The following is a 72089-nucleotide window of genomic DNA, read 5'->3' on the forward strand; positions in this document are numbered from 1 at the left end:
CTTTCTTTTTTTCTTTCATTTTTTTTTTTCTGAGACAATTGGGGTTAAGTGACTTGCCTAGGGTCACATAGCTTGGAAATGTTAAGTGTCTGAGACCAGATTTGAACTCAGGTCCTCCTGACTTCAGGGCTGGTGCTCTATCCATTGCACCACCTAGCTGCCTGATACAGTCTTTTTAATAAGATAGCTAATAGTTCCAACAAGATTATGCTAAATGCCTGGTGAGAAGAGCAGAAAATCAAGTCATTGGATTAATATGCCTTTTTAAAGTACCTACTAAGTGCACTTAATCTTAGAAGTTCAAAGAAGGGAGAAAATGGAAATGTGTGATTTTAGAAGGCCAATAGTATCATGTAGACAGTGATGGATTTGGAGTCAGAGGTTTTAAATCCTTGCTCTACCACTACCATCTCCACCTGTAATCTTGGGCTTTAGCCATTTTGAGTTACAGTTTCCTCATTTGTAAGATTAGAACACGTAATTTCTAAAGTCCTTTCTAGGTCTAAATTTAGGTCCATGTTTTGTCTTCTTCTCAGGAAACTGTCTCTGATTTAAGCAAATCAGTTTTCTTCTGTACATCTTAGTTTCCTCCTTTGATAAAGTGATAAAGTGAGTCCTTGGATCAATTACATTAGAGGGCCCTCTTAATTCTTCAAGCTCCCAATTTTGTGTTTCTCTCAATATAATGAAATGTAACCACTTGGCCTTTTATGAATTTTCAGGTCAGAGGTGGAAGAGGAGATGAGGTTAATTAGAAATTAATGTGATCAATAGGAATGCTGCCAAACTGATGAGACATGTTGCTAATCTGACTGTAAAACTTGTATAAGGAGATAAGTGAAAAAAAAATCTAAAATGATTCCTAATTATAGTTTTTTCATGGAAGGAGTCTCCTCTTTCCCTATTAGCATGTGCCAGGATGGAACACTTTGTCACATCGGTTAGGAATGAGGCAGCTTTGATTTCACATGTTTGTTTTTTTTGGGCTGCAAATTCTCTCTGTTGTTCAGAAGGACTCTTTCCTGTTCACTGACTGCTGAGAGTAACTTCAGCAGTGCAGATCAATGAATGGCTATCTCTGTTGGATACTTTGGGACTATTCCAGATGTGTCAACTTGTAAATAGATGAGTTTTTCAAATTTTTGCCAGAGGGTCTATTGGCAGCTGGGAGGTCTATTTTTCTCAGCTATAGGAGGGAAAATATATGTGACTATGCATATCCTTGCTAATAGGAGCTGTCATCACAAAACATCAATTGGAACTGTCAGAGAACTTTTAAAAAAGAGTTTATAGTGTCAACAAAATTCAATAAAGAAATGCTATTTAATTATCAATAAATAATAAAGATCTATGTTCTAGGCATTGTACTAGGCACAAGGAATGTACATTTCTTTTAAGATTGTAGGTTTAAAAATAGAAAAATAATCAACTCAATTTCTAATTCTTTTCTACCATGAAAAGAGCTGCTATAACTAGTTTTTGTACATATAAGTCCTTATCTTTTTACTTTGATGCTTTATAGACCTAGTAGTGGTATTGCTGATACAAAGGGTATGCCCAATTGGGTATAGTTCCAAATTGCTCTCCAGAACCATTTACCAGATGTATACCTAGTCTTCTCTTCTTTAGTTTGATAGACATGTCCAATTCTTTCAATTGATCCTTACGTGACATGGACTCAAGGGCCTATACTACCTTGATTGCCCTCCTTTAGATAGTCTCTAAGCTATTAATGTTATCATAGTATTCATTACTCAACATAATACTATAAAAACTTACTGGGAACAGAATACAGTGGAACTATTACCTTCCTATTTCTGGAAGCTATTCTCCTTTTTTAATGTAACTCAAGGCCACATTACATTTTTGGGTTGTTATATCATATTATGTTTATTTCTAGTGAACTGGAAGTCCACTGAAATTGTCATCTCCTCCCCCTGAAAAACTATCATATAACTATCTGCCCTTTTTACATTATAATTGTGAAATTGATTTTTGTACCCAAATACAAAATTTTACATTTATACCTATTGGATTTCATCTTAGATTCATGATCTCAAGGACCTTTTGCCTCCCAACGCTGTCATTCAATGTGTGAGGTATTCCCATCTCTGTGTAATCTGTGAATCTGATGACCTCTGCCTTTAGTCAATAATAATTGAACAATGCAGAGTCACGCCTGAATCCCAGGGGCCTTCCATTGGAGATTTTCTGCTATTTTGACATTGGATCACAAACAAATCACTCTTAGATTCTAGTATTGCAATCAAGTCAGTATCAATAAGATTTTGTTATCATCTATTTCTCATGTCTCTCTCATCTTCTCCTTTTTTTTTTGGATTTTTTAGATTAGAGCCTCTAATATGAGATCCTCTGTCAAAAGTTTCACTAAAATTTATGTAAATTATAACCACAGCATTCTACTAGTTTGATAATCCTTTCATTAACAGAAGCGAAGTTAGTCTGACATAACCTGTTCTTGATGAAGACACTGTGATTATTGTTTCCCTTTCTGCATGTCCACCAATCACCTATTTAATGAATGATTCCAGAATTGCCCTAGCAATAGACGTTGAAATCACTGATCTAAGGTTTATAAATTGTTCTCTTACTTTTTAAGCTGGATATTTGCCCTTTTCCAATATTGCAGTACCTCTCCCATTTTCCATGAGCTTTCAAATATACTGGGTTTTTTTCAAGTCCCTGGTGGTACAGTTCATCTGTGTCTCAATACACTTATTTATCAAGGAGAACTAAGGGTCACTTAGTGACCCTTATCTCCTGAAATTATTTGGGGTATGAACTGTCATTTTTATTTTGTTATTTCCAGTATAAAGGCTGTTTTTTCTTTCAGAAATAATGAAAAACTGAGCAGCTCTGCCTTCCTCTTGTTATAGGTTATCATTATTTCAAACACTTCAACCAAAGGAATGTCCCTTTTAGGATCCTCTTTCCTTCCAATATAACTTTTAAAAACCACTTTTCTATTCTTAGCTTGGCTCACCAGCCTCAGTTCAATTCTGATCATCCCTTCTATTATTTTCACAGAACTTTGCCTTGCTCTTATGTTCAGATTATCTGACTCCAATCCTAGCATTCTTTCGATATTAAGTTTCCTCCCTGAACTCCATCTGATAGATGTTAGCTTGTCTGTGTCTTGTAACCTTTGTTAATTTAATCATTTTTTTGCCAACCATAAACATGAGTTAATCCAAGACACCATGCCAGTCACAGTGGGAGAGACAATGTACCATATTGCTCTGCCCTAAGGAAAAAGTGTGATCGGATATGCATATATATCTATATTAACAATATAGATATATATGCATATATAATATATAAATATACACAAATATATATTTTACACATATGTATTCATACACATGAAAAGGAAAGCTTTTGATTTCTACTATTCTTCCTCATAGACTAATTTATGGAGTCATAGAATGCAATTACCCATAATGAACTTTTCATGTATTAAGGAGAGGTTTGAATCAGGAGAACCTTTTGTGAGGTATGCCTTAATCAAATCCATATTCATTAAGTGCCTACTAGATACAGGGCTGTGCTAACTTCTGGAGATACAAATGCAAGCAAGAAAAAAAGACCATCCCTGTCCTCAATGAGCTTACATTTTAATGGAGGAAGATAACAGATAAAAGAATAATGACAAGGGATGGAAGGAAAATGAGGATGGACAAGATGCATATGTAGAAAAATCTAGAGTATCAGGAGAAAAAGCCAAAGAAAAATAAAGATATTGATAACTGGGACACTTTCCTTATATAATTAGCATTCTGGGCTGAACCAGTTAATTGGGGGAAGAGATCTGAGAGGAAGAGAAGCTTTCAGGATGAGAAAATCATGACTGGAATCATCTTCTATTGTGAGCAAGCCTTAGTGCCTTGAGTAAATCAAAAAAGGGGGATAATAAGATTAAATGAAGAATGGTAGGGTGAACTTTAGAAATCAGTTTTCTGATTCTAGAAGATCCCAGCTCCAGGTAGGATGTGGAAAAACGGAAGTCTCTAAGCTTTATGGAGTTGAAAAGTGGAAGATCAAAGAGAGACCTCCACCACTTCTAACAAGAAATTATTCTCTAGGTGAGACTGTTTGGATCAATCTAACTCAGATTTGTCAGTCGTTAACTTTGTTAATGTTGATGTCTCTCCTTTCTTCCCAACTACAGATCTCAATAGAGGTCCCTTGCCTCTCATAAAGTGGTCACCTTGATATAGTTGTATATCTAAAGGCTTCGATAAATCACTCCTCATCTCTAAACATCAGTCTTTTCATCTGTAACAAATGGGAGCAGACTAAATGATTGATATAGTCCCTTCTAAATCTAAATCCTATGACATATTATTTTTTGCTTAACATTCTGGCCTACGCAGGAACAAATAAATTCATTAACATTTTTATTTCTTCAGTCAAATAATTTAAAAATTGGATTTAAAACACACATACACACAGACACACACACACACACACACACACACACACAGAAACTAAGAGGTACCTGCCAATTGAGGAATGACTGAATAAGTTATAGTATATGAATATAATGGAAAAAAATGATGAAAAGGATAGATTCAGAGAAATATGGAAAGACTTGCATGAATTGACACAGAGTACCAAGAGAAGAACAAGAATAACAATTTACACAACAACATCATAGACAAACAGCTTTGAAACTAATCACTACAGTGACTGACCATGATTCTGAAGGATTCATAAGGAAACCAGAAGGGAAATAGATTCACGGTAAAAAATGAGATATATATATATATATATATATATATATATATATATTTGTATGTGGCCCACATGGAAATTTGTTTTTCCTGGTTGTGTATATTTATTATAAGAATTGCTTGTTTCTTTTTTCTTTTCTATACAAGACTGGGAGAGAAAAATTATTTCATTTTTAAAAATATAATATAATTTTAAAAATCTAGCTCAAAGTCCAAACCACAGTCCACTTGCTTTCTTCCAGTTATTGGTGATTGTCACAATGAGACCCATTGTTAGTCTTACCCCGCCCTGTCAGGTTTCAGAGGGTTCATCCAAATACAGCACTTCAAACAAATGAGGAAAAAAAAAAAAAAAAAAAAACATGTACTCATGCTTTGAGATAAGCCGACTTTATCAGCATCTTTTCTCTTGGCTGGCACTAACTGTTCAAATCATCCTTTTTTTACATGCTGTATATAAACATCACCTGTTTGTGCAGAATGACACAGGCTACCCCCTGCTACTGGTGTTATCACTGAGGAAGCACTGAGTGGGTGTGGATTTCAAAATGGCCTGCAACAATAGAATAACAAATACATTTGATTTGTCACAGAGCTAACTAAATAGCCAGCCAGGTTCGAACAACTTGTTTGATGTGGCCCTGCCTGGACTAATAGGTTTTTTATGCAAAGAGTTTTTCTTTCATCTCTGCTTCCCTGTCTATCTCACCGGCAATGATGTTAAAGAGGATTCAGGTTCATTTATGTTTGTTTTTTACTTCCAAAGTTATATTGCTGATATAGGATATTTCATGGAACTGAAGAATGATGAGAAACAATATGGTACCGACGGGAGCCAGAAAGATCTAGAGTCAGGTCTAACAGATAGGACAAAATCACTTCACTTCTTAGGAAACCATTTAGTGTCACTCAACTTAGTGTAATTTCATGTCACTTAACCTAGAATTTGAACTCATCTTTTTGACACGTAGTCTTAGCATCCTTACCTTAGCACTAGACACTTAGATCTAGTCTTGGGATCTTCAACCTGGAGTATATAGATTTTCAATGAATCCATGAACTTGTATGGAAAAAAAAAACGTACTTCTTTATTTTCACTTACACTTAACTGAAATCAAGCATGTTCTTCAATTATTTAAATACAGTATCCTCAAGAAGCAATAGGTTTAGGCCAAGAGATCATTATATACTTCAATAACAATACTATATGATGACCAATTCTGATGGACTTGACCATCCTCAGCAATGTGATCAACCAAATCATTTCCAATGGAGCAGTAATGAACTGAACCAGCTACACCCAGGGAAAGAACTCTGGGAGATGACTAAGGACCATTACATTGAATTCCCAATCCCCATATTTTTGCCCACCTGCATTTTGGATCTCCTTCACAGGCTAATTGTACAATATTTCAGAGTCTGAATCTTTTTTATACAGCAAAATAATGGTTTGGTCATGTATACTTAATGTGTATCTAATTTATATTTTAATATATTTAACATCTACTGGTCATCTTGCCATCTGGGGGAGGGGGTGGGGGAAAGAGGGGAAAAATTGGAACACGAGGTTTGGCAATTGTCAATGCTGTAAAGTTACCCATACATATAACCTGTAAATAAAAGGCCATTAAATTAAAAAAAAAAAGATTTCAGCAAAAAGGAAAAAAAAAGAAGCAATAGGGACTTCTATTTAGACTACACAAAAGAGACATAATATGAAAAGGTTAAGACCCTTATTCTAAGATCCTAAACTACAGAGAAGGTGTTCACTTGCATTGGTTGAGAGATTTGCCTGTGAGAATGTGCCCTCTATCAATGAAACCACAGGTCCAGTCTCATTATCTAATACTTCAACTCCTTCATTTTATAGGGAAGGAACCCAAGGCTCAGAGAGGTGAGATAGTTGGAAGCTGAGCATACCTTAGTCCAGATCTTCTGTCTCCATCCCACTCCATCCCATCTTACTTGGAGACATTAATGCCTTTTTGTCTTAATGAGATCTACAGTTAGTTTGGTGCTAATCCCACCTCCAATCTATTTAATAGCCAGATTTCAGGGAGTTCATGAAAATACATCCAAATGTTCTATTTGAAAACAAATATGAGTTTTTTGAAAATTAGGGACCAACAGTAGGAGAGCAAAAGATCCATTACAATATGGAAGCTCCCAAAGAGCACAGTTATGACAGTAAGCTAAATAGTAGATAAATTCTAAAAAGTTGTTTAAAGTACCTAAAAGCAAAGTGACTTTTTCAAAGTCACACAGCTTGCAAGTGTAGACCAGTGTTGTCAAGATTTCAGCCTAGTGACAAGCAGCTAACTGCCAATAAAACTCCCAAAATATAGCCAGTAACAGATTAAAATGTTATTGGTAAATGTTAGAAAAATGAATAACAATACAATATAGATAATGTTAATTTGTGCTTTCCTAAGTCAATATGCTGGAATTCATTTCTAGTTGAGTTTGATAGTACAGAGCACCTTTTCAACTCAAACCCAATACTCCATTTACTACAGCAGATTTCCTCAGGGTAGAAGAACCATTTATACCCTTGCAATAATACTTTTAAAATCTACCATTACTTTATAGATCCAATACTTACCATAGAACTTTGCAAGTAATGTTGTTTATCCTTCATTCTCAAAGAGGATCATGAAATCAGGTAGGTGAAGTCAGGAGATGCAAGTGAATTGGATTTGAGTGGGGGGGGGTTGGCTTTGCAAGGTCATCTGCCTCACTTTCCCCTCCAGAACCAACTGGGTCCAGGGGCAAGTTATAGATCAGGATGACTGAAGATTTGCCATGACTTGTAAGTGAACTGGATTTGAATCAGGGAAGGCTGTGCATAGTCACCTACCTCACTTTCCCTTCCAGAGCCATCTAGGTCCAGTGGCCAGACATAGATCCAGTCATCTTAATCCAGATGTCTTGACCGATCTTGAAAGTAATTGATGGTTAATAAATACCCAATGACTTGTTGACTTAATTGGGACGTTTTTGCTATCTGCCAACAGGGGAAGAAGAGCCCCTGGTCTTTCTACTATAATCACAATAGGTGGTTTTCTCATTAGATATGGCTAACTGAATCACAGAAATGAAGGTATTTCTTCATTTGATTATTTTTTTATATTTTAGAATAAATACTTTATATTATAATTTCATGAGAGACACAGTGTGAGACGAGAGGGCTGATCTCCAAGTGGATTCAAGTCCTACTTTTGACATATTGGTTGGGTGATCCTAGACATGTCACTTAACTTCTCCATTTTCTTGGAAGCTCCCAAAAGCTACAAATTACAGAGAAAATCTTGCTCTACAATGACAAAGGACATTTCTAATCAGGAAATTACACTGAAATGATCACCATAGTTAAAATAAACCATGAAACAAAGATAGGTATAGAATAAAGTATTTTAGAGTAGGAAGGATAATCAATTTGCAGCTGGAAGGAACTTTAATGGTCATTTTATCCAATTTCATTTGTTGTTCAGTTCATGTCTGACTGACTCTTTGTGACCCCACAGACAATACAACTCCAATACTGCATCTTGACAAATATATTAGGTGGTCTGCCATTTCCTTCTCCAGTGGATTAAGGCAAATAGAGGTCAGTGTTTTGCACAGAGTAGCATCACTAGTGAGTATCCACTGGATTTGAACGCACATCTTTCTTGACTTCAAACTCATTACTCTGTTTTCTCCTTTAGAGAAGAGGAAACAAGTCAAGAAGATAATTGACTTACCTATAGTTAACAGCAAGTAAGTATCAAGATATAAATCACCTCTACTTCTCAACTTATAATATGCTATCCTTTGAGATAATCCAACTGTGTGACCCTTGGTAAGTCATTTAACTAGTTTCCTTAGTTTCCTTATCTATAAACAGGGGATAATAGTAGTATCTACCTCCCTAGTGTTTTTGCAATGCTCAAATGAAATAATATTCTTAGCTCTTATTGTCAATCTAATCCAAGGCTCCTTCCTTTGACAGAGGAAGAAACTGAGACCCCCAAAAGGGAAACTTATTCCACTATCCCACAGCTGTATTCCCTGAAACATATGCCTACAGGTCTGTAGATGCTTTTATGCATGAGAGAAGGGGATTTAGAAAACATTAGTGAACTGGTTTGAATCTCAGTTCTGCCCCTAACTTGGGTGCAGATAATCTTAAAGATCTCTTCCAGGTCTAATACTCTGTGAAGCCGTGGTCACATAGGCCATTTGCAAGTCGATATTCTCTCCTGTTTTTTCTTCCATGATTTCAGAGAAGTTCACTCAAGCTGCCACTAATAAGACAGGCTAATATCATCGGCACTTCAAAGAACAATAAACTGAAAGCTGGAGAGCCTAGTTGACCCGACCTCCTCAGGAATCCTGATTTTAACACCTTCCAGAACAAAGCCTAATCCCCAGTCAAGCCAAAGGTACCCAGCTTACTTGGATCTGTGGAACTCTGCCAGGATTTGGGGAGATGAATTTTGGAATCAACGTATATTGAAAGCCAACAGCAAGGTACCTGGAGATATGACCCCATCTCCAATGCCAGATGACTAAATGTTTACCACAAGTATTGCCTTGTGGCTGGAAGCTTAAACTTTTGCCAAGAAAATATCATACCCTAATTTGGTTTTTAATTTGCATTTTAATATTTAGAGCTTGCTTGGGATGAAGTATACTTGAATGAGAAATACACTTATGGATTACAACTACTACCATACTTTTCCACCCCTTATTTATCAGTTGGTGAAACTGAGTCCAGAAAGAATTTATTCAGAATATTAATAATAGCTTATAGTTGTATAGGGGCATTAAGATTTACAGAACTCTGTGCATATATTATCTGATTAAATCCTTGCAAGAGTCCTGAGGTATTTATGTATTTCAGGATTATCATCATTCCAATCATAATTATTTTGCTATTACTTATATATTATTATTATTTTATTTGTTTTTTGGGGAAACTTAGTTTTGTTGTACAGCTTACATAGCTGTACAGCTCAAATCTAAAAGAGTTCAAGTCTCCATTGTCAAACAGCTAGTAAAAGTCAGATTCAAAGTCTGAGCATAGAGATATCCTGACAAAAAGTGAAGAACTCTTTCTTTTTCATTTTATCTTATAATTTTTTTAACTGGAAAACAACTTAGAAGAGACTTGGGGTGAATCACCACAAGCCAGTTTTTTTTTTTTAAGTAATTAAACAAAGCTGAAAATGTCAAGTAACAATAAAAGAAAGTATCATCTGGTACAGGACCCACCTTTTAAAAACAGCCTGTATTTCTTGCAACTTGTAAATACATATTATGTATATGGCTCATGAAAGGGTATAATTTTATACTTCAATCAATCAATTGATCAATATCAATATGCGTTTATTAAGTGCTTACAATATTGCAAGAACTGTTTTGAGGGCTAGACCTATAACAAAAGGCAAAAAATGCCCCTACTCTCAAGGAGCTTTTGTTCCAAAGTAGGAGATAACATAAATAAATAGATTTACATAAGGTATATAGAGAATATATTGATTATTTTTCAATTTAATTTAAATTCTAATGGGTCATTTCTCAAGGGAATTGGAAATAGCTGCAAATACTGATAAAAGCCCCTGTAGAAGGCCATATATAAGCTTGGTTTTGAAGGAGTTGAGGGGTTCCAAAAGGTGGAGATGAGGGAGAAAAACAAGGACAGTCAAGGCAAAAACTGCTGAAAGGACAGTATTAAGGGGGAGGAGGCCAATTGACAGTTCCTGAAGAAAACTACTTCTTAAAAAAAGATGTAATCCAGATGGTTCTTTATTTGACCAGCTGACATATCTGAGATGCCAAAGTTTTTCTAAAAGAACACCAGCCTAAGTAGGCTGAATTGAATTTATCTGATAAGAACTTGGACACTCAGAGATTTCAGAAAGGTCATAATGGAGAGCAGACAGGAGACCGATTCAATCTTTACAGATGTAAGCCCCATATAACATGTCACTTGATCAATTTCCCAAAATTTCAGGACAATGGCAGTAGGATAAGGGGAAGGAAGATACAGAAGGATGAAGTCCTAATTACTGCATTTGCAAGACCATTGGACACCAAAGGAGGAAAATCATTTATAGATTGTTTCGAAGAAAAGGCAAATTAACCATTTTATCCAATAAATTTACATTTTCCACAACAGCTTGACTTTGTTGTCACCACTTGTACAAACTCTCAGTATTTTATTTGACTATTGTCATCAACACATACTTCCTTGATCATTTCATCAATCAACAAACATTTATTAAATGCCTTTTATTAGCCAAGCACTGTGGATAAAAAAAAATCTCAAGGAGTTTATAGCAAGCCTTTCATTTGTTAGCTTCTCTACAAGACTGTTCCACAACACTACTATCTCCTTTGCTAATCTTTTTGAATTCATTTTTGCTTTTTAAATTTTGCTATTTTGCTATCATTTTCAAAAATTTTGGAAAGTATATTGTGTAATTATATATTGCATAATTGCCATCAGCATCTACCTCATTAATCCTATCCATATTAATTATATACTAATATGTTGTTAATTATTACTGTATTAGTCATATTCAATTTCTTTGGAGTTCTGTCCAATTGACCTCTCATTGCCATCCCCACTTCCCTCATTCATATAGTAACAGTCACCTCCTTGCCCAATAATCAAAAGGCTTCTTGGAATTCTACTCTTCTCTTCATTACTCAGCCCTCTGAAATCTCTGAATGTCCAAGTTTCTATCAGATAAATTCGATGCTTAGTGCCTATTTAGACTGTTGTTCTTTTAGAAAAAGAGATTTAGAAAATCTCAGATATGCAGCAGCCTTGAACTGAGCCCACCCCCTCCCTATCCCCTACTTTGGGACCGACTTCCTAAATCTTTGAGACACTACATGGATGTTTTTTCCTAGATCTATAAGTTATGATTTACCAAGGAAATATGACTCTCAGTGGTTGTTACTAAGTGTAAGAATCTGTGATTCTGTGACTATAGTGAAGATTCATTAAGTACCTTACTAGTTCTAAATCTCATAACAATAAAAGCCCAAATCATTTCATCATGTAGTTATTCTACATTAATTATAGGCTTTGGTGGAAAGAGATGAATAGACGTAAATGACCAATTAAATCAAAGGTTTGCTATCAGTGAAAATACAACCAATGATTCTTGATCCCATGACATGAAAGCAAGTGAAGGGTAAAGTATTCACATTTCTCAAAGCTCTAATGTGTGTTGTCAAGGAATTTCCAAGAAGCAGAGGACACTTTCCCTATAAAAGAACCAGAATGGAATTATGAAGTTCCAACTATTTCTTTCCAAGTATTTCAGGAACTGAAAACAGAAGCTGATGCTCTCTAATTTGTGAGTTGAGCTTGAAGCTTGTGATAGAACCAGACCCTTCTTTTCTCCTTGTGGTTTTTTGACCCATATTTTTCTTGACCCCAGTGGAAAAGAATAAATGAGGTGAGATGGAACTTAAGGGAGTGTAAGGGAGTGGTGAGGGAAAATCTTAACCTATAGCTGAAAGGAAGTTATGTATCATCTGTAAATTTGACAAACCCTTAGAATCATCCACTTTCAGAGGTAAAAGTACTCTGAGATTTCTAACCCTTCCCCACACCATAAATCCTCCAGATGGTATACCAGACAAATGATTGTTCAGCCTGTGCTTAAACATCTCCCAGAATGGGGTAGCTGAGCCAACACCTGCTTCCCACTCACTAGGAGCTTTCAGGAGGCTGGGTGACCACTTGTCAAGGGATTTGTGTTTAGATACTGGGTTAAACAAAATAGACTTAGAGTTTCCTAATCTCAAAAGTTAATTCACCTCTGAGTCTGTTTTCCCCATCTGTACAATGGGAATAATAAAACTTTTACTTCTTATACCTTTGGCTTCTTTGGAGGAAAGTGTTTCATAAACCTTAAGCATTATAGAAGTGTTGACTTGGACTTATCAGACCTGTTACCAGTCTCCTTCTGAGATTTTTCAGATGTATAAAGTTATTTATATATTGTCTCCTTCATTAGAATGTGAGTTTCTTGAGGACATGAACCCTGTTTTTGCCTTGCTTTCTATCCCTAGTGCTTAACATTGTACTCAACACAGAGAAAGCACTTAATAAATATTTGTTGACTGACTGGCTGCAGTATAGTGATGGGCAAAGAGTGATGGATGTTGAATTTAGGAAATCTATGTTCAAACCCTGGTTCTGCTATTTACTATGTGTGTGAACCTACATATGTCACAACAGAGACTGTTCCCTTGTTTATGAAAAGTTTGGAATAGATAACCATACAGAATAAAATCCAGAATCCTAGGACTCTATTGACCATCTGTGTGATCTTATATAATCTATTTAATCTCTCTAAAGTTCAGTAGTTAGAGCCACAGACCTGGAGTCAGGAATACTTCTCTGCCTGACTTCAAATCTCAGACATTTACTAGCTGTATGACCCTGGCCAAGTCACTTCATCCTGTTTGGCTTAGTTTCCTCATCAAATGAGCTAGAAAAGGAAATGGCAAACCACTACAGTTTTTTTTTTTTCTGAGAAAACCCCAAATGGGGTCAGAAAGAATCGGACATGACTAAACAACAACAATAGGTAGCCTCTCAAAGCTTCATTTTTACTACCTTTAAATTAGACTAGATCAGAGGTACCCAACTTTTTTCATGACATGGACCTCTTTGATGACAGTTTGGTCTAAGCTTATAGGTCCCTTCTCTGGAATTTTGTCAATGTATAAAATAAAATGCATAGAATATGAAGGAAGCAAATTATATTGAATTCATTATCAAAATATATAAGTAAAAAACAATATGATGACAAACCCTAGGTTAAGAACCCTTGGACTGGATGTTGTATAAAATCAATTTATTAAGTGCCTGCTATGTCAGATACTGTGCTATAAACACTGAGAATGCAAAGAAAGGAAAAAGACAGCTTAACATCTATAAAGTCCCTCTCAGCTCCACTATGTGCCTCTGTTCCTAAATGACACAAAATTGTAACTCTGATCGTCTGTGATCCCTTTCAACTTTCCCTTATCAAGAGGCTCCTAATCCCATAGTACTGAGCAGAATGGAGAGATGGTGATACAGACATTTGCCAATTAGAGGCCCCTTTCCCATTGTCTCACTCTGAATGGAAATTGTTACTACAAGCTTTTGATTTCCTGTGATTTCCGTTCTATTTTTCTAGCTGAGTATTGCTATGGGGACAAGGCTTTTTGAGATGTGTGTGTGTGCACCGCTTAGCAAATAGACATGACAAAATCATATAGCTATCACCCAAGCAGCCTGGAATTTCTGACTGACTTTTATTTTTCTTCCTTTTCTTTCTTTCTTTCTTTCTTTTTTTTTTTTTTTTTTAACAGCTGGCCCTTAACAAGCCGACGAGTGCTTAGTATGTCTGATATGATGTGGGAAAGAAAAATAATCACCTGCCAGAGATTCCATCTTCATAAAAGGCAAGGTGTAAGATCAAGTTTCAAAATGTGTAGGGGGCCTGAGCTGGCTCTGACATTAACTTGAACCCAGGAGAGCCAGTATTTTAAACAGAACATTCATCTTTCTCCTTTGACTGACTGGGATGGTCTGGCTCCAGCAGCAGTACATATTTCCTAGAGTTTGTACTTGAAAGATAATTCAGAGAGAACTTCTCCAGTATTTCAGGGAGAACAATAATATAAAGGGGTGGAGGGGAGAGTGGGGGGAAACCAGGGCTGAGTGTCAGAGGTAAAGGATGAGAGAGAAGGGTATTGGCAACTATTTAGAATCCTCAGTCTGCCCTAGAAGGCTGGGGGGAAAGAGTTTGTTCTCCTGGGCTGTGGCAAGGTATCATATTTCCCCTGAGGAGTCATCTTTAGTTTGTGACTTCATCCTTGACATGGTCTTCACACATGGCTGCCCCCAAAGAATTTCAGTGAGTGTCTCTCCCTGGACGGCACCATTTGGATTAAAAAAAAAAAAAAGAATTCTCAGAAACCAGAGTCACTGGGTTTTCGAGGAAGGAAAGATTTCCCAATAGCTCTGGGATCAGTATCAGATGAGTTTTTCTCTGGAGTTCTCAGCTCCCCCCTTTTTTTCTGTGTAACAGTAGCCCAGATCTCTGAAATGATGGGTTCATACAGAATTATTACAGTCTTGGGAAGGGGGGGGGGGTCCAAAAAAGGTCTCATTTTTATTTTATATCAGAATATACTCAGAGAAATTTCTAAATATAACTTCCGCATATAAAACTCATGTCTAAGTTTTTGTAAATATGAATAGCAATAGGTCTCATTTTTATTTTATATCAGAATTTATTCAGAGAAATCTCTAAATATAACTTCTGCATATAAAACTCATGTCTAAGTTTTTGTAAATATGAATAGCAATATCACTAGTTTCCATAAAAGTAATAAAGGTAGTAAACACATATCAAGTACAGGGGCACTTTATTTTACCTGATAGAAAGTTAAGTAGGGCTTAACAGAGCCCTAAACTCACAGAGAAGACCCATAAAGGATTCACAATAGCCCATAAGCAAATAACACAGTTCTCCTCCCTCTCTGGTCAGCTTAACTTTTTCCATCAAGAACTTCATGTACTTCCAACTCGGCACAATCTCATGGCTCAAATTTTCCTTGGAAGTGAACTAAACTTGAGTACCCAGTGGGGCATGTTCTGAATAAGTCCCTGTCTTCCAAAGTGACTTATAAAGGCTTTCCTTCCCCTAAAAGAACAAGAGTAACAGTACCATTCAATGCTTTGGAATTCTCCTTGGAAAGGAAACAGTTTCCAAAGATGGCCCTCAATTCCTTCTATAAAGCAATTATCAGTAGTGGAGGAGGAAACAAAGCACAGATTTTCTATTTTCCAGTGGTATGGCTTTAGTCTCTTATTGATCCTCCAATTACAGAGGGCAGGGTTGTTTGAAAATTCATACCTTCAGGTTCTTAAACTTGAAATTTTATGTAAAGTAGCCCATAGCATTGGTGCTGCCCAATAAATCTCCCATTTCTGTTGAGAAAGGTTAAATTTTGAGATCAATTAACAAGGAATTCAAGATCCTTGCCTCTCTACATGGGAAACTGGGTTTAAGAAATATGGACTTCTACTCTTTCAAAATGTGGACAAGCATTCCACTTCCATGTGCTTCTGCCCCAGAGGTACCATTAAGAGCCTTTTGGTGGATTATGCATATATATAGGCTCCCCAAACTCATGTCTTCTTTAACTCTACTTAAGTCTTTTAAGAACTAGATAAAAAAAGAAATTCCCCAAAGGATAAGAATATCTGTACTTTTGGGAGCAGAGGGAGAGGGGGAAGATGTGCTTCCTTTTATGAACTCAGTCAATAAAAGTTTATTAAAAACCTACTATATGTCTAAAGGTCCCAATCACTCATTTCCTTTTGGATACAGCCCTACTCACTAAAATACATCCCTTTAGGATGCACTACAAATAGCTCCAAATCAAGCATTTCATCTTGGGACAATCCTAGTCACTGAGACTATCAGGGATTGTCTTAATCTCTTGACAAGATGCTGATGGACATGTCCATACCCCCCAGGGAAAGGCATGTATAATCTAAATTTCCAAACAGATGTTCACTTCCTTATTAGTTCATCCAAACTGAGAAATTTCCCTAATCTACTCCTTGTTATTGTTGTTCAGTCATTTCCAACTCTTTATAACCCTATTTTCTTGGCAAAGATATTGGAATGGTTTGCCTTTTACTTCTTCAGCTCATTTTTCTCTTAGGAAACTAAGGTAAACAGGGTTGAGTTACTTGTCCAGGTAGTACTAGCTCACACAGCTAGTAAGTTTCTGAAATCAGATTTGAAATCAAGTCTTCCTGATTGTAGATTGGGTGTTCTACCTCACCATCTAGCTGTCCCAATTAACCCCTTACATCTTTTATAACTCCTATTTCAATGACCCAATTCTCTTTTGCACCAAAATATATTATGATAACCTGCTGTTTGAAAAAACCCAGCCATTTTAAATCATTATAAATTTAATTCTGTTTAGAAGAATAGCACATGTTTAACCTATATTGAATTACATGCTATTTAGGGAAGGGGATAGTATTCCTTATATTTGACAGAAGCCAGGGGCAGATAGATGGTGCCATGGATAGAGCACTGGTCCTGGAGTTAGGAGAACCTGAGTTCAAATCCATCCTTGGATACTTACTAGCTATGTGACTCTGGATAAGTCAGCTAGGCAAATTGCCCAGCCCCCCCCCCAAAAAAAAAAGGGGGGGGGAAATTCAGAAAGAAGCCAGGAACTCCAATAGGTAAAGGGAGGAAGGGAAAATGTTCTAGGCAGGAATGTGTGAACCAGCAGGAAGGTGTTTGGACAATAAAGTTCTTTTGCAAATTATGGCAAATATTTAGGCTTGACTAAGTTAACATTATGCCTTACCCTTCTTGGAACCTTCATAAATCTTCTCTTGAATAGATGCATTTGCCCATTGGCACTGAGATGCTTGGTTAATGATCATCAGCTTCATTCCTTCAGGGAAACATACACAGACACATACACACATATATGTGGGTGTACATGCATGAGAAAAGACATGTGTATATGTCTATGTGCATATAGATACATGTAGTACATATACCATATCCATGCTGGTGTGTACACATATTTTTATATGTATATGTATTACATATATATTTATATATACATAAGCACATGCATATATACACATTAACAAATGGCCCAAGGAGCAGAGGAAAAATCATTCAATTTTTTGCCAAAATGCTAAATTAGTAATTGAGCAATTCAGTCCAAGACTTTTCCCTCCTGACTTCATAAATGGTGCAGGTGTTGCCAGCTTTAAATATCCCCAGAGGAGAGCAGCAGTGTGTGGCCTTGGGCAGGGAGGGCTGCTTTTAAGCCCCCCCCCCCTTCTTATCTTAGCAGAGTCGGGCTTGTTCTGATTTAAGACAATCTCTTTGCCAAATAATAAAACACACACACACACACACACACACACACACACACACACACACAAACACTCCCCTTTTCTGTTTAAGTCTGGAAGCTTTCTCAGATTCTGCATGTAGGAGTACATATATGTAACTGTGAGCATGTATGAGCTGACTTGAATTCTCATACTATTTCAAAATTGGCGCGACTTTGATGGCCATCTCTCCCATCTTCACTCCCCCTTTTCCATGCACACAATCTGGCCTCGACAAAAACAGTGAATAAAAGCAAAAAGAAGGTATGGTAGTGCTAGGGTTTCAGTCTTTTCCATTGTTAGACCAAAGTATCCATCTCTTCCCAGTCTTAGAAACAATGGCATGATTTCTGAGATCCCACATTTCTCCGTTTTTTTCAGAGTGAACTAATGGCAATCCCGATTTCCCAGACAGAGGGAAAATCCTGTCAAAAAACCAGGACCCAACCCAACTGATGTCAGTCTTATGACAGGAACATCCTGCCCCATGGCTGGTTTCTCAACTCCCTTCATTTCAACTGAGGAAATGTGACTTTTTTTCTGCCCAAAACCTCTATATACTTCTGCCTGACTCTTTCATCAGAGTCCTTTCTATTTTAGACTGTACAGATTCAAACCAAAGCAACAAACAGGATAAAAGTGCCTACTATGTGTAACAGCACTTACTATGTGTAATGCTTTATGTAAGCATTGTGTATGCAAAGACAAAAATAAAATGGTGCTTGCTTTTAAAGAGTTTTATTCAGCTGGGGTTAGGTGATGTGTATAGAAATAAATAAGTAAAAAGTAATTTCCAGATAAAAAGAAAATATGAATACTTCAGGAAGAGTGAGGAGCAAAGAATCAGAAAAAGTCCTGAGCAGGAGGTGGCCCCTAGGGTGCTTTGAAAGAAGCTGGAACTCAACTTGATAGATCTGCTCAACCTTTGTGCAGATGTGAGTGCCTGAGACAGCCAGTCCTCCTGAGATGAGAATGTCTCACTAGATGGAGAGAAGATCCTTATGGAAAGATATGGATGGAATTGGGTTCAACAAAAGGTTTTTATTTTTTTTAAGGGATGGAAGAGATCCCTCTACATTTACAGGCTCTCTATTCTGTTAACAATTGAGTAAGACTGACTGAATTTGGAACCAAGGCTCTGAAACCCATTGTGTGACCTTGATCAAAATCATTTCCCTTTTCAGACTAATTTCTTCATCTGAAGAGACTGAACTAAAGAGTATGTTGTGATATACAAAACACTGGATTTCTCACCAAAAGATTTGATTCTTCTGCTTTCTTGGTCGAGTGACTTCATTTCCCCAAATAATGGTTTCTTCATCTGCTGGTTTTAAAGCTCCTTCCAGCAGTAAACCCTATGATCCTCTGGTTAGATGATCTCTAAAATACTTTCCAATTCTCAGTGCTCTACAAGTAAAGATGACTTGGCAAAAAATAAAATAAAACAAATAAAAAACTCGTCTTTTCTAACCAAAACATGGATTAAACTTGATTGACAGAACCCAAATTAAGTTTAACTCATAATTTAGCAGCCTTAGATATTTCAGGTCACAACATAATTCAGCCTTAGAAATTATGCTAATAACAGCCCTATGCACTAGAAACATACACCAGTCCCCCCATCACTTACCCCAGCATCCCCCTCTGTCATAGAGACAAACCATTTTCCTGGCTCATAGTGGGTGCGGCAGTAGCCAGGTCTGTGGTGTTGAAAAGAAATTAGAACCCAGCAGTGGCTCAATGAGATTCCTCTAAGAAAACAAAAGTGGCAGCAGGAGGTCTTTAGATTACAGTCTCACTGTGTGCTTCCTTCTGTGACACAGCCATTTGTGGCACTGATTGGTGCCAGATGATTCCAAGACAAATCCCAGTTATCTTCTTTGATGGAGTGGTTGAGCTGCTGGGGATGGATCTGTGTGAGCAAACCTCACTCTGCATCAACTGGCAATGGTGTTGAAATACAGTGCCCAGATACTCGTAATTCTTTACCTGTTTGAACCTTTTGGGAAGAGATGATCTGAATTTGCTATTCACAGCAACGCAATGATCCTATTATTTAGAACTTATGATGAAAAATGCTATCCAAATTTATTGTCAAGAGAACCCTATATTGCTATTAGGATGAATACCCATTAGATCCATTTACACAATGCACCAACAACCCATTGATGTAAACAATTCAGTGTTAACATCGCAGCAATAATAGCTTGTTATGAACCAGCTCCTTAAGTGGATTGATTAAAGAAACAATGAGAGTGCAACAAAAATAAATTATTCATTTGGGGAAGTGGGAAAATGTTAGAATGAAAGAGAGATATAGCAGAGACAAAAAGACACATTATCATGAAGACTTAAGGCTCAATTGATTTGAGGAACATAGAAAATTAAAGTGCTCAACATGTTTCCCCATACAAACTTTACTTTATATCTTTAGGGAGAAAACAATTGTATTACTGACTTGTTTATTAAAAAATTATCTCAAATAGGTACATGATATTAGACACAATAGAGGAGCAAAGAAGAAATTGTCTTTAAAAATCTGTGGATAGAGAAATAATTCAAAACCAAACAAGAGATAGAGAAGATTATAGAAAAGAAAATAGACAATTTTGGTTGTATAATTTTTTTGAAACTGAACAAATACTGATGTAAACACCTTCTCTGCAATTGTAGATTTACCTAGAGTACTGAGACATTACGTGATTTATCCAGCATTGCACATACAATAGCTATCAATGATAGACTCCCTTGTTTCCAGGTTTGGTCTCCATCTATCACATCATGGATTGTATTATGCATAGAGTGTTAACTATGTTGTCAATTTTCCTCTCAAATTTATTGTCAAAAGTTATCAGATAATCAGCTGTGTATGACTTCTATTCTTAGCAACAAAATATCCAAGACTACTATGAAGGATTTATGATGAAAAATGCTATCTAAATTTATTGTCAAGAGAACTCTATATTGTCTTGAGGACCAATACCCAGTAGATCCATCTACACAATACTCCAACAACCATTGATGTGAACAATTCAATGATAACATCACAGCAATAGCAGCTGAACTCAACTAATTATTGTATTTTTTAAACTAATTCCCATGTGAATAATAAATTACTATCTATAGTACAAATACCAGTTTATCTAATAATATTACCTAATTTTAAATTGCATTTTTCAATTGTCACATAAAATAATTGATCTTATTGCTTTTGGCATTTTAAAACCACTTGAAAATGATCAAATATGGAACAATTACGTTAAATTAGAGAAATATAATAATGTAGTGCTTAGCATATTCCAATCTCCGAGTTAAGCACTTTACAGTCATTATTAGATAATCATTGGTATTTGGTATTATGTAAACAAAAGAGCAATCAGGCATCATGGAATATTAGAATTTAGAACTAAGAGAAAAGTTTGAATAGAAACTGTTAGAGCTAAAAAGAACTTTCGATGATAACATGTCAGAAATATAATGAACCTTTGAACATAGAATGCTACATTTAATTGGAAATGTTAAATCTTAGACTTCACTTGTTTGGGATTTGACTATCCAACTTCTTTGGCCTCCTGGAACACAATTGGGAAGTTCTAAAAAGGCTCAAGCAAAACAATAACTGCTACCTCCAAACAAAACAAAATTATGAGAAACCAAAATGTGTGTCATATCTCATATGTTTTAATCATGGGTTACTTCATTGGGTTTGTACTAAGCAATAATTTCTGTACGCTTAATTTACAGTATTGGGATTTGTGATCTAATTTTGCAGGTCAAACAGATAATATAGAGAAACAATAAAGAGTAGAATGGGGAGAATGGGACCTAGAGACAATTTTGATGAAGTGTGAGTTCCAGGACTGAGGGGATCATCCGGAATGAAGAAATTCTTGGAGCATGATAAGAGAAATCCGGTGGAAGGTAGTGTAATGGTTAGAAAGGTAGTAAAATGGTTAGAAAGGTAGTAAGTAGCTATGCTAGCATCTGAATCCACAAATCCAGTGGTGTCTCCATTCAGCCAGGCTGCTAAAGCTATCAGATAAATGTATTTATTGAGAAGAGCTCTTTCAAAGGTGAAGCCAGTTAAATGAAGGGCTACTGCATTTGTCTGTGGCTCTCAAGATTAAAGGGACTTTTTACAAGGGAAATTTTATTAAAACTGGAAGGACCCATTTGCAATTTGAGATTGATAGGGTAGTTAAAATGAAAACAGGGAGAAAAGGCTGATTTTAGAAGTAGAGCAAAACATCATATTGATTCAACACAAGCTTGGGACTTCAGTAAGTAGTTGGCGTGAGGGATATTTTGGAAACTTGGAGTAGGCATTGAATGGACTCCACTATCTACCAGAGTTGCCAATGAAATGAAAAGTTTTCAAGTAGATTGGGATTTTCCATGTGGAATAATTTAAATACAATAGGAATGGGGATAGTTTATATTATGGAAGATTACCCATGTTTAATTTTGTTTCTATGTAGGGAAAAAGAAGTCTTGCCTGATTCCCCTTACTACTAATTGTTATCAGTTGTTTTCATCTCTTTGTGACATTTGGAGTTTTCTCGGCAAAGATATTGGAGTGATTTTTGCCATTTCCATCTCCAGTTCATTTTATAGATGAGGAAAGTGAAGAGAACAAGGTGAAGTGAGTTACCCAGAGTCAAATCCACAATTGGAATTGAATTCAGATATTTCTAACTCTAGGGTTGGTGCTCTGTCCACTATAGTACCTGATGCCTTCCCTCTTTTGATTATCTCCTATTTGTTATATTCTTATTTGTATATAGTAATTTGCATGTTGTGTTCCATTAGACCACGAGCTCCTTGAGATCAGGAATGTTTTTGCTAGTTCTTTATCTCCACAGCTCATAGCACAGTGCCTTACATTCAGTAGGTGGTTACTAAATGCTTATTGATTTGATTTGATTTGAAAATGACTTCTGTAGGCTTTAAAGCAAAATACACCAACATTTGTTTTGAAAGCGTGTGGGTCAAAAGCTCAAGAGCTTAGGGAATATTTAAATTCTCTTGCCAAAGAATCTAGTCCACTTCTCTGTCAATTTAGTGCAGGAAACACATACTGAACTCCCCTATATTAAAGACACTGCTAAACTCTGATGATAAAAATACAAAAAAACAAAATAGTCCCTGATCTCAAGTTCACAACCTACTAGAGTGAAGTAACTCGTGTTCTAGGGTTGGTTGGACACAGGAATCAGTTGTGGTATCTGAGGAGGCTGAACAACTTGTGATAGCAGGATTGAGGAATGCTAGAAAGAAAATTTAATAAAAAAATGCATTTTTCTGGACGCCAAGGAAACAGTCATCTATCATAGAATTGATTCTCCTTTTATCCAATTTTTGGATCAGCAAAAGATTCTGAATCACATTTTTTAATGTAAATACTGATTTTGTAATTTGTCAGTTATATAAAGTTCAGAGAGAAGACATAACATTAGATTCAAAGAGTTCTTAAAAATCTTCTAAATTTCCAGATGATAATTAGGGAAGGAATGGATATTACAGGTCATTTAACTGACTTGCTCATTTTACAAAGGAGGGAACTGAGCCCAGAGAAGGGAAGGAATTTGCTCACATACTACTTGTTACAATTAAGAGGAAGGAGAGAAATTGTTTTAGGTAAATTTCTACAACTTTATTTAATTTCAAGAAAAGTGGATTTTACTTTTCTAAACAATAATATTCTGCAATAGCTTAACCCCCCCCCACCTCAAATCAACAACCAAATCCCAAAATACCAACTCCCTTTTAACTGTTAAATGAAGTACGGCACCTCAAAGTTCCAAATCTAGGATTCAACTCAATTCTGGATCTTTGAAGGTCAACAGGGAGAAGCCTAGAGCTTTACCAAGTCATAATCCGTTTGATTGAGGCTTTTTTCCACTAATTAAATTCAAACTATTTATCAGATCAGAGAATGTTTTCTTTTGGCCTGAAACATGGAATCACTTTGTTCTCTACAGTATTCACATCTGTCACCCTGAACATTTTTTTTAACTCTGGAGAGGAGCCTGGCTGGGGGTGTTTGAAGTTAACAAAATAAAGATAAAGCCTCATTTTCCCCCATTTAAACAATATACACTTTATAGAAAAAGTCTAGGAGGTACTTCTTCACATTGGTAGCCTACAGGGTAGCCAGTCTTAGATAGGTGCTTTTCTTTCTGACCAGAGTTTGGATGAGCACATTTCATTTCTGTATTTTTTTTCCATTGGCACAATTTTTTTTTATGTGTGTGTGTGTATATGTATATATATATATATATATATATACATACATACATACATATATGTATTTATGTATAGTTGGAAGCAAAAGATAAAAATGCAATCTATCTTTTAAAAGTCCATTATGCCATAGTGGCCAAAGATTACAAGCAGGTGGAATTCATTTATTCATTCATCCATTCATTCACAGGTAGTTATCAGGCATTATCAGGCATTATTTTAGGCACTAAAGATATAGACACAGTAACAAACAACTTCTACCTTTAAAGAGCTTACAATTAAGATGATCAACATGAATGCATATAAATAAATATCAAATATATAAAAATCAAGTAGGTACAAAATAATTTGGGTGGGGAAGGAAGACAGTAGCAACTAAAGGGATCAGGGCAGTCTTCCTGTAGAAGGCAGCCCTTGAGTTGAGCTTTAAAGGAAGCTAGGGATTTTTCAGGGGCAAACGTGACAAGCAAGTGCATTCCAGGTTTGAGGGACAATCAGTACAAAGGCATGAAAGGCTGAAATGGAATGTTGCATAGAGACAATAGAAAGTAGACCAGTGTGGTTGGATTGGTCCAAACTTAAAAAGAATAATAAAATGTCAAATGGTTGGGTATAGTTTATCTTACATGCAAAAGGGAGTCAATTGAGCTTCATGAGCCTTTGCCTTGAGTGAGACTTGTACCTTATGAACCAGATGGGTTGATGAAAAAGTTGGAGAAGAAGGCAGAAATACTGGAAAGAGAGCCAAATTTGGATTCTAGTCTTGGGTCATTGAGATCTTTACAGTTAATCCAGTGCAACCTCCTCATTCTACAAATGAGAAAACTGAGACCTTCCGAGGCTCTTCAAACTAAGTCCTCTGATTTCAAATCCATTACTCTTTGCCTTTTCCCAAATCCTTAGCTCCTGCCAATTATATGATCCAAGGTAGTTCATGTCTATAAATGCGAGAGTTGACTTAAATGACTTCTACTAGTCATTTCTACCATTCTACCAGCTTTAACTGTATTTAGAGGGCTACCTAACTTTCTTGCCCTGATTAGTTTATGGACACTGGATGACTGACCCCTTCCACTTCTGTTCCCTCCCCCAAAAGTGCTTAGCAGATTTCAGAAGCTACTTATTTCCATCTTAAGGGTCAAGTTCTTCAAGGAAAACTGAAAATGGCATTTGAAAAACAAACATGATCACCTTCTGTCTCAATGAAATACAACTCTGGGAGTTGAGGGGGTGAAGGGGTTAAATAGTGCTTCAGACACCTCAAAAAGATATGTCACCAAAGTCAGGCTTGGGGGATCTGAGCAGTTTAGACCCGCTAGACTGCCTTGTGTTGCTGTCCAACAATCTCGGGTGTCTGGTTTCCCAAACGTCATGGTTATCAGCCACTTAGGCTTATAGGGATTAACAATGAAAGACGGAACCTCAGTTCTGTTCCTCGGGTGAGCCATGTTTACTCATGTGAATTATATCATGTGAGTTTACACATAAAGAAGTTATTAAAGACTTACAAGGCGTTAAATGATTCAATCTCAGCAGAGATTGGTTGGATGATCTCCTTTTATTCTGGGGGAACATGACCTTTAGAGTAATTCTAGCACATTTATATTAGCCAGAGTCTCAAGTTGCATTCATTCCTTCTGTCCATTGACCTAGCTCAATAGATAAGGGGTTCTGGTAGTTTGGGGAGGACAACAATATTTCCCAGGCTGTATCCAATGGAGCCTCCAAAGTCTGTGCCATGTGTACAAGGATTCTAGAGGAAACGGGGTTATTTTGAGATTTTTACCCATTTAAAATATTAAATTATGAATCACTAAAAAGTTCTTCTCATTGGTAACTTCCAAGGAAATGGGTTAAAGTGTTTTTTATATTATTCCAAAATTCCTCTGCCCTTTATTTTTCCTACAATGGGATTCCATACTCACCAACTTCCCAAACTAGCTTTTATCAGTCTTCTTCATATATTTCAAAGGGGCTGGAATCATATAGTTGGGCTAGTACTTTAGCAAAATCAACCCAGTTCCATTAAGTTTATTTTACAAAAGAGGAAACTGAGGTCATATATGGAAAAAGAAAAAAATAAGCATCTATTACATGCCTACCATTTTGGAATTAGAACTTTACAAATTTGTCTCATTTGATTTTCACAACAACACTACAAAACAGGGAAGAAACTGAACCAAAAAGAGGTTATGTAATTTGACTAGTCATACAGCTATAAGTGTCTAGGTTAGATTTGAACCATGTCTTTTTTATTCCAGGACCAGCACTCTATCCACTCTATCCACCAGCTAGAGAAGGATCTTGCTCAAGATCACACAGATAGTTAGCAACAGGAAGAATTTATATTTGTCTCCAAGCTCCAAGCTTCTTTCTACTTTATCACAAGTCTCTAGATTTTTGTGTGGTATCTATGGTAAGGGTGCTGGACTTGCAGTTATGAAAACCTCAGTCAAAATGCTCTCCTGACAGTTATTAACTGGGTAATTATGGGCAAAAAATCAATTAAATTCTCTGAGCCTCAGTTTTCCCATGTGTAAAATGGGAATAATAATACCCTATTTTACTCTGCCTCATGGAATTGTAAGAAGACTCAAATGAGATGGTATTTAAAAAGTTATTGGAAGAATAATAATGCTATATATAGGGTACCCCCCCAAAAAAAATCTTAGTGCAGTTTTAGGTTATTAAGGCTGAAAACTGCAGTAAGATTTTTGGGACATAATCATCACTGTTTATTGTTGCTGTTGTAGGTTATTTGTTTGATCAGTTCTACACATCCCATCCTTAAAAAAAAGCATTCATATGATATTGACATGTTTACTAGCTAGCTTTTTAGAAAAAAAATTCTTCTCTTCTCTTTCTTGCAAAATCTGAGTTCTTAAGAACTCAATGCCTCTGTGTTCACTCTCTTACAAACCTCCTGCGATCTGACTTCCAATCTCATTTCCCAAGTGAAATTGCTTTTCCCAAAATTGCTGATGATCTCTTCACTATCAAATCAGGTGATCTTTGCTCAGTCTTCATTCTTCCTTCTTAGTTTCTCTTCTCTTTGTTTCTGTGACACTATTTTCTCTTGCATCTCCTTCTAATTATCTGATTGTTGCTTCTCATTCAATTTTGCTGAATCTTTATCCATTCTGTGTTCTAATTGTGAACATCCCCCAAACCTCTGTCTTGGTCCCTCTTCTCTCCCCATGCTTTCTTTCTGGGTTACCTCATCAGTTCCCATAGTTCAATCATCAATCAATAAATATTTATTATGTACTTAGTATGTACAAGTTGCAATGATAACCCCTGGGAATACAAAGAAAAACAAAAATAGTCCCTGCTATCAAGAAACTTCTAATGGAGAAGACTTTATACAAATGATTCCCAAATGGGTAGATGGAGCCTAAATCTATCTCCTGAACTTAATTCTTTCATAACCAATTATTGATAGAACATTTTGAACTAGGGATTCCATAAACATTTGAAATTCAAGATGTCTAAAATACATCTCATCATTTTCCCTAAAATGTTCGTATTTCTATCTAAGGTACTGCCTCTATTTCAGTTATCAATGTTACCACTTCAGAATCATCCTTCACTCTTCCTTTCCTCACTTGTCCAGTAAGTTTCACGTTTGGTGGATTCTATCTCCGCAGGATCTATTTGTATCCATCCCTATTTTCTCCTTTCACTTGGTCACCTATTTCAGACCCTCATCATGTCTTGCCTGGAATATGGCAGAGGCTTACTGATTGGTTTCTTTTTGAAGTCACTCCTCCTTCTAATCCATCCTCCACAGTTAAAGCAATTTTCTTTTTCTTTTCTTTTCTTTTTTTTTAAAGCAGGATTTGAATTTATTTATTTATTTATTTTTTAATTTAATAGCCTTTTATTTACAGGTTATATGCATGGGTAACTTTACAGCATTAACAATTGCCAAACCTCTTGTTCCAATTTTTCACCTCTTACCCCCACTCCCTCCCCTAGATGGCAGGATGACCAATAGATGTTAAAAACATTAAAATATAAATTAGATATACAATAAGTATACATGACCAAAACGTTATTTTGCTGTACAAAAGAATCAGACTTTGAAATATTGTACATTTAGCTTGTGAAGGAAATAAAAAATGCAGGTGGGCATAGATATAGGGATTGGGAATTCAATGTAATGGTTTTTAGTCATCTCCCAGAGTTCTTTCTCTGGGCGTAGCTGGTTCAGTTCATTACTGCTCCATTGGAAATGATTTGTTTGATCTCGTTGCTGAGGATGGCCAGGTCCATCAGAACTGGTCATCATATAATATTGTTGTTGAAGTATATAATGATCTCCTGGTTCTGCTCATTTCACTCAGCATCAGTTCGTGTAAGTCTCTCCAGGTCTTTCTGAAATCATCCTGTTGGTCATTTCTTACAGAACAGTAATATTCCATAGTATTCATATACCACAATTTATTCAGCCGTTCTCCAACTGATGGACATCCATTCAGTTTCCAGTTTCTAGCCACTACAAAAAGGGCTGCCACAAACATTCGTGCACATACAGGTCCCTTTAAAGCAATTTTCTTAAAGCACAATTCTCATCTCTGACTGTGTCAGTCCTCTGTCCAATAAAGTCCTATGGCTCTCTATTATCCCTTGGATCATGTGCAAACACCTTTGTTTGGCATTTAAATACCTACCTTCTCACTGACCCAAGTCACCATGAACAGTAGTTCAATACAGTAGCCAATGAGAGGGAAAAAAATTCTGACACAGATCCTTGAGCCATCTACTTATGGTTCATTGTCTCATAGCAGTAAGAGAGAAACACCCCCAAATCTCGAAGGCCATTAGGGATCTAGGTAATGCAACCAGCTCCTCCCCATGCTCTAAAAGTTTATCTGAATGTTCCCTATTATCTATAAATGTTTTTCACAATCTTGGTCATTTGAATAATGACACCCCTATTCCTCATCTTTAAATATCATTGAGAGATATCTTGCCTCCAGGTCCATGATTCAATACATCACAAGCCCATTCTGTGCTTTCCTTGGCCATGTTGCTAACTAACTTGGTCAAAGTTTTGATAATGCTGATGACACATTTGGGCGGTTCATCTCCCTTAGGTTTCTTCACTTCTTAGAATCTCTAGTGTCATGTCCCCTACAGATTAGATAGGGGAAATGGTCAGATGTGATTATTTGACAAATTAAACTTATAAGATCTTAAGATGTTGTGATTTTATTATTAGACATACACAATAAGAAGAAATGTCACACTCCCAAATTTTATAAGAGCAAAGAAGTTGAAACCAGCCAACAAAAGCAAAAACAACAACAACAATATTTAGCATTAATAGTGTTTTAAGGTTTGCAAAACATTTAAGAATTTCTTGCTCCATTTTTATAATAATCCTGTGAGGAATGTGCTACTATAATCCCTAGTTCATGAATGGGGAAACTGAGACTAGGACTTTAAGTGAATTGCCCCTGTCAATAAATAAGATTGGATTTGCATTAAGGTCTTCCTTGCCTCCAAGTCCCTTATTCTATGTGCTGAACTACCTAGCTACCTCCACACATATTTATTAGGTGACTACTTTGAACCAGACACTATGCAAGGTGCTGGGAATACAAGTATAAAAAAGAAAACAATCCTTTTTTCACAATTAGTTTGCGTTCTAATGGAAGGAAAAACAAGTACATAAAACATATACAGCATAACTATACATATATTTACATATATATGTAATAAATAGTGTATATGCTTATGTTTGGGTGGTAGTTTGGGAGAGAGAACACTACCATTTGAGGGGGGTGAGGAAAAACTACATAAAGATGATAATACTTGACTTGAATCTTAATGGAAGGAATAGATTATTAGGAATAAGGAAGGAGTATAATACCACATGGGAAACAGACATTACAAAAGCACAGAAATGAGAGATGGAGAAACAGAAAGAAGGTTTTTTTGGTTGAATAATATAGTTTTTTAAAGAATAATGGAATAGAAAGACATATTGGGACAAGATGGCACAGGACTTTAAAATCTAAATTTATATTTGGACCATAAGCAAAAGATTATGGGAAGTCACTAGAGTTGGTTGAGTAGGGGAATTACATGGTCAGAACTGCATTTAAAGAAGTAAGTTGAAATGGGTAGATAGTGAAATCAGGAAAACCAACAAGGAAGAAATAATTTAGGTGAGATGTGATTAGGACCCGAACTTGGACAATAAGTGTGTGAATGAAGAGAAGAGGTCTGTTGTGGAAGATAACATGTAGGTGAAATGGCAAGATTTGTCAATTGCTTGGATATTTGAAGTGAGGGAAATTGAGGAATCTAGTATAATGTTGAGATTATGAACCTGTTGAGATTGAAAATTGATGACACAAGGCCAGAAACAAGAACAGATAATTATGGTGGACAAAATGTTGGTGAAGATCAATGGAGACAGAAACATAAGGGATATTGTTATTGAAGGTACATAAAGAACCAACTGGATAGTGAGAAGACAGTTACAAAGAATTAGGAAAAGGTATTACAAGCTTGGCATGGAGATAGGATACAAAATTGATGGGTTACCTTGATCATCAAAATACCTATGCCATTTTTGACAAAAGCAGATTGGCTGATGATATATTGGCTGATATTAATGATAATATTGTCCTTCATAAGTTGGTTGAAGCAACAAAAGGGGAACTTTCATTTCGAAATTGTCATCAAAAATAAGAAAGTAGAAATGAAATAAAATAAAGTAGAAAATAAAATTTAAAAACAAGAATATATGTAAACGTATACAGAATAAATACAAAACATACAATTTAGTTTAATGGGAGTTAGTGTTGGGATGGGTAGGTGGGTAAGGGATCAGGAAATGCTTCATGTAGACATTAGCATTTGCAGGCAGTCTTGAAAGAAGTAATGTATTTTCTACAAGGAAAAGGAGATTTCCAAATCCAAAGTTCTTTTAAGAATATATATTTTCAATGAAATGTTAGCTTCCCTCACTCTTCTATTTTCTGTCACACTGTGCTAATAACCTATGAATGATGAAGCTACAAAATAAATTTAGTAGCCTACTATAGGTCAACAAGGCCTTTACTGTGCTAGGAATAAAAAAATATACAACAGTAGGTATCTGAACTTTCTCTAACCTATCGGATCTATCTCTAATTGTTACCAATTGGTTTTCCTTTACACCCAGTGCTTTCTTTGTAATATAGCCTCTGTTCTCTTTCTCTTGTGTAGCGTGACCCCATTGCAGACATCCATCCCCACCCTCCTTTTATTTTTAGTGACAGCATTTTTCTTTTACCGTTTAAACTATGCTGGTTCCTTTCTTCAGCAGAACAGGTCTGTATATTTAAATTTCCCAGGCTCATTAAAACATCTGCAAGATACCATTACTATATCAATATCACTCAATGAGAAACAACTGAGGAAGTTTCTAACAAATTCCAAGCATCTTTACAAAAGTAGCAAGACTTAATTATTATTATTATTTTTTAAGGAATGACACATTAATAGAAAAAAGTTGTTATGCTTAGAATCCTGTTCCCACTGGCCTTTTAACTGTGATCATAGATAATTCTCGGTAGAACTGTGAGATGGTGATTGGCTTAAATCCCACGTCATGCCCTCTGACCTCTGACATGGTGAACATATAATAACAAGCGTGAGTTTGGTCCCTGTGGGACAATGCTAAGGTCTGAACTGGATTAAGCAGTCTGAAGCATGATTCTTCCAAAGGACAGAATTAGAGTCTCTAGTCAGGAGTGTACTCTGATGATTAAGGTTTTTAAAGATTTCAATATCCCATCTTGTAAAGCAACTTATTGTCTAACCACTACAAATCTGTTTAGACAGAAAATCAGGTTTGGTAATTTAAATACTAATAATGTTGAAAAATGCCTAATCAGGCAGAAGGATTTGCATTTTTAAAAAGGTCTTTCCCCCAACAGGAAAGGCGTGAGTTTGTATCTACCAAAATTACAGAAAGAAAAAATAGTCATTCTGGAGGGCTTTGGGGGAAGCCTTATACCCACAAGACATATTTATCTGTAAGACTGGTCATGAAAAGAACTATAAACTTGAATAGCTCTGAGCAAGTGACTTTATCTCTGAATCTCAGTTTGCAAAATGTTTCTCATCTATAAAATGAGGATAGTAAGAAATATGTTGTCTCTCAGGAGTATCATGAGGAAAGTTCTTTATGAACCTGAAAGCTCTATGGAAACATGAGTTATCATGATGTCAATATTAATCATAATAAAAGAAGATAGTGACACTAGTAAAGCAAAGGTAAGCAGACACAATAAGGCTATGAGAGTAAAAACAAATGGCTCTATTTTTTAAAAAAAGTCCCTAGGATGAAAAAAAATCAGTCAGAAAAATTTGTGCTTAGTATATGTCAGACACTAGAGAAAAAGCAAAAATGCTTCTTTTCTCAAGATGTTTATATTCTAATATAAAAGAGAACAATGTATAAAATTCCTTGTGTGGATACTCCCCTAATTTGCCCTCAAACTCTTGGTTTGAAAACTCCAGTGGGTGGCTATTAGTCTTTTGAGATTATAGAGATAATCCTAAAGGCTTAGGTTTCTAGTGTAATTATAAGTCCCTACTACTAAATTTCCCATTAACAATCATACAGTCAAAGTTAGCTTTTTAGCAAAGGCATATACAAAGAGGGTTTAATAAGAATAGTAGGTACTGAAACATTCTCTTCAAAAGTCTGGGACACATTCTCTTACAAATATACATAGGGTCCGTGTGGACAGTGGACTTTAAAGTATGTAGGTAATGAGAAACATAAAATAAGAACATATGTTTACACATAACTCCTGTTATTAGAAATACTTTTCTTTCCTTATAAAGTTTTTATAAATTTCCCCATGCATTTCTCTCTGTCTCTTTGTCTTTCTCTCTACCTGTCTTTATCTCTGTCTCTGTTTCTGTCTCTGTCCCTCTCTGTCTCTTTTTCTCTTTATCTTTGTCTGTCTCTGTATATATATATATATATATATATATATATATATATATATATATGTCTCTTTCTCTGTCTTTCTCTCTCTGTCTGTGTCTATATCTTTCTCTATCTCTCTCTTTGTCTCTGTCTCTGACTGTTTGTCCCTTTCTACCACTGTCTCTATTTCTTGTTCCTCTCTTTTCATTCTCTGTTGGTTTCTAAAAGATGGTATCCTTTGCAGAAAAAAATAGACAACATTTTTATACACTATGAGAAGTCACTCTCACTGATTCTGCCCTACCTCAGTTGACTATCACTTATGGCTGATGTATTGTGTTCTTCTGGTCAAATTTCTTTAATTACAGTTGGAGTCTCAAAGTGCTAAAAAAAAAAAAAAAAACTTTCAAGTTATTCACACCTAGATTACATTGTTGACTGATTGATTTAATTGAAATGCTTAAGATATAATTATATTAATTTGGGTGGGGTGGAACTCCATCATTATATATATATATATATATATATATATATATATATATATGTTAGTAATTAATTCAAGAAATGGTTAGAATACATGAAAGGTAGTGAGAACCAGACCAAGCTGGCCTCTCACCTGTTGGGAAGCTGGAACTGAAAAGAGAGCAAGCTAGAGGCAGTAGAGCCAGCAATGGAAAGAAGTGTAATTTCAAAGTGAGGGAAAAATCCTATAAGCAGAACCTTAATTTATACACTTGTGGCTAGGCAGAGTCAAACAGTGTAGTATAGTCATAGTAAAGCACAATAGTAATGAGAGGCAAGTTTGTCTGGCGACAAAAATGTTTCTTCATAGCAGGGCTTCCTGTGTGTGGGCCTGTTGGCGCTTGCCTGAACTCGGGGACCATAAGTTCCAGGTTAACACAAAGATTTGTTGTTAAACTAAGCTGAGGGCACAGTTTTTGCTTCCTGGGCTTTGGTTCTGGAAAACTAGGTATTTCCTAATTTTATCTTGATATTTTGGGTAAAGGAAGGGGGTCTGAAAGACCCCCTACTCTTTCAACCAATAAAGTAGAGGCAGGTATAAGACAAGAAGTTACAAGAAGCCTGTTGGGCCAGGATGAAATGTTGCCCAAAGGTCTTAGTCCCTTTAAGGACCTATCTGGGAAGTGTGTTCCAGGTATCATTGCTAACCATAGTCCACTTACAAGCAGAAAACAAAGTGGTCCCAAGAAATTAAAGGGATAAATGCCAACAACTATCCCTGTAGTCAAAGCTCAAAATAATAGTAAATTACAGTTCCAGGGATTTTTACCTTAAGTAGCAAAATTTCACTAACCACAACTTAGAACTTGAATATCTTTCCTGATGTTTTCTTAACAGTTAACATTTCATTTCTCCTTTACTTATAAATTAAAATTACCCATATTCTTGGGCTTCAGAATGCAACAAAGACTTCGGAGTTGATTCATCACTAATGTGTTGAGACTACATCTTTAAACCACTCTATAAACTTCCAAGAATTTCAAGTGAAAATCTGGTATTATAAATTATATAAATTGGGGCAAACAGAGATAATACAACTTGCCTAAGGTAACACAACTAATAAATTTCTGCAACCAGATTCTAATTCAATTTTCCCCAAATTTTTCCAGAATTTTTTTACTACCTTTATTTGGGAATCTGATCTGGAATATGAGGACTTAACAGAGAAAGGGTCGATAATTTGGGGGAGTCAAAAGAGTCTCTTTGATTTACAGAATTGTTTTCTCTTTTTATAGTAAGAAAAATTAAGGAATTAAGGAAAAATTAATGAACAAAAGTTTGTTATGAGGTGCAATCATTTACCGATATTTTCTTTCTTCACTCTGGAATAACTTCTAACTAGCTACCCTCCTTCACCTCCATAGAACAATGAAGCTATTACTCTTGACATTTACTTTTAAAACTTTATAAAATAGAATCCTTATTTTCCCTTAAAATAAATTTTATAGGGTGGTACTACTTATTATGATATTTCAGAAAGGACTGAGTTCCTTAAGATTCCAGGAGTTTTTTTGCAATCTTAAAATTAGTAATCTTCAAACTCCTTAATCTGCTAAAAAGTTTTTAATAGTTTTACTAAACTTTGATTATCTGACATTATTTCTGTAATTCCAACACAGCCAAAGCTGAAATAGCAGGAGAAAAAGTATATTGTGGAGGTTTTTTTTTTTCTCTTTTCTTATAACCTAATTTACAGAAAATCTAAAATGAACATTAGTCCTGCTTACTGGCATGATTACTTCAACTACGAAAATTCATTAATCTTTCCATGTGTTCTAAACTTTCTGGATACAGATATTAGAAATTGTTCTGGCTTGCTGCATTGCACATCTTTCAAGGTCATGGAATCCAGCTCACAACACAAATATAATACAGATCTTATATATTTTATAAAGACACAATGCAGACAAAAGGACAAGACAAAGCACAAAGTTATACTTCTAACTTTCCCAATTTTTAACAGAGGCCCACAGTTATCGAAGTCTCAGAAGGAGGAAAAAGGGAGCAAGGAAGGAAAGAAAGAAGGAAGGAAAACCATGACAGGTATAATCTTAGTCAAAGTATAATTGAGCATTAGGCATTTTGCTTGCCTTTTATCCACCTTAGGGAATTCATGTAAGGCAGGTTCTTGGAGAGTTTTGGATTAGTATTTATTGTGTCAAAACAATATCTATCATTAAAAAAAAGTTTTTTAAAGGTAATTTGTGAAGGTTTTTCCTCTTTCCACTGATTTGACTTAATACATATTGCTAAGTGTCTTTTGTTAACATTCTGGGAAGTGCTAAGCAAGCGGTTAAATGATATATTAAAGTTAATCTTTGGCCTTAAGGGTTTTGCATTTGAGTAGAGAACATACTAGCCACATCTGGAATAGGAAGAATAGAAATAAAAACCAGGAACTCAATAAATACTAAGAGAATTGGGACAGATCTTAAATATTATAGGGCATTAGAGGAGGGATCTCTATGGGATGGATGGTCAGAGCACCTTCCAAGAAGAGTACATAATCTCTTTCAAGGATAATTAAGATTTCAAATGGTAAAACAAAAAGTCTAAACAAACAGCCAAGTATGGACAAAACAAAGTGGTGGGAATGTGCTGAAGTACTGAGTAGAGAGATTAGACTAAAATAGCTGGAACAGAGGGTTCATGATAGATAGTAACTGAAGACAAGGCTACAAAGCGAGAACTACATTGTAGAGGATGTCTTCTTTGGTAAACCATCTTAAATGACAATCAGCATGATACTTCTCAAGATCTACTTTTGGAATAAAGAGTTGATCAATCACTCAGTAAAGGATAATTGTAGTAAAAACAAAACCATAGCAACATGAGATCATTGAATGGCATTCTTCTAATTTTTTTGGAATTTATTGAAGTACTCATATAATTGTCTTTATTCTTCATTTCACTTTGTCCATAAAGACATTACAAAAGATCACTGTGCACTTGTAAAGATAAAAATCTATAGTTCAATATTTCCAAAGATCCATTAATGTAAATAAATGCCCCTTCCAAAAACATAGATCAAAGACATTGCATGCTTTTGCAGACAGTTTCATGAATTTCTATGAGGAAAAAAATACAGCAAAATATCAGCTGCTTACCATCTCTTGGGGGAACAGCTCTTCCACATGTGGCTAAGTGGGTCCACAGACAGCAAACAGAACATTCATCCCTGGGCTTTTACTTGAAGTCTTGCCAGCTTAGAAAGACATGCCCAACCTTGCATGCAACCATTACAGCATTTAAAAATTCATAGCCATCTTCCCACCATGACAAAGCAATGGATTTGAAAGAGCCATATCACTCCAATTAATTGTTCTAACTCCACAAGGTCCACCTCCCCATTCAAGGAGTGGCAAGAAATGGAAGTCTGTCAATTGTGACACCATCTTGTTGACGCATAACTATACAGACAAGCCCAATCTTGCAAGGACCTTCTGCTCTACATTTCCTTTATTTATCTCAGGTATATGACAGTACACCACCACCAAAAGGACATCATTCATTTTTGCTTGTTAGCAAATCGATATTTATATTTTTTAGACCTAGATTTTCAGCAGTTTTAGAGAGATCCTTGCTTTTTATGGTCATATAGTACACCTTAATTCTTATTTACAAGTGGGAAAAACCTGTTTTGGGGATCAGGACTATCATTTCTGGTCCACGTGCCACTTGACACTAACTAGCTGTGTCTTCTTGGGCAGGATATATCACTTCTTTGAAATAAATTTTTGAGATACTTTTTACATTAAAAGGCTGCTTATGGGTGGTTGCTAAAAATTTGAGTCTCACAGTTACTAGATGAAATTATTAGGTATTAATCTTTGTTATAAAAGGACACCTAATATGGATCTATGAGAAATGAATATTTCTTTTTTGAATTTAATAATTAATTTTTGTATTAGGATCAAGCTTTTTTCTTCTTTTCTACTTCTTCATTCAGAAATAAACTGAAGTGGGAAATCTTAGGCAGAGATTTATCCAGGCCAAGATTTAATCAGACATAAAGAATTTTAAGTTTGAAATAATGGATGCATTCATGGTAGTTGTGTTTGCTTGGAGAAAACTGGAAAAGTTTTGATTCTCCCTTTGTCAGACAGGTAATATGGAAATTGATGTCTCTTTGATCAAGAGTTGGGTGACCTAAGTCACATACCCCAAGAAGCTCATTGTAATATTCCTTTTCTGATTAATTGTTAACCAATCAGAGTTGACTGTCATCCCTCAGGAACATCTACTTTTTGAAGGGTATACAAACTTTGAGCTCACTGCCATGTTGGGGTTTTGGTCTAAGAGAGACAGGTGAATGATCATCCTTTTGCTAATAAATGTATTGTACTTATTAGTAAAATGATATGATTACCCAGAAATTATGTTTCTTGAATCTTTTTAAATTTGACAGAGCTAAACATGTGTTCTCTCCCTTCTCTATAGATGCTCTAGCTCCCTGCTAAAGAACCTGTATCTTTTTAGTTGACAAAGCAACTATTTGTTAGATCCCATGAGTACTCACAAGTGGTGGAATTGTATTGAAAATGCTGAATGCTCAGAGACAGAAGAGTAGATTCTTGTGAGTCAGAAGAAGTGACTTTAGATCCATGAAAAAGCTTTGGTCTTTCTATAAGGGTGAAACTCTCCTGTTTGGGACTCTTTGATGATTTGCATTCTTAATTTCCAGAGGATTTTTGTCCCCTTATCACTCCTTCTCCATAACAGCATTGGAAACTGCAAACAGAGCAACCATAGTATGTGCTTGCTTGCCTAGGCAAACAAGAGTTCTTGGCTGCCTTTTTCAGTTTTCTGCATCCTTGATTGCAAGACAGAAAACTAATTACCTTAGAAATGTGTTTCCAGCCTTGATGGTAACTTTGTGGATAGAATTTCAGGATTGTAGATTCAGATATCAGCAAATCCAGCATATTTTACAGAGAAGATCTTGCATCTGAAGGACTAATGGAGATGTGGACTTTGCTTTGAGAGTATAAGTCTGCAGTAGAAGCAAAATGTCTGTTGAACAGCTCATTAAATTGTCTTTATCTTAGCTCTTGGGGCTAAGAATATGTGTTACTCTTCCTTCATTTTCAAAGAGGACCCAAGAGATCATGATGTGGGAATCAGGCTCCAGTGTGTACAACTGTGATTGACAAGTCACATAATTTCAGAAACTTTTGCCACAAGTCATGCATAGATGGGGCATTAGAACATTAGAGATGGAGATTTCTGTGGATTGCATAGCTTATAGTTTCCACATGCTACTGTGATTATGCTTTGCTCAGGAAGCACAGAATCTTCTTTGAGTTGGTCATACCATGTTGGGTGTTCCATGTCAGCATCTCTCATTTCTTATAATCACTACTAAAATTCTTCAGAGAGCCCTTGAGAGTGTCCTTGTACCATTTCATCTGACTGCTGTGTGAGTGTTTGCCTTGTGTTAGATAATATTTTAGTTATTTGGGCATTGGGCATTCTGACTATGTGGCTAACCCATCATAATTGTACTCTCTGCAGGAAAGTATGTATTCACCTTGAAAGAAAACCTGTGTGCAATATCTTATCTTGCCAGGTGATATTCCGAACCTTTCTAAGGCAATTCAGGTAGAAGTGGTTCAGTTGTCTCTGGTAGACTGTTCATGTTCCACAGGCATACAACAGTGAAGTAAGCACAATGGTTTTGTAGACTTTTGTCTGTGTTTTCCACCTTTGTGCATATTTTTGAGCATTTGTGTCTTAAGCATTTTTGATCAGCTACACCTGATACAGATTGTACATGGAAAACATTTTCTTTTCTCTTCTCTTTTTCTTTCCTTCCTTCCTCCATTTATTCTTCCCTCCATCACTCCTTTCTTTCTTTCCTTCTTTTTTCATCTCTTTCTCTTCCTTCCTTCCCTTCTTTCCTTCTCTCCTTCCTTCCCTTCCTTCCTTCCTTCCCTCTTTCCTTCCTTTCTTCCCTTCCCTCCTTTCTTTCTTCCTTCCTTCCTTCCTTCCTTCCTTCCTTCCTTCCTTCCTTCCTTCCTTCTTTCCTTCCTTCCTTCCTTCCTTCCTTCCTTCCTTCCTTCCTTCCACCCTGCTTTCTTTATACACTGGATCATTCTATTTCACCCAGGCTAGATGTTCAGTTGTCATTCCTTGGCCAAATCCCACTACTGATTTGACCTATTTCACTTCTAGCCTGGCTTGGCTCACCTATTCTTGGATAATATAATCACTAATGCTTCTTGGGGTTCTCCATATTAGTGTTAGACTCATTATAAATCTGATCAGCTGTAGCTCAGCAATACCAAGATCCACCAGTCTCTGCCCTTTTCATACCTAGAATTAACAATATGTGCCAACACGCCTGGTTTGAATATATATTTCTGTAATGCATCTTGTTGGCCACATTTTGTGTAGACTTAAGATATGAGTCATATCTAAAATTTGTTTAGAGATTTCATCAGTTATTCAGAAATGGGGACAATGCAAGAGACAGGGTGTGGAAGAGCAGGCAGAAAGACTGTAATAGACAGAAAAAGGCAGAGAACAACAGAGATGAAAAGAGACACACAGAAAGAAGACAAACAGAAAAGAAAGAGACAGCGACATATAACAGAGAGAGGGGAAGAGAAGAGGAGAAGAACAGGGGAGAGAAGAGTTGAAGACAGGAGAGAAAAGGAAGAGGAAAGGACAGAAGAGAGGAGAGAAAGGGAGAAGAACAAAAAAGAAAGGTGAGGGAGAGAGAAAAACCTGACCTGACTCATTCCCCCTCCACACACATATTATCATGATAATCTACTTGAACCCAGATTCAAAGTTGTTTATAAGAGGAGGATCTCTGGAAATGGGGTACACACATTTACATGAAAAGGGTATAAAAATAAATAAAAATGTCTCATCTATTCCATTTTTCTCAGTTTTCTCAGCTGTAAATGAGAGTAAAAACAGCTTCTATCTTTCAGGATTATGAGGATTAAATGAGATAATATTTGTAAAACATGATTATCCCAGTGCCTGACAAATAATAGCTGTTGTATAAATGCCTATTCCTCTTTTTCCATTCCCTTATTCTTAACTCCAGCTGGACACTTTAGCAAGTTTCAGAAATAATCCTCCGTGGTGGCTGGAATTTCTAACGCTATTACTCTTCACCCCTTATTTAGTATGTCCTCCCAAAATCATTTGACCATTTAACATTTCCCAATATCTTTTATCCATTTTCCCTCTCACCTTGAAGATAAGCCTCACCGCCCTGACTGAGGAGGGCCTACTAGATCATTATGTTAGGTCCTAGAGGTCCTAGTCATGTTTCTTCACCACCTTTCCAGTTATGTCACCCTGGGCAAATCACTTAACTCTACTTATATGTTTCTTCATATGTAAAATGAGTTGGAGAAGGAAATGGCTAACCACTCCAGCATCTTTGCCAAGAAAACCCCAAATGGGGTCGTGAAAAGTCATACATGCCTGGAAAACTGCTAAAAATGACAAGGAGTATTTTAAAGATAGAAAGGGGTCTTGGAATCCACTTCCTTATTTTTCAGTTTTATAAACTGAGAAGAAAAACAAAGTGACTTGACAAGGGTTAACCAGCCAGTGCTTAATAGAACTAGAATTTTAATATAGGTGCCCTGGCAATGATGGTACTGATTGCTACATATCAATACTTCAACGGATCCCTAATCTCTTCAATATGGGTACTTCTTCCAGCAATGCTGGTCACAAAATAGCCAAACCCTCTCATCTTATATAATTTTTATCCATGTTCTCCCATCGATTTTAGTTGGGAGATGCATCTAAGATTCTGGAGTTCTAAGTGTTTTAAAACTTAGAACCAGAGTAGTACTTGTACTATTCATCTGGTATCCCTTCTTCTTGCTATGGGTTCAACCCCTCCCCTTTTCTTATCATATATTTTTTTGAATAGTATCATTGCATTACTTCTCATAGACAAGTGGATGTATGCTACAGCCTACTTTCATGTATCAAACTTCTCTTCACTGCTCCTTGGTACTTTTGAAATTCTTCTCCTGATATTGTGGTACTTCCTGATTCATAGCTAAAAAAAACTATGTTGTGGTAGTGGGGAATAAACATTATCTTTTTTTTTGAGGAGAAGTTTGGAATCACTGGATTTTGAATAATTTGGGGATCATTGGATGTGTTGAGTTATTTACCAAAAGGAAACCAGCTCTCTCTCTTCTTCCTATTCAGTTCTGGGATTTGTTTCTTATCCATGCATTCACATGCATTCATGCAATCCACAGCATTCATCCAAGGTATAGGTATTCATAGATCAACTCTAGAAAATTGGAATTTTTCATCTATTTCAATCATTCTTGTGTGTGTTTTTAGGGTATTCTCTTCTAAGAAACTGAGTTCCACTGCAGAAGCTCTGTAGTATTCTTGGAGTTATTGCAATCAACAGAATGTCATATGTCAACAGGAACATTTGGATAATCTCCTTTCCATTGGACTCCATATTGGATACCCTCTATGACAATGGCATACACTATTAGAAAGCCCATATATCCATTTATCATACTTCACTTGGAATATAATTGAGGAGAAATGGGGAATTTGCCTGAGATCAATTTAAATAAATTAACTTTAATAAATTAACAGTTCAAGCAATAGGCATTTTCACTTGAGAAAAATCCTTTTTGGGTAAGGTCACCACAAAGGGGAATTGAACTAGTCATACTAAGAGAAGCAGAAGTATAGCCTTTTCCCCTTAATAGTGTTGGGAGAGGAGGTACACTACAAAAGAGGGAATTATCTGATGGATCTATTATGGAAATCATAGGCAAACTTGAATACTATTATCAATAAAAGAGAGGATTATGTTAACTGTATCTCTGCTGTACCACTTTCCCAAAGATCTGACATACAAGTGCTATCACTCAGCTTTGTTTCTTGAATTCTTCCAAACTGATGTTATTGAAGTCAATCCATTTATCAGTTGGCATGATAGGTTGAACAGGAGCCATTGATCAGACACCAAATGGTCAATTGGATTTTGTTGCTTTGACAAGTTAACAACCTAATTGCATCAGTTTGGTGATTCCTATTCATGGCTCCCTTTTTACTCCTCATACTCATTTCAAATGTGGATGGATCATATTATGCAGAAAAACAAATCTTGCTCTTGAATTCCAACTTAACATGGATTCCGAATACAGTAAGTCATGACTCACTAAGTGTTCTTGGTCTCTCTTCCTTGGCTTCCAGTAATTGCAGAGAGCTTGCTCCCCTGTTGTTTCTTGCACAGAAGTGTGGATTCCAATAAATACTCCTGCCTGCCTTTGTTCATTGATGCCTGCAATCTGAACTATTGGCTCTGCTTTGTTCCCCTGTATTCCCTTCTGCGTCCAGTTCCAACTGACCCATACTTTGGAAAAGTCAACAGTTTGTAGAAAATCTTGGAGGGAAGTAGAAACTGAACCACCTCAGAAGATGTCTTCTCCTGCCTTCATGCCTCTATATGTAAAGTCATTCTTCTTGGTGTTTAATTTTTATTTTTTTTTATAAGAGAAATAATAGACTTAAAAATTATGCAAAATATAACTGAAATGTGTGAAAATTAATATTAGATTTTTGTTTTGTTTTAAGCACAGAACTAAGCTTTAGTGAGGAAGGGGAAGGAACTCAGAAATCATCCATTAACAGGATTTAGAAGCTGAATAAACCTTAGAGGGCTTTTTAACCTTATTAGTGTCATGGACTTCTTTGGAAATTTGGTGAAGCCTAAGGATTTCTTTTCAGATTTATTTTTAATGTATAAAATAAAATGTATAAGATCACAAAAGAAACCAATTAGATTAAAGCAGTTATCTCTGTGTTTCTGTCTCTCTCTGTCTCTGTCTCTCTGTGACTTTGTCTCTGTGTAGATAGACTCAATCTGTCTCTGTGTAGATAGATAGATATAGATAAATAGATCTATATAGTGATTATGTGTGCATGTATATGCATGTATAAAAGTTCTTGAGCCATTGGGTAAGAACCCCCTAACATGCCAATAGTAAGTATCTCACTAAGTCAGGATTCAAATCCAGGTTTTCTATCTTGAAGTCCTATGCTTTCCCTTTCACACCAATATTCCCCTTCTCTCTTTTGTTATACAGATGGGGAAATTGAGATCTAGAGATATAAGGGACATATTACAAGAAAGTAAGACAATAAAGCATCTCGTAGGTGGAAAAGACACACATTAGAACTCAGGTCCTCTGAGTCCAGGGCTCATTTTCAAAAATTATCTCATTAGTGATAGCATGAATTTTTTAAACAAATGCAGCTATTAATTCATTTAGCTAGCATTGGATAAATGCCTACTATTGTGTAAGGTTAAGTTTCTTCACTGGGATTCCAGTTTCACCTCTCTCTGGAGTAACCAGACATTCCATAACCCAGATCACTTGGGGGTGTGCTTTTCTCCTAATACACTCTACAAAGAGTTGTGAACTTAAGCCAAGGGGAAGTCTTTGACACAGTATGAAATCACATCATTCTGAATACTTGCTGCCCTGTTGAAATATTTTTTGAGTTTGGTGTTGATGGTGAAATGCTTAGTCACAGAGATGCAGTAGAAATAAAGATGAGCAAATTTGAAGGAGAATTAAAAAAAAAATTAATCCCACGCCAATCTAGATGAGGTTTAGAAATAAAATGGTAGCTCAAACTAGGGTGAATCAAGAATTAAACATTAATGTATATTGGATTGTTTGCCATCTAGAGGAGGGGGTGAAGGGAAGGGGGGGGGAATTGAAACACAAGGTTTTACAAAGGTCAATGTTGAAAAATTATCCTTGTATATGTTTAGAAAATAAAAAAGCTTCAATAAAAAATAAGAAAAAAAAAGAATGAAACATGGCTCTAACATCCTCCAAGGATACTGACATATCAAGGTTTAATACCTCCACACTGTGACTGCCATCTATACACATCTCCTTGTTCCTTGGGCATTATGTGACTTATCTGACTCACCTGCCAGTGATCCTTTTGCTATACCTTCTGGGGTACAACTTCCCTCTCAAAACCTGAAGGAGAAAAGGCTGTACAGTCTCATATCTTAGTATGATTGAACACATACTCACACAGTTGTCACCCATCTCTAATTACTTTGGTCACAAATGAAAAAAAAAATCCTAGTTACGGCTCTTTCTGGCTCAGCTGCTTACTATTTAAGGTGACCTCAGGCAAATCAATGAATTTCTCTGAGATTCCATTTCCTCATCCATAAAATGGAGACAAAACCCTTGCTCAAGTCACAGGATAATTACAAAGATGAAAAAAATAATATGAGTAAAAAATGTTTATACTTTGGATATTATAGAAATTTCAGTTATTGATGACCAGTTCTGATGGACCAGGCCATCCTCAGCAACGAGATCAACCAAATCATTTCCAATGGAGCAGTAATGAACTGAACCAGCTATGCCCAGAGAAAGAACTCTGGGAGATGACTAAAAACCATTACATTGAATTCCCAATCCCTGTATTTATGCCCACCTGCATTTTTGATTTCCTTCACAAGCTAATTGTACAATAATTCAGAGTCTGATTCTTTTTGTACAGCAAAATAACGTTTTGGTCATGTATACTTATTGTGTATCTAATTTATATTTTAATATATTTAACATCTACTGGTCATCCTGCCATCTAGGGAGGGGGAGGGTAAGAGGTGAAAAATTGGAACAAGAGGTTTGGCAATTGTTAATGCTGTAAAGTTACCCATGTATATATCCTGTAAATAAAAGGCTATTAAATAAAAAAAAAAGAAATTTCAGTTATTAATATTTTATGTTAACCCCTTTATTTCATACAGTTTATTTCTCAAAATTCTAGACTCACAGAGGTCAGATTCCCATCCTGAAGATTTCTCAACAATAACTTTTTGACTTGGGTTCCTACCAAGAATTTCCCCTGGGAACATTTGAATTTGGTTTATATCCAGGTCTCCATAAAAAGGGAAAAGGAAATTGCATTTCAATGTCCATGCAAACATTCAGGTTAATAAGACATGAAATCTAGGACAATTTTTATTTAACCTGGAAGAAAACACAAAGGACTCAGACCTAAACCAACAGCTAAGATAACTTTTGTCCTTTAGAGATTTCACTTTTCCCATTGAAGCATTTCATACTTTTTCTAGAACTTGGAGATATAAGAACCTAGATTATTCCTCTTCTAGATACTAGGACCTTCTCTATTCAAGTGGGAGAAGTGACTCTGGGTTTCTCTTGAGGAAACTCAAGCCATCTTAGCCCTATGCCTTATAGATTCTTAACCAAACTCTGTGCCTTCACGTCTCGGTCTATGTCTTTTATTCTCCTTAAGGGATTGCATTTTTCCTTTCCACTGCCTGTCTTCTGTGCCTCATGAATGAATGTTTTTTCTTTCTCTGTTTCAGCCCAGCCAAAGGGTTACTGCACATGTCCAGCTATTAATATTTTATTTTAAGCCCTTTGTTTTATATTCAATTTATTTCCTAAAATTCTAGACTCACAGAGGTCAGATCCCTATCTTGAAGATTTTTTAAAGTAACTTTTTGACTTGGGTTCCTACCAAGAATTTCATTTGCTGGTCTTCATTACTACTGTAGCTCTGTGGCTATGCATCTTACCATCAACACCAAACCAAAGAATCATATCGATAGGGCAGCAAGTACCCAGGACAAGGTGATTTCATAATATATTAAAGATTTCCCCTTGGCTTCTAAAGAGATTACACCCTTTTGTAGAGTGAATAAAGGAAAAGAAAACACCCAACTGATCTGAATTATGGAGTGTCTGGCTATTCTAGAGAGATGTGGAAGTAGAAGTTCAGTAGACCACATTGTGAATCAATAGAAGTTTTACACTACTATAAATTTTCTCCTAATTCAGGAGAATGAAAAACAATGACAACAATTTATAATTATATAGTATTTTAAATTTACAAAGTACTTATCTTATGAAGTAGACATGAATAAATGCTACTACTGTGCAAAGCAATGTGCTATTAAATATTTGAAGGAATTTTTAATTTTTTGTTAAAAAATTTTATTTTCAAGATATATACATGGATAATTTTTCAACAATGACCCTTGTAATATCTTGTGTCCCAAATTTTTCCCCTCCTTCCTCCCACCCCCTACCCTAAATGATAAGTAATCCAATATATGTTAAACAGCATAAAATATATCTTAAATCAAGTATAGGTATACATATTTATACAATTATTATGTTGCACAAGAAAAGTCAGCTCAGAAAGGAAAAGAAAATGAGAAAGAAAACAAAATGCAAGCAAACAACAGCAAAAAGAATGAAAATGCTATGTTGTGATCTATGCTCAGTTCCCACACTCCTCCCTCTTGGTATGGATGGCTCTCCACATCACAAGATCATTAGAACTGGCCTGAATCATCCCATTGTTGAAAAGAGGCAAGTCCATCAGAATTTATCCAATGTCAGACAGCTAGTGAATGTGAAAGTCTGAATTTGAATCTAGGCTTTGAATCTAACCTTCTTTGCCTGCATTGTGCTATTTTTTCTTTTGTATTATGAAAAATAATTGTAGATTTTATAAAAGACAAAATAAAGTTATCGTCAGTCTTTTTATCATCAGGATGATTTTAATAACTGAGTTTTACTGTCCTTACAAGAAAAAAAATTAAGAAACTAAAAAGTTATATACAGATTCCATAGGCTGTTATTGACATAGCAAATCTACTGTAGAGACTTTACTTTGAAGAACTTTCCAATTTCCTAAAGATTAGTTTGAAACACCCAAGAAAATGGAACCCAAAGACCTCAGTGACCATCCCTGTTGGCCTTTCCATAATTAATTATCCACTCGTTTCTCCTCAATGCAAAGTTTTCAGATCATTAGTGTGGTCAATGGTGAATAATTAGAGAGGGCTGGTCAGCTCCAACCTCCTGCTGGGCTCATCCAAGCATGGTGCTCTCTTTGAAGTCCTCAAGCCTTCAGCACTTGAGTGTACTCAGCAGGAGTGCAGAAGGCAGGCTTGGAGTTCAAAACTTAGGGGATGGAGTAACTAGCTTTGCACAATCAGGCATGAAGATCAAGGAAAGTGAGTTCATCTGTGTTCAGCCCCAGCCAGTGAATCACTCACCACACCTTGAAAACAGCATATAATGGCCAGGAGAAATGCAGGGTCTTTCCTCCCACCAAGTTGATGATTTTGAGCAGGGAAATAGGGATCACAAATCTAAGGCAATTTCTCAGTTGTTATTCTTTGAGGGAACCTTTCCATGGCCCTTGGCTTTCATCGTATAAAGGAAACATAATATAGCCACCCGTGGTTTTAATTGAGCTTAGAGGACTGTCTCATAATATCATCAAGAGAAAGAATAGGATAAAAAACAATTTAACTGAGTGTGAAACTTGGACAAGTATTCTAGGGCTTATTTGTGTAATTGTATTAGGTAAGCTATGATACCGTTTGTTGGATTAATACTGGGAGAAGTTTCCTATTGCCAGTTTCCAGCGTTGTCATCTATCTCCCAAGAAGCTCTGGCCATGTTTACTCTCTCTTAGCAAGCTTACTCCATCCCAGACTTTGGGCACAAACATGGAGTTTGATGTGTTTCCGATTGGGTTGATTTGAGCAGGTTAATTCCAAACCACTGTGTCTGAGTCAAGTTTTTCTTGGAAATGGTGCACTAGAATTACCAGCATCCCCTTGCTTTAAATGTTGTTGTGTGATGAGGTTTCACTGGAAGGGTTTGTCAGGGAAGAATCATATCTGGGAAAATATGGGCTGGCTCATATCCAAGGGCAAACAAGCAAGTTCTAGTGAGCAGAGAGGCCCTGTTTGAATGTGTCTGCATAAGACTTGTTTCTTATTCTTCCAAAAGTCCTAAAGGATTATGTCAATCAGAACTGCCTTATCTGCAAAGGCTGTTGTCAGTGTAAGATAATGTATGGAAAGTACTCGGTGGCTACAAAGCATTGTTCACTGTTCAGTCATTTTTCAATTGTGTTGGACTCTCCATGAGAAAACGCATTTGGGAGTTTTTTTGGCAGAGAGTGGTCTGTCATTTCTGTCTCCAGTTCATTTTACAGATGAGGAAACTGAGGCAAACAGGATTAAGTGATTAAGTGTCTGAGGCTAGATTTGAACTCATGAAGATGAGCCTCCCTGACTCCAGGGCCAGCCCTATGTGCTCCATAGCCCCACCTAACTTACCGAAAGTACTGCATACATGTATCATTATTGATTTTTAATAATTAATCACAATTATATATAATTAATGTATATCAATTAATTATAATTATTGATCACTGATAGTTATTACATGCTTAACTATTCTAGAACAGAAAGATATATCAGAAGACATCTAATCCAAAGCTCCCTCTTATTCTCTGCCTGTCTTTTATATTCAAGTCAACAAGCATTTAATAAGCACCTATTATGCACGTGTTAAGTGCTAGAGATACAAAGAAAAGCAAAAATAGTCCCAGCTCTCAAGGAGCTTACAGTCTAATGAAGGAAGATAACAGGAAACCAACTATACACAAACAAGCTAAAGTGAATAATTTAGGAGAATAAATAAAATTTATTTGTAAATTTTATAAATTTCATTTATAAGTTGTAGAAATTTGTAATTTCAATTATCATTATAATTTCTGGTAATTTTTATACTCAAATATATAAATACAAATATATAGTCATTCATATGTTATAGAATAATTTAGCATGGGGCTTCTTAAACTTTTCCCACTCACAACCCCCTTTTTTACCCCAGAAATTTTTATATGACCCTGGGTCATGAAGGAAGTATTCTAAAGTAGAAATGAAGATATCTTAAGGGGATAGCAATGCAGCTGCCATTTTAACATTTATAAAGCAGAATTAACAAGATGACAGAGGGCAAAGATGTGCTAGAACAGCCTGGGTTTTAGAGGCAGTGAGGGATATCTAAAATAGCTATACAAATGAAACATTCACTGACAACAAATCTTAATTTCATGACCTCTACATTCATTTATGTAACCTCCTATGGGGTGATGAACCACAGTTTAAGAAGATTTGATTTAGGAGAGATAGTCTTAGAGAGAGGCCATTAAGGTTAAGGAGGCCTGGGAAAGGCTTCTTGCAGGGGATAGTGAGACTTTCTGGTCTCAAGAACCCCACAGTCTAATAAGAAAGTCAACACAAAGACATGATAGGTAAGGAAATTCAGATCTAGAGAGCAAAGGTGGCTTGCCCAAGAACACATGCATCAAAGGTAGGATTTGAATCTAATTCTCTGGCTTCTGAGCTGATGGACTTAAAATTTTTTTTTTCTTTAAAATTTTAATTTTATTTTTAATTTATAAATATATTTTTCAATGAACCAAGACGTGAATAATACAAACAAGTATAAAATATGGTTCTTGCTCTCAATTCAATTCTGTACCTAATATATGTAAAAAAAGCTCACAATTGGTCCAGGGATGAGACAAATAATAATAATAATAAATTTATATAGCACATTCAGGTTTTGACAGATTATGTTCACATAAAAATAATTATTTGGGTACCATAGACTTGAGTCCAAATCCTGGTTGTAACACTAGTTTTGGACTATGATTCTCTGGTCCTTGATTTTCTCATCCATAAAATGGAAATAATGATTTCACTCTTTGTTGCCTAAAATTAATGATGGGGTTGCATCATTAATTTTATTGATTGTAAGTTTTTAACAAGTGCTTTAACTGACTGTAGAAAGGTTAGTTACAGAGTTATTATGAGTTATTGTTGCTGTTGTATTGTACTTCAGAGTTTAGAAAGAACATTTCTTCCCAAAAGTGTGTGGATTGTGTGGCAGGGTACAGAGAAAAGCCAAAAACAAATGGATACTATCATCATAATTCATCACTTAGATTATTGAACTAGAGCTGTGTGGGCTCCTAAAGGCCCTCTAACCTCACACCTTAATTTTGTAGCTGAAGAAACCATGCACTGGTGACTTGTCTGAGGTTTCACAGCAGCAGTGGTAGGATTTGAACTCATCTGTCCATTCCAAATTTAGTGCTCTTTCCACTATACTGTGAGCCCTGACATTTCAAGTCATTTCTCATTTTTACCCATCCCTCTATTTCCTTGTCTGTGAACTAAATAGCTCCAATTATATCATTTTGAAGATCTCATCCAGTTTAAATCCTGAGGCACTGCTCTTCATTTATTCATTTATTCAGTATTTTTGGTAAATTAAATACTGAATGAGTATTATCTGTTCATGTATTGTTAAAAATAAAACAAAACAAAACAAAATTGATGAATTTTCCCAAAAGCCATCAAATGGAAGCTGACAGATGAATAAACCACAAATGAGACATTCACTGAACCTTTTCAGGATTTCCATAGGTTTCCATTAGTACAATCAAGGCAAGCACACTTCCTGCAGATCACTCCAGATTTGTCCATAGTACAGAAAAGAAAGGAAAAAAAAAGACAGACAAGGAAAACACAGAGTGCTCCAACCATGGATCAGAGCCCAGGGGTTGTTATCAAGCTGCTATCAGGCGCCTGTTGTGAGGCTTATGGTGAACCTGTGAAGGCCTGGCACTTTAGCAGTTCACATCAACAGCGGATTTGATTACTTTGGGCCATGGAGATGAGGGACTGCCAAGAGAGGAAAATATTGCTTGATTTGTGTAATGTTCTTTCCTCCAAAAAAGGGCTAAGATGACTGGCCCTTTTAGAAATAAATTTTAAATAAAGTTTTGGCAAATAAGAGAAGGATTCTCCCCACCAAAAAACAAATCAATACAAAAATGAGAGAGAGAAAAGAAGAAGAAGAAGAAGAAGAAGAAGAAGAAGAAGAAGAAGAAGAAGAAGAAGAAGAAGAAGAAGAAGAAGAAGAAGAAGAAGAAGAAGAAGAAGAAGAAGAAGAAGAAGAAGAAGAAGGAAAGAAGTGTTATAAGATAGAAATGAGATCTTAAGGGGACAGCAATGCAGCTGCCATGAGGGCAGATTTGAATTCAGGAATATGAGTCTTCCTTACTTTAAGCTGGGCACTCTATAAGGTGGAATTAACAATAAGTTCGCAGAGTGCAAAACCTTTTGTGTAATAAGCTTGGCTGGGTTTTAGAGTCAGTGAGGGATCATAGATACTTTTTAAGTGTTTTATCACAATTCCAGTAGCACTGAGGCTCTCATCTTAATGAAGTTCTATGGGAGGTGCAAATGAAAAGCTCTTTGAGATTTGAAATAGATAATTTCTGATTGGATGAATGTTTTATTGCTTTTTGGTTGAAACACCATACCATCTACTTGATGTTCTCAAAGAAGGCTTAGAAGGAGGAGATGAAGATTTCAAGTGAAAGGCTCTTCCTTTTTTCTTCTCCTAGAAATAAGATACCTTATTTCATTATTTCATGACATGCCAATACATGTCAACATTAGCATTTCATTTTTCTATCAAGGGACATATGACAGAAAAATTCTGATTTTAGGCAAGGAAGGAGTAAATGAATCCAGAGTTGTGTCCCTCTCTCTTTAGAGTATATTTATGGTATATTTACTCCATCCTTTTCTGAACTGCAAGGAGGTTTTTGGAGCAAAACCATGATTACTCAATTAACAAACAAACATGAATTGGGACACTTGCATTTCAGTTCCCTCAAAGCTACTACCTAGCTGTGGGATCTTGTTACAGTCACCTTGCTTTCCCCAAATATGAAAAAAATGGATGTATAGGAAAAAGTTCTGGGCTTGAGTCAAATGTTGTTGAATCATGTCCAACTCTTTGAGACCCTATTTGGAGTTTTCTTAACAAAGATACTGGAATGATTAGCCATTTCCTTCTCTAGTTCATTTTACATATGAGGAAACTGAGGCAAATAGAGTTATATAACTTGCCTAAGATCACACAGCCTGAGGCCAGATTTGAACTCATGAATATGAGTTCTTAGCTCTAGGTGTGGCATTCTATCCAATATGTCACCTAACTGCCACTGAGTCAGATGGCTCGCTCGCATACTTATTATATGTGAATTCTTGACTGGGCTATTTAACTTTGGTAAGCCTTAGTTTCTTCACCTGTATAATATATAAATAATAACACTTATAATTGCCTTCTGTATAGGGATTTTGCAAGGAAAGGGATTTATAACCTTAAAATGCAATATGGTACTTCTTTTGTTAGTTTTTACAAAATGCTTGCAAAGGATTACCTCATTAGATTTTCCCAATAGCCTAATGAAATAGGTTGTTTAAATAGTATTACCCTCATTTTAGATAAATGAATAGGAAAATGACTTTGTCTAGCAATTCTCTAACCAACTCTAAATAAAAAAAATCCCAAATCTATGTTTCTATGATTTGTTTGAGATCACCTAGCTTATAAGTCCATAGCTAGAACTTAGAGCCCAAGTCTTCTGAGTTCTCCATTCCATCTTATTTCCACTACATCAAGATAATTATGGCCTACCTTTGATGGCCACTCATTGGCTAAACTGTCTGGCTCTTGTTTAGAGAATTGTTACAGATGTCATTGGTTCTAACCTGAGGATAGCCATCGGGAGCTCAGTCTAAGGCCTTAGAAAACTCCCTCCAATTGTCTTATGAAATGCAAAATTTTTAGACTGAGGTCAGCTCTATAGAGCCATAATGTCAAATGAATCATATGCTTGTGAATGGCTAACAATCAAATATTCTAATGAAGGAGGATGAGCCTTTTAATATTTGATTGATAGATTATATGCCTACTATGTGGCAGTTTGCAACCCCTCTACACTTGTTCATCCTATCCAAGTCTTCCCAGATGTTTGTTAAAAGGAATTCACCCAATATGCTATTGAGGGGCTGGGTAGTGGGGAATCTGTGTCTTTTTAAACATTCTCTGAACAACAGAGCACATGGGCTACCCATTAGTTATAGGCTTATAGAGGAAGTTGTCATTCAGTCATTTTTAGTTAAGTGTGACTTTTTAGGACCCCCTTTGGGGTTTTCTTGACAAAGACACTGGAGAGGTTTCCTTTCCTTCTTCAGCTCATTTTACGGATGAAGAAGCTGAGACAAACAGAATGAAGTGACTTGCTCAGACCACATAGCTAATAGTATGGGGGCAGATTCAAACTCAGGAATATGAGTCTTCCTGACTTTAAACCGGGCACTCTAACTGCCCAAGAGTTAGGACAACCTGAGTTCAAATTTGGCCTCAGGCACTTCATAGTTGTGTGATCCTGGGCAAATCACTTCATCCTGATTGCCTCAGTTTCCTCATCTTTAAAATAGGGATGATAATAGCACCTTCCTCTCAGGATGTTGTGAGGACCAACTGAGACAATATATGTAGAATGCCAGGTACATAATAAGCACTTAATAATTAACACTTAAATGCTTTCCCCCTTCCCTTCTCTTTTAATTAGAACAGCCCATCTTTTTGTTCCTATATTCCCTCGATGATGTCTATTTTTCTATATCTCTGTTATGATTCCTTCTTTGAAATGTCTTGCAGCACATTCAGATCTACCATGAACCTCTCCATTGTCATTGAAGTATCACTTTCAGTTTTCATATTTTCATATATTCATATAACTTGCCACATAAAACAAACTCTAGGAAAATATTGATATTCATTTGGCATATATTAAACACTTGACAAATGTTTATTGATTGACCAAATAATGGAAATATGTAAGAGCTTTGAGATGAGAGATTGGTTGTATATAATCTTTGTATTTCCAAAGTCTAGCATGGAGTCCTTGTGGAAAGTAAAAGTTCAATAAATGTTTGCTTAATGAATAAAAAATAAACTCTTTTTTCTAGATATATAAACTCTTTGTAAATGTTAAATAAGAGAATGAATCCTAATTTTTACTGTTTCTTTCTGTCTTAAAAAAAAGCATTTCTAAAAAGCTAAATAAATGTAAAGGTTTATTCCTTATTCCCTTGCTCCCCAAGATCCTTAGTGTAAAAATTTCTTTTCATTGGGATCGTGAGGGTCCCTGGACAGTTTTAATTGTCCTGCCTTCTCCACTACTTAAATACTAATAAATGAAAGTGCTCTAAATTTAGAGTACCTGACATTCATTTTCATTATGATTTAAATAACAATGCAGAGATGTTTTCCCAGGAAGGCATTTCACAGCCCGTTAAAGTAATGGATCTGGGAACGAGCATGCAACCAAGGTGAGGACCCCCTGATGGAGTAAATTCCAGAGCCATCTGCTGCTTTTACATGCTGGGAGGTGCCACTTGGAGATCTAAACCCCTGACAAATGCACCACTGGAGAGTGAGTGAAGCCCAGGAGGTGAGATTCACAGGGGTTAATTAGCTCAGGAGGATGCCACCTCCCTGAGTTGCCTGCCATTTTATTTTCTTCTGACACTCTGGTAGTCAATGGATCCACACCTCCAACCCAAATGTCAGCATTTTAACACTCTTGGCAACATATGTAAAAGTGTGCTTGCTCCTGATTCCTGTGTGTACAAGAGGAAATGCCTGCTGCCTTGTTCTGTTTCTATTTTCAAAGCAAAAGGTTAGAATGAGAGACATTTTAGTCAGTCAACTGAGGAGCTAGATGAGAATAAGATTGCCATTAGAAATAAAAATAGGAGCTTATTAACAGAGATAATAAGAGAGAATAATAGAAAGTGCATAAGAAGTGTGAATTTCAAAGACCATTTGGTTCAACTCAGTCCTTTTACAGAGGAGGAAATTGAGTCACAGAGAAGGAATAAGATTTGATCCAAAGTGGGCAAGAAGTCTTAGAAGCAGAGCCAAGACCCTAACCCAGGTGTCCAGATTCCCACTGAGGTGTCTTGACTGTCTCATAAAAATGATTATCCAGGGCATCTCCAGTTCAAGAATAAGTTGAATTGCTAATAATCTTCTATCCAAACATTGTAAAAAAAAAAAGAACACAAGTTCTAGAATTCATATTATCTTTTCCACTAATTCTAATTAGTCCTTGGACCATATCAAGATATTTGATCCTAACTAAAAAGTGTCTAGTTAGCACATAAGTAAAGTGCTGGAATGGAAATCAACTCAGACTCGCACTATCCACATGATTTTAGGCAAGTCATAGACTTTCTCTCAGCGTTAATTTCCCCATCTGTAAAATGGGGATAATGATAGCATCCATTTCCTAGGATTGTTGTGAGGATCAAATGAGATGAGAATTGTAATATCTTTAGCATATTACTTGGCACATAGTACACGCTACATACATATTATTGTTGTTGTTATTGTTATTGTCCTTCCCTTGAAGATCTTCCAAAGCTACCAATGGGTACAAGATATTTATCATCAAGATATTATGGAGATATGAATAAAAACAATGATGATGACAACAGTGATGATGATAACAATTACTATTAATATTAATAATGTTGATAACTGTTCCCCATACTATTGTGAATTATGAAGGTATTATTAAGTTCCTACCTTCATTTTTCAGACGAGAAAACTGAAACTCAAAGAGGCAAAGTTTCTAACGTCTGCTAGGCAAGTTAACTTACCTCTTGAGCTTATTTCTTCATGGAGAAAATGGGCATAATAGCATCTACACTACTATTTCTCAAAGATGCTGAGGAAAGTGATATGTAAAAATAAAATCTTCATAGAAGTAAGGGTAATGATAATAGTAGCAAATGGAACAGTAGGACACATAGATAGAGGAATAGATTGAAAGTCAGGAAAGCACCAGTTATTGATCTTCATTTCTGGAGGGAGTTTCCACTATGGGAGTTCTTAAAAATCAATGAAAGTATGGTTTAGACCAAATTAATGATTTGGATGATAATAATGGCAAGGATGATGATGATATCATCCAAAGTCACACGGCTAATAAATACATCTCTTTCCAATCATACATCTCCTTATCATACAACTAACTCATTAATTAAAGTTTGCCTGCCAGGACCTTTTAAATTATTGTCCTGACTCCTGACTTTAGATCAAAATTCATTCAGGATTCTAAAACTGTCATTATTTAATTATATTCAATAAATTATCATGTTGCTCTTAATTAACAATGGCTATTGCTTCACAATGGTGGTAAGAAATGCAAAAAGCATGTTATTTGATCCTCTTCCTCTGACTTGAAAAATATTCAAGGAGTGTGTTTGCCCTTCAAACTCTATCCTGCAACTTGGCAGCTGAAACTCTGAAACAGATCCTTCTCTTCCAGTCAGTTTGGATGAAACAGCTCATTACTAACCTGTGATCTCTAAATCCCCATTTCCGTGGCATTGAGAAGTGATTGCAGAGTAGTGGCTGTATTTCAAATAGTAATTAATTGGTGACAGGGCTGTGGGGTACATTCTTACCTCTAGGAAAGAGTTCCACGAGTACATAAATCTATGCTTATGGAGGTGAGAATCACTCAGTGTATTGTTTTCTTTTAATTTTTCTCTGGAAGGAAAATAAACCCCCTGGCAGACCCGGACAGTGAGGGTGCCCCTCTGAGCTCATTAGCTCAGCATTTGCTGCATCATTGGCTACTGCCATATGAAACACCAACATTCACAGCCACTTTAACAGCCTTGGGGGTGTTGGAACTGAAGCTAATTAGCCATCTTCTCAATTTATTAAAATCATAAATATTCTGTTTGGAGGAATAGTGGGAGTTTAAAAGGGGAAAAGTGTCTTCAGAGAATCTCTGGCTGACTAAATTTTCCATCGTTCAGGTACTTTAGCTCACATTGTGACAGCTTAAGTAGAAAGGACGTAGATTTCAGTGGGTACTTATGAACCAGGAGTTAGGAAACCTATGGTACACCTTCAACTCAGCCCTGATGCATTCACTGTGGGACCTTGGACAAGTCATTCTATCTTCCCCTCCCAGACATAAAGAGATGGAACTAAGCCCATAAGATATTTATTCTCAGCCTCTCTATGTGGTCAGGAGGGATGGGTATTTAAATATCCATCTGTTTTTCACATGGGGACTCCAAAGTCCAATGAGAATAATCCATCCGTCCATCCATCAACAATCAATCATTAACTGTTTATTAAGTGCCTACTAAATGTCCCAGGCACTATACTAGGGCAGCACATGGAGTGAAACAGTCCTTGCTTATAAACTGCTTATATTCTAATGAGGGAAATAATTAGAACATATATGTATGTGTGTAGATATAATTAGTGTATACACATATACATATATATGTACAATATAATATGTACATCATTTATTGTGTGTATATATATATACATAATATACACATACACACACGCCTCATAAGTTTACAGTTTACATGTAATATGTATTTACCCATATATATTGGTTAAGTATATGATAGTCTGGGAGGAAGAGTCCCAGAAATTGGGGGAATCAGAAAAGGTTTCAAGTAGAAGATGGTACTTGGGCTGTCCCTTAAAGTATGAGAGGAACTCTAGGAAGTAGAAATAAGGATAGAATGTATTATAGGTTAAGTGATTTAATCATACATATCATCAAATTTAAAGCACCGGGGATGATCTAATCCAATTCTTTCACTTTGCTGAATAGGCCACTGAGACCCAAGGAAGTTAAGGGACTTACCCAATATCGCATAGCTAACAAATAGTAGAACAAGGACTTAGGGAGCCCTGACTCCCAATTTAGGACTTTTAAACTACATGATGGTGCATCAATAATAATATGCATGATGATAATTCATGTTTCTATAGCATTTTAGAGTATACAAAGCTCTGTTCTCACAGTAACTTTGTGAAGGAGACAGTGTAAACATTCTTGATTCTAGATTTGGAGATATGGGGAAAGAAATGCACTTGCCCATGACATTGCTAGTGAGCTAGTGAGCATCAGAACCAGGGTCCCAAACTAGGATTCCTGGCCACAAAGCCATTGTTCCTTTCACTGTTCTCTCCTGCCTCTCAATTGTTTGTTACCTCACAGATACTCAGATGGAGAGCTGGGACTCAAACTCTTCATGCATGTGTTAGTCACTGTTTATTACTGGGGATAAAAAGCTATCTCACAGGTTGCTTTATATACTGTGACAGCTGCACTCGGATAATCCATTTGGATTCCAAAAACATTTATCAAATACTATACTGTGTTCCTGAACTGCACAAGGATCTAAGATTTGTTGTTCAGTCATTTCACTTCTAATTCTTTATGACTCAATTTAGAGTTTTCTTGGGAGAGGCATTAGAATAGTTTGCCATTTCCTTCTCTGGCTCATTGTACAGATGGGGAAACTGAGGACAGCAGGATTAAGTGATCTGCTCAGGGTTATACAACTAGTGTCTGAGACTAGATTTGAACGCATGAAGATGAGTCTTCATGACTAAATAGCTGGTACTCTATATACTCTGCCTCCTAGTTGCAAGTGCTGGGCTTATGAAGACATAAATGAAGTAATCTGGAGACTCCCAGAATTCATTGGCAGAGAATGGACCTGCTCTCCTCACGCCACCACCACTACCAAAATAATGAACAACTGCCATTGATGGGTAGGTGAGTCTAAGAATCTCAAGATTATTGATGCTACTTTTAACTTAACACCCATAGCCATTATCTGGGGAGCAACTATTATGGAAAAAGGCAGCCATTCCTCCCAACTTCTACTAAAAAACAGGCTATCTATGGTATCAAGGCATTGTAGGAGACAAGGAAATCAAAACACCACCACCACTATCTCCCCTCTAACCAATATGGAGATAGCCCCCAAATCCTGTAAATAGCAATGGCCCCCTGGCTACCAGCCCTTTTCCCAGACCAAACCCATGGTCCTCATCCAAAGAAGCAACACCTATATAAGGAGAAGAAACCTGACAAATATTTAGGTCGTGTCTTGCAGCTACTGTGTCCTCAATTACCACAACTTCTGAAGAGCCAGAAAAAGAAGGTTTTAACAGCAGAGTCATCATCAAATAGTTCAGCATCATAAAACAGATAGAATTTTAGCAATAGAAGTAAAATTGAAGAAAAGGCATTAGTATCATCTGCTTTGATGTGAGAACAGAAGGACCATGGGACTTGCTGTTGGAAATATACATGCATAAACACAGAGATATATCTATACATGTGTGTATACATAAATATTTATTTATATAGCTATAAATGTATAGTTTTATATATTTGTTTATATAATTATATATGTATATATAAATATATATATATAGTTTTATATATTTATTTATTTACATAGTATGCATATATATATGTATATGTATATGTATATAGGTATATACATATTTCCAGTCTCCTCCATTAGAAAGCTCCTCGAGAATAGGGATTATTTCACATTTTGATTTATATCCCATGGTTTAACAGGGCTTTATATATGTTTATTCTTATTTTAATTTTGAGAGGGGAAGAATGATAACAACTGAGCAGGACAAAAGAACCAGATTTTCGTGACAGCCCTCTTTGTAGTGGCTAGAAACTGGAAACTGAGTGGATGCCCATCAATTGGAGAATGGCTGAATAAATTGTGGTATATGAATATTATGGAATATTATTGTTCTGTAAGAAATGACCAACAGGATGATTTCAGAAAGGCCTAGAGAGACTTACATGAACTGATGCTGAGTGAAACAAGCTGGGCCAAGAGATCATTATATACTTCAACAACAATACTATATGATGACCAGTTCTGATGGACTTGGCCATCCTCAGCAATGAGATCAACCAAATCATTTCCAATGGAGCAGTCATGAACTGAACCAGCTAGGCCCAGCGAAAGAACTCTGGGAAATGACTAAAAACCATTACATTGAATTCCCAATACCTATATTTTTGCCCACCTGCATTTTGGATTTCCTTCACAGGCTAATTTTACAATATTTCAGAGTCCGATTCTTTTTGTACAGCAAAATAACGGTTTGGTCATGTATACTTATTGCATATCTAATTTATATTTTAATATATTTAACATTTATTGGTCATCCTGCCATCTGGGGGAGAGGGTGGGGGGAAGGAGGGGAAAAATTGGAACAAGAGGTTTGGCAATTGTCAAAGCTATAAAGTTACCCATACATATAACCTATAAATAAAAGGCTATTAAATAAATAAATAAATAATAAAAGAACCAGATTTTCTTAAAACTTGGTTATCTCCATTTTTACAATTGCCATAATACTTGTGGCCCAATCAAAATCACCAAATGTTTAGCTGCTTTCAGTCATCAGCATAACTCAAGTGATCACTTGTAATCTCATTATTTTGGTCTTTTCAAACCCCCTCACCCAATGAGACTGGCATATGTTGGACCAAAAGGTGAAGAATTAAACCCACCTGAACTGCATGATTCCATCAGGCTAGAGTCAGTTTGGAATGTCTTAAGATACCATTTCTAATTTGTTATCTTTAAATATTTATATCTTGCCTATAATGTGCAAAAACATTGAATTATAGTTAACCTTACCTTTTTTAAGGCTTACAAAGCACTTTAGGTATATGATTTGATCCTTATAGCATCCTTTTGGGGAAGACACTGTTTTGATGAGGCAGTTAGATGATTCAATAGATCTGAGCCTGGTGCCAGGAAGACCTGAATTCAAATCCAACTTCAGACACTCAATACCTATGTGACTATGGGAAAATTCCTTAAACTCTGCCCTAATCTGCTACATAGGGAAATGGCAAACCACTCCAGTATCCTTGCCAAAAAAAAAAATGATTCATGATGAATTGGAGGTCACTGAATGACTGGACAACTCTTATTATATCCACTTTATGAATAAAGAAATTGAAACTGAGAGAGATTGAGTTATGTGTTTTCGGGGTTACACAACCAGTAAGCAACTGAAGCACGATTCTAACTCAAGGATCCTTGACTACAAGTCTACCTATCAATTCCATCCGCTATATCATCTAACTGACTTGTGCAGCCACCAGGCACAAGGAATGATACTCACTGGATAAAATGTTAGACCAAGTAGATACAATCTGTTGTTCATCATCTTTTAATCATTTGATTATCTTGGGGGAGAAATGCTGTATGGCTGCCTCCAGTGAACCATGAAATTACTATTGCTCCAAGGAACAATTTATGACCTGTATTTTTTGATGAAGGAGGGACAGAGATTGGGTGGGAGGGGTATTACAAGTATTTATCCAGGATCTGATCACTGAGATACATTTTATAAGATCCTGGGGCTGAACCTTTCAAAGAACAAATGAACCTGAAAGGGGAGCAGTCAGGCATAGTGATAGCCTGTAATTTGGGAGTCCTGGATTGCTGTCTATGTTCTTCTACTAACTGGCTCAGGGACATTGGCCAGTTTAATCTCTTTAGGCAGCAAAAGCCTCATGTGTAAAATAATAATGTGTTTATGTAGCATTTTATTTTTTATAGAACACTTTATAGCAAGGAAGAAGTAATACACAGCATTCCTAATTTTATAGATGAGAAAACACAGGATCCGAGAGGGGAAATTTCATACAAGGTCATATAGCCAATATGGCAGAATAAAGCCAAGTGTTTCATGGAATTTTGAGATGGAAATGTCCAATACACTCATTCTATAAATGAGGGATAGAAGGATCAGAGGCCAAGATTATAACAATAATAAATGCAGAATTAGTACTGACAGAAGTTTTCTAGGATTCTTTCCATATCTAAACTTCTAGGATTATATAAAGATAGAGACACAGAATTGATTTAGTATGCATTTATTGAGTGCATGTTACATGCAGAGTTTTGAACTTAGAATTGCAGGTACCTGTAATGGGCTGAGGCTTGAGTTGATACACTGAGGTTCCAAGCACGTGAGGCTAAATAGTAATTGGACTATACTCTATTAATATACATGATTAGATAAAGAATGGCCCCTGCCCACTCTCTGTGCAAGTCCTGATATGTTGTATAGGAAATGACGATTTTGGTGTGTGGAGGCAGAGAGACAGGAAGAGAAGCTGGGAGAGATTGAGCCTGGGTTCCATACTCCTAGCTGCTGGTCATGTGGCTGCTGGTCTCGCTAGCTTCTTGACTCAGCTACACACATTGCTATTGCCCATTCTCTTCCACCTCCGATCTTTCTTCACTGAGAATAAAGACTGACGATTTTCCCCTAACCTGAATTCCTGACTCCGGCTGATTTTAAAATACGCAGTCTTCACAGGTACCAGTTCCTATTTTCAAAATGCTTACAGCTTTATTAAGATGTGAAGACAAAAATACATAAGATAACTAAGACAATGGTCCAAGCTAATCTAAAACCTGTGTGTGAGTATGGGATATGTTTGGTGTATAAGGGCTTAGGAAGTACAAAAAAGAAAAAAAAAAAAGAAAAAGATAAGGTTAAAAACCAACTTCATCAGAAAAAAAATTTTTTTTTTTAAAGAAGCTTTTAGCAATGTTACTAGACTAGGAGACCTGATTCCTATAATTTAATAAATGTGACTTCTTCTGACTCTTTTGCATTCATGATGAGTTTTCTGTTCATAACTCTATGAATTTGTGAAGTTCTTTCTGTTCATATAGTCACAATTGGGACTACATGAAATTCAATCACTCAAAAAAAGTTACATGGATTATGATAATAATTTCCAACTTGGTATTCCTTCCTGTTTTCTGCCTCTTCAGTCACTAATCCTAAAATGATATTTCAAGGGAAAAGTCTAACCACATCATCTGTGTTCTCAAAAGCCTTCAGTGGCTTCCTATAACTTCTATGATGAAATAGGAGCTTCTTAGAATTTAAGACTCTCAGCTCCTCTTTAGGATTCTTTAAACTTCAAGTTGTGATCAATAGAGCCAAGATGACGAAGTGAAAAGTTACAGCTGCCAAACTTCTCCCAAAAACTCTCCTATAAAATGATCACAGAAAACACCAAGTCAATTCTAACTCAACAGCCCAACATAAATTCACATTGACTTTTTTCCCCCAGACAGAAACATCTTAGAAAGATAGAAAGAGAAGTCTAAAGACAATGAGATGAGGATTGGCATGGATTGTGGCTCATGGGGCATTAACTGTTGGACTTAGAGATGGTAGTGGTAGTGACAATATTGGGGGTCACTGAATATACTTATATATTCAGGGGCAGTGAGAGGAGTTAAAACCTTGTCAAAAAGTGAAAAATCATGAGGGATTTAGAAGAGTTAAACAGTTTACATTCTCACATGGGAAGATGATATATATAACTCCTAAAAACATTATCATGATTAGGGTAGTTAGAAGAAGTCTGCTTAGACAGAGGGCATAAACATGAGTCTATTATGTTGAGATGATATCAAAAGAAAATATAAAAAGGTTAGAAAGGGAGATTAATTGGGAGGATAAGGGAAAGAATGAATGGGTAAATTTACTTCCATAAAAAAGGCAGAGTTTTATTCTGGACAGTAAATTAAAGTGGTGGTGGTGAGGAATGGACAATGTTTGAATCTCACTCTCATCTAGAAGGAGAATATATAAACACAAACTGTTGGGTATAGAAATTCTTTTACCCAACAGGGAAGTAAGAGGGGAAGGAGATAAAAGAAATGTGTATATAGAGGGAGAGAGGTGGGGTGGGTGATAAGAGGGAAAGTAGATTAAGGGAAGGGATAGAAACATAGAGGAGGGGACAGGATAAAGAAAAGAAAATGAAGTAGAAGAAAATAGGATGGATGGAAATGCACAGTAATCACAAATGTGAATGTAATAAACTCATTTATTAAATGGAAGAGAAGAGCAGAATGTATTAGAAATGAGAATCCAACAATACTGTTGAGACATACTTGAAACATAAAGACATACATGGAATTATAGTAAGGCCTGGAACAGAATCTATTATGCATCAGTTGAAGTTTAAAAAAAAAGGCAGAAATAATAATCACGATAAACCTAAACAGAAGCAAAATAAACCTAATTAAGTGCAATATTCAGGCAAACTACATTTTGCTAAAAGAATGCCAGTGACAATTAAGTGATATGAATACTAAACATATATGAATAAAATGGTATAATGTTAAAAATTTTGGAAGAAAAGGTAAATGAGTAATAGGAGAAATTAAATAGTAAAACCAAACTCAATTTACTTCTCTTAGACCTAGATAAATCTAAACATAAAAGAAAGAAGAAGTAAGGGAGATAAATAGAATTTTAGGAAAGTCAAATGTGACTGAAAAATACTGATTGGAAATAGAAAGAAAAATATTTATTTCTTAAATGTGTATGGAACCTTCACAAAAATTGAATGTATTAGGACATAAAATATATTGAGGCATGTATTGTTCATAAAAACCCACAAAAATGCAAAAATCAGCAATAATAAATTCACTCCTTTCAGGCTATAATGCAATGTAAATTGTATTCATTTAGGAGGATTTGAAGCATAGGTTAAAAATTGTTTAGAAACTAAGTAATATACTCCTAAAGAATTAGTTGATCAAATAATAAATCATAGAAATAATCAATAATTTCATTAAATAAAAACAATAAAACATCATATCAAAATTTGTGGTTTGCAGCCTAGACAGCATTTAGGGGAAATTTCATATCCCTAAATGCATATGTCAGTAAAAAAGGGAGAAAAAGAAAGTGACAGAGACAGAGAGAGATCCAGAGAAAGATAGAAACACACACACACACACACACACATACACAAAGAGAAAAAGATAGAGAGGGGGAGAGAGAGAGAGAGAGACAGACAGACAAAGAGAGAAATATCAATAAATTGAGTCTGCAACTAAAAAAATACCCATAGGAAAAAGAACATTGACCTAAGTAGAGATACTAAAGACAAAAGAGAGGTTGATAAAATTGAAAATTAAAAAAAAAAAAAAAACTAGGAGCTTGGTTTTCTGAAAAACCAATAAAATAGATAAGCCATTGTCTAAACTGATTTTTATAAAGAAGAAAACCAAATTAACATTATCAATAATAAAGAGACTGGCTATACAATCAATGAAGAAAAAAATTAAATTTATTGTTAGGAATGATTTCATTCAACTTTTTGTCAATTAAAATGACCATTTAAATGGAATAGATGACTTTTTAAATATAAATTGCTAAGATGAAGAAAAAAGCAATAGAATACTAAAATAACCTTTAGAAACCCTGAACCTTAGTTTCAACACTAGTAAAATTGGGAGTAACAATACTCAACTGACTTAAATTGTAGGGTTGTTGTATAGTTCAATTCTTAGAACTGAAAAACTGAAACAGAAAAAAAACTGATCAACCACAAATGAGCTTCCTAATGAAAAAAATAATAATTTAGGGCTTTCTATTATCTAGCTCCAAACTCACTTTCTAATCTTTTTTCATTTCACTTCCCTTCACAAACTCTATACATTGTTATTATTGGGCTACTAGTGCTTCCCTAATCTTAAGATTTCATCTCCTGCATCTATTAATTGGATGCTAGCATAGATTATAAAAAGCTGGCCTGGAGTAAACAATACTTGAATTCAAATCTGGTTTCAAGATCTTACTAACTGCACAACCCTGAGCAAGTCTCTTAAGTTCTATTTGCCTCAGTTTCCTCACAGGTAAAATGGGATAAATAATAGCACTTACATCATAGAATTGTTGGGAAGATCAAGTGAGATAATAATTCTAAAATATTTAGCATAGTATCTGGCATGCAGAAAGTTCTATAGAAATATTAGCTATTATTATTATTCATTCACAATGCACCATCCATCCCTTACATGTAGAATGCACTCCCTCCATATGTGTGCCTCTCAGAATTCTCAGCTCCCATAACAATAATAAAAACAACAACAAAATCCTTCAAGCTTCAGCTCACATGCCATGTCCTGCCCTGAACCATTTCCTGAAACTCATTTTTGCTAATGGTCATTCCCTTCTTCCTTCAGATTTTTCAAGAGCTCTTGATTTCTCCATAGCACTCCATTGTCTACCCTGAATTTTACTTATTTTCTTTTACACCATATACTTGCCACTTACTTCCCATAAAATATAAACTTTTGAGGACAGAAAATATTTCTCCTTTTAAATAAAACTTTGAATCCCCAAAACCTAACTGTACACTTTACATAACTGAATTGAACTATACAACAACTCTACAATTTAAGTCAGTTGAGTATTGTTACTCCCAATTTTATTAGTGTTGAAACTAAGGCTCAAGGTTTCTTAAACTTTTTGTGTTCCATGGATCCTGGTGAACTCCTTCTTTCAATAACATTCTTAAATGCATAAAATAAAATACATGAGAATATAAAAAACACTGAGGGAAATTGAAATACAATTGTCAAGAAATACTTTTAAAAAGACCATGGACCCTAGATTAGGAACTCTTGGTAAGTGACTTGTCCTAGATTGCAACAATAGACTATAGCAAAATCAGGAATAGAATTCAGGTCTCCTGACCCTTTCTACCACATGGGGGAGAATTCAAGAGGTGTTGAGATAACCTTTAAATGTTTTGTCTTAAATAAGTAATGGCATAAATCTATTTCAAAATGGTTGACTGTGACTTATTTGGATTACATCCAGATTTAATAGCCAAGCAAGCAACACCTGCTATAGGCTCAAACTCTGAGTAAAATCTTTTTTGTCCTGTTCTTCAGAGCTACCACTCCCTCTCCCCAGCTTCCCCTCCAAAAGCCAGCAAGCCAAAGACCAGATATTAGCCTAGAAACTGTTTATTTGGCCATTACAGGATTGATGGATGGAACTAACCTCAAAAGTTTTCAGAAGTTCGATTCAGAGAAATACAAAGTTCAAAACCTCTATGGTCTGGAAATATCCCCTCAGGGAAGGTTCGTGCATTTTCCATCATTTCATCGTTTATCCTGGATGAAAAAGCCAAAAAGAAAGTCAACTTGTTCACACTCCCAATGACTGTTGAAATTCTGAAGGTCAGAGGCAAATGAAAGACTGGACATTACTAACCTCAAAGATGACTTGTTCAACTAGATTTCTAAGAGCCATGGAAACAGTTGAGGCTGCTGCTCATTTTATTCAAACCTTTCCGACCACCCCTGGTTAATACCATGATGTGCTACATTTTTTTTAAACCATCAGAATATTTAAAATACCCTACCATCTACTAATGATACACATATACTTTGGGACCTAGGAGCTGGCCAGCATTCAGACCCTCCAGTTGATGTTTCTTTCTTGCCAAATATCTTACTGGCCTTGTTACCACATCTGGTGATGGCTTTTGGAGCAGTCACGAGACTTGATGTGAACTCTAAATCTTGCAAACCTTTCTGTCAGAAACTTGGCCTTCCATGCCATTTGCTTCTGTTCAGCCCCTCAAAGCAGCCTACATCACTACCATGTGGTGAAATACTAATACTTTGGTTACTCCTTCAGGCTAAGGCTTTTAGCTATAACCCCAAATAAAATTTGTTTAGAGAATTCTGGTGGATTCTACAGAGATCTTGTTCTGAAAAAAAAAATCTGCTGATCACAAACACTTCAATTGTGTTTTTTTTAAATCCTTAGTACCTAGCATAATTCTTGGCAAACAGTAGGTATTTAATAAATGTTTTCTTTTAAAAAATGCATTTATTTTCTTTCCCTTCACCTTCCTTTCCTTACTGAAAAAAAAAAAAAGAAAATCCTTCTAACAAACAAATGGATCATGTATGAGTATTTACAAAGGAAACTCTTGAGCCTGACAAACCTACATGAGTTTACAAAGGGCAAGGCATCCAGGGCAACTCATGAAACAGTGTTCTAGAATAGGCAAAAGCCTGGGTTTGGAGCTCACAATCTGAGGTCAAATCATAACTCTGCTATTTATTTATTACCTCTGTAAACTTTGATCACTTATTTAATTTCCCTAATACTTAGTCTCAATCAGAACCCATTGGACCACATGTCCTGTAAAGTTTCTTTCAACTCCAGATATGACATATGAATATTATGTCCTTTATTGATGGGGTCAGTGAATAGAAGATCAAAAAACTACCGCAGAAATAATACTTTTCATTTCAGCAATGCATTTGATAAGGACATTCATCACATCTTTGCAGACAAAATGGAGAGATATGGTAGATGAGAATGCAAGGAAGTGAATCTGAAAGTAGCTGAGCTCAGATCCAAAGAATTTTGATTGATGAATTTATGTCAGCTTAAGTAGAGGTAGGTCTCCAATGTCCTGATCTATGTATATCTCAGCCATAATGTATTTGATTTTTTTTCTCTTATTTTTTCCTCAATTACATGTAAAATTTTTAAACATATTGAAAAATGGTTGAGTTCCAAATTCTTTCCTTCCTTGCCTTCTGTCCTCTCTTCTTGAGAAGGCAAGCAATTTGAAAAAGATTATATATGTGTAGTTATGCAAAATGTATTTTCATATTAGCCATATTGCAAAAGAAAATACAAAATAGTAAAAAAAATAAAGGAAATTTTAAAATCATGGCTCAATCTGCATTCAAATTCCATCAGTTGGTTATTTCTCTTCTTCTTTCTTCTTCATCTTTCATCCTTCTTAATTGTCTTGGATCATTTTATTGCTGAAAACAGTTAAGTTATTCATACTTGATTATAGTACAATATTGTTGTTACTATATACTTTATTCTGTTTCTGCTCATCACTTTGCATCAATATACAGAAGTATGCCAAAATTTAGCATCCTGTTCATCATTTCTAATTTTGTTGTTGTTTACTCATTTCTATTGTGACCAATTTTTTTTTATCCCATTGGGGTTTCCTTGTTGGAGATACTGGAGTGGTTGTCATTTCCTTTTCCACCTCATTTACATATTTGGAAACTGAGGCAAATGGGGTTATAAGACTTGCCCAGAGTCACACAGCTAGATTTAAACATATGTCTTTCTAACTCCAGACATAGTACGGGGTTATAAGACTTGCCCAGAGTCACACAGCTAGATTTAAACATATGTCTTTCTAACTCCAGACATAGTTCATCTACTGCACCTCTTAGATGCATCTTTTCTTATAGCACAGATATATTCCATAACAATCATATATCACAGTTTTTTCAGCCATTCTCCAATTGATTCTCCTTTCTATATTTATTCAATTTTCTCCGAAAATCTACCATATCCAACTTTTCTAAAATGTTATTAATTTCCTTCACTTCTTTTTAGTTCTAAGAAAAGAAAGTTGAGTTCCCTCCTTAATATAGTTTTACTATTTCCTCCTATAATTTATATAACTGTTCATCTAAAATTTTGTATGCTATACAATTTGGTGCATATATGTTTAGCATTGATATTACTTCATTGTGCATGATGCCTTTTAGCAAAAGGTCTACTTTTCTTTTGTTTTGCTGAGATAATGCTTACTATTTCTGCTTTTAAAAAAATTTCAGTATAATAGATTCACCTCAAGGTCTCTTACTTTTTACTCTCTGGTGTTTCTCTATTTCAAAAGTATTTCTTTAAAAAAACATATTGTTGGATTCTGACTTTTAATATATTCTCCTATCTGATTCTTTATTATGAATGATTCATTTTCACATTCACAGTTGTGATTATTAGCTGCATATTTCTCTTTATACTATGTTTCTGCTGTTTATCCTTCTGTCTTACTATCCTGTCCTCCTCACAAGTCTGTTTTGCTTCTAATCATCAACTCTTTAATTTATTCTCCCTTCTTCTATCAGTGCCTCCCTTTCCTCTTATCCCCTTTTCCCCTAGTTCCTTGCGAAGTAAGATAAATTTCTATACCCAACTATATATGCTATTCCATTGAGCCAATTTTGAGGAGAGTATGGTTCAAATGTTAGCCACCTGCACTAACTTTCCCTTCCAATGTAAAAGCTTCTTTTCATGTCTTTATTTAATGTGATATAAATTTCCCCATCTCTGAGTGCATTCCTTTTTCTTCCCTCCAGCCTTGATTATTTTTGAAATTATCCTATCATAGTCAACTTTTATCCATGCCTTCTCTGTACATATACCCATTCCAAATGCCCTACTTCCCTGTTCCTTCTACTTGAGGTAAAATATATTTCTATACACAATTTTGTATGCTATTCCCTCTTTGAGTCAATTTTGATGAGAGTAAGATTCAAGTGTTGCCCACCCACCCTAATTTTCCCTTCCACTGTAAAATCTCTTCTTTTTGTTCTTCTTTGATATAATATAATTCCCCCCATTCTACATTTCCCTTCTCTGATTATGTTTTTTCCCATCCCTCTGATTTTTTTTGGAAATTATCCCATCATAGTCAACTCTTCCCTATGTCATCTCTCTACATATACTCCTTCCAACTGACCTAATAATGATAAAGTTCTTAGGAATTATAAGTATCATCTTTTCATAAATGAATGTAAGTAATTTAAAGTATTGAATCCTTTATGATTTGTTTTGTGTTTTTTATGCTTCTCTTTAAAATTCTATTTCAAAGTCAAATTTTCTATTCAGCTCTGGTCTTTTCATGAAAATGCTTGAAAGTCTTCTATTTTATTAATTAATTAATAATCAATTAATTAATTGCCCCCTAAATGATTATATTCAGCTTTACTTAAGTAATTCTTGGTTGTAATCCTTGCTCCTTTTCCTTTCAGACTGTTATATTCCTTTAATATAGAAGCTGCTAAATCCCAACCATGGCTCCATGATACTCAAATTGTTTCTTTCTGTGTAATTGCAATGTTTTCTCCTTGATGTGTGAGCTCTGAAATTTGGCTATAATATTCCTTGAAAATTTCATTTGGGAATCTTTTTCAGGAGGTAATTGGTGAATTCTTTCCATTTCCATCTCACCCTCTAGGTATAAGATATCAGAGTTTTCCTTTATAATTTCTTGCAATATGATGTCTAGCCTCTTTTTTTAATCATGTGTTTTCAAAAGCCTATTAATTCTTAAATTATTTCCCCTCTATTTTCTAGATCAGTTTTTTCCCAATGAGTTATTTGATATTTTCTTCTACTTTTCTTCTTTTGATTTTGTTTCATTGTTTCTTGTTGTCACATGGAGTTGTTAGTTTCTACTTGCCCAGTTCTAAATATTAAGAAATTGTTTTCTTCAGTAAACTTTTGTAACTTTTTTTCCCATTTGTTTAATTTTACTTTTTAAGGAATTCTTTTATTCAGTGAAATTTAACCTATTTTTCTGTTTGGCAAAATCTGCTTTTTAAAGAGTTCTTCTCCTCAATGGATTTTTATGTCTCTTTTTTTGCCCTTTTACAAATTATGTTTTTAGAGTATTGTTTTCTCCTTCTTCTTCTTCTCCTTCTTCTTCTTCTATTTCTTATCTTCTTGATTTTGAAAAATATTTTTGAGCTTCTAATAATTCTTATTGGGCTGATATCCAATTCCCATTTTTATCTTTGAGGCTTTGCTTGTAGTTATTTTGATGTCATTGTCTTCTTCTGAGTTTGAATATGGATCTTCTCTATCATCACAGTAACTTTTTATGATCATGTTCTTCTTGGTTGTTCGCTCATTTTCCAGCCTATTTCTTGCCTTTTAACTTAATTACAGTTGGATTCTGCTCTCAGAATGAGGAGAATACATTCCTAAATTTTAGGTTTTTGTGCTGCTGTTTGTAGAATTGGTTCTGGAGTTCTGTAAGTTCTCAGTGCATCCAAGATGGTGTGATTCAGGTAGATGTTAGTCACTATTCTCCTAGTCTGTGTTTTGGTCTTTATCCAAAAAGGGAATTTGTTTCCATTTGGCTAATGAGCCTGTTGGCCTTGGAACTATGACCATGTCTCCAGCTTTTCTGCTGCCACAAATATCCTTGTTCCTTTTGGCCCTGGAATTATGACTTCTGTCCCTGTTCTCCTCTGGCCACAAGCACCAATATTCCGGTCTGTTTTGGAACTGAGACCAGTGTCCCTGTTTCCTTGTTTGTGACCACAAGTACTTTTCTAGGTCCAGAAACTGTGACCAGGACCCTTAATCCCCTGAAACCACAA

This window comes from Sarcophilus harrisii, chromosome 2, assembly GCF_902635505.1.
Source record: "Sarcophilus harrisii chromosome 2, mSarHar1.11, whole genome shotgun sequence".
Taxonomy (NCBI): Eukaryota; Metazoa; Chordata; class Mammalia; order Dasyuromorphia; family Dasyuridae; genus Sarcophilus; species Sarcophilus harrisii.